Source organism: Mercenaria mercenaria, chromosome 5 (genome assembly GCF_021730395.1).
Source record: "Mercenaria mercenaria strain notata chromosome 5, MADL_Memer_1, whole genome shotgun sequence".
NCBI classification, from domain to species: Eukaryota; Metazoa; Mollusca; class Bivalvia; order Venerida; family Veneridae; genus Mercenaria; species Mercenaria mercenaria.
This window is the reverse complement of record NC_069365.1, coordinates 65,454,300-65,515,247: the sequence shown is the minus strand read 5'-3', so window position 1 is coordinate 65,515,247 and position 60,948 is coordinate 65,454,300. Positions and strand designations below refer to the sequence as shown.

Sequence of the window (60,948 nt, the reverse complement as noted above, 5' to 3'; positions counted from 1 at the left end):
TCGTAAAAAAGTTAAATAAATAAATAAGTACATAAATAAATGAAATATATTTTACTATAAGAATAACACTCCAGCTTTAGGAATACGGCGGAAACTGCCAATGATTACCGAATGTGTCGTCATTATCAACAATGACGTCATAATCACCATCTTTCCACAAGGAAGCCAATGCATAACATGCAAAATTCTGACAAAAACCTTTATCTTATTTTATCGCTGAAATGAGGGGTAAACTTGCTAAGAAAAGAACGGCAAATGATAATCAAGTGCCAAGTACTTCTCCGAGCAAATGATCGAAGACGGATGAGATCATACCGACGGAAAATTCTGAAGTTGAAGTTGAACATGTCAGATTGTTGGTTACACAAGGTTCGGTGCATCCAGGTAAAGTTAATTGCAACGTTATAGATTTTGATCCTTTGTTAAATAAACTCACAGATAGTTGTAGTAATAGAATGTCAGGGTGTGGTGGTGATAGTCTGTCTTCTGTGGCAACACATGCCTATTCTGCTTTATTGACCGGCCAAGCGGGTATCGAATCTTTGAAATCGATCAACAATGACGTCAAAATCACCCTTTTTCCACGAGCAAGCGAATGCCTGACAAGCAAAGTTCCCATCCACCACACCCTTATTATAACAGTTATATCTATAACACTATATTGTTGTTTGTGAATATCGAACATCTCATTTAGATATATAATTTAAAAAATGTTGGCTATTTTTGAGTATTTAGTACTGCGGGAGTTTTTATCTGCATTTCAGTGCCAAGATGAATTCAAGAGGTCTAAATACTTTACGGATCCTATGAAACAAGCTCCGGAGAATAAGCATTACACAAGTCAAGAGCTTAAAATTAATGGAGGACAAAAGTATCAAGAAATGTAGTAGAACGGTCTATCAGTACATCATATTACCGCAAACACATATCCGCGAGGAGTGGACAAATCTCTTTTCTGTTTACTCAGTCGCTAAGTGAAGCACAGCAGAAATTCTAGATTTAGAGTTGCATGTATTTTCCAGCTTTTCTTCTTTTTCTTTATTTTTTTTTGGTGTGTGTTGGGGCGGGGGTGGGGGTGGGGGGCGCGGTGCTGCAGCCGGTTGGTGCATACTAGTGTAGATCGTTAGTGCATGTGTAGCATGCTAGTGCGTGTTATAACACGTTAGTGTTTGGTATAGCACGTGAGGCGTGGTGTAGCACGTGAGTGCATGGTGTAGCACGTTTGTGCACAGTGTAGCACATCAGTGCAGGTATAGCACGTTAGTGCATGGTGTAGCACGTTAGTGCATGTGTAGCACGTTTGTACATGGTGTAGCACGTTAGTGCGTGGTGTTGCACGTCAGTGTATGTGTAGCACGTTAGCGCATGGTGTAGCACGTTAGTGCATGGTGTTGCACGTCAGTGTATGTGTAGCACGTCAGCGCAGGTATAGCACGTTAGTACATGGTGTAGCACGTTAGTGTTTGTGTAGCACGTTAGTGTATAGTGTAGCACGTTAGTGCATGTGTAGCACGTTAGTGTATAGTGTAGCACGTTAGTACATGTGTAGCACGTTTGTACATGGTATTAGTTATTAGGTATTAGCATGTTAGTGCGTGGTATTTGAAGCACGTCAGTGCAGGTATAGCACATTAGTGCATGGTGTAGCACCTTAGTGCATGTTGTAGCATGTTAGTGCATGTGTAGCACGTTAGTGCATGTGTAGCACGGTTGTACATGGTGTTTCACATTAGTGGGTGGTGTTGCACGTCAGTGTATGTGTAACACGTTAGTGCATGGTGTACCACGTTAGCGCATGGTGTAGCGCGTCCGTACATGGAGTAACATGTCCGTTTATGGTGTAGCACGTTAGTGCATGGTGTATCAAATCTTGTGTGTTGTGTAACAATTTAATAATTTACCATATAAGTCTACTGGGTGAAGCAAGTCAGGGGATGGCATAAAACTGTTTCTATTCTTCGTTTCTCACATAACACCTTAAGCTTGTGTCGCAGGGTCAAATACCCACTTCATTTTTGTATCTGTCTATTGTATAATATATGTATTGTTCTTCTGTGTTGTCTATGTTAAATGTCTTATCATCCCGTATTTCCAATATTCATAGTGCTAGTTGTAATAAATTTATCACTATGTGGGCATTTGCCCGATAATAATAATAATATAACGGATCTAATTGAAGTATGGTTGTTGTGTTTTTCATTATTGTTCGGAGACCTAGTCTTCAGTTTAAGTATGAGATTTCACCCCCCCCCCCCCTCAAAAAAAAAATAAAATGTACATGAATAGCTACCATAAACACCTGTTAAGCAAAGCAGACCAAGCTGTTCGGGAATCGAAACAGGTGTGTTGGATTATGGTAACCGGAGTCTTAAAATAATGTATCAATAGCTAGAGTCATCATTATACACGTGCGTCATATATACTATTTCCCTCCGGGAAACAGAAATGAATTCTTTATAACCGATGCCTCTTCTACAACAGTCCTTTTCTGCGGAGAAAAATGATGGTAGTATTGAAGGTGGATTCTGTTTATATAGTGAAGCTTTATTAATCAAACTTAAAAATCAAAGCGTTTATTGTATTTTAGCGAAGGAATTAGCAATATCTTTTATGGCATTCGTCGGTTCAATTTGTTCTATACAAAGAAAACCTATCCAGATACTGACTCCTGGTACAAACCAGGTATGATATTTACATTACATTTATACGTGTAGATGCGTATGTAATAAAAAGGTTATTATCTTTGCATCGGGAAATATGCACTCGTTCTTCAGCGGAAGAATATTGCGCTCCTAAAGTCGCACAAGTCGCGCAATATTTCCGCTGAAGAACTCGTGCATATTTCCCGATACAAAGCTAATAACCTATAAATATTGATCTCGGTTTGCGGTAGCTTCCCAGCTTTTCGTAACATACTAACACACACTTGGGTACCAAAAAAGAAACAAAAACAAGACATAGGCTTGGAGCCGCTGTAGCTCCAAGCCAAACAAATATCAAAAAATATTGGGTAGATCATAATGCAATTAAACCATGGTCACGTGACTGAGACTTGTGATGAAATGGGTAGGCATCAGGGAATACCTACTTTCGCTTTAATTCAGTTACCCAGAAGCTTCGATACAAACATGAAAGTATATGATGTAGCTTAAAATCATTCGCAGACATTTCTCTTGATAATCAAGCATCATATCTGGCATCAAATGGCCTTTACCAGGCAGGAAAATGACACTACATAATAATATGGGCTACATTCCAGTGGACCACGGAGATATATCCGGCGAATTACTTCCTTCGTAGCTGTAAACTGTTTTCTTTATGAACGATCTAACAGAGAAATTAACAACACTGCTCATTTTAAAGTTTAGTCATACAGTAAAACACTTATTGTATGATAATATCGTCCACTGTGAATATTACCTTAGTCACGTATTTACCACAACATCATACAATAACAGTTTTATAAACTTATGTTAAAGTTTGCAATTTGTACCAGTACATTGACAACTTCCTTCCATTACCTATTAATTCAAATTTTATGAAAAGATACTATGAAAACCTTCAGTAAGTTTATAAATAATATCGCAAAATGCGCAGAAAAAAATGTCACCAATGCCTTTGATAGCATATCACGTTATCAGGACGATAAATTAAACATGGGTAATTCGTATTTCGATGTTAAGGTGTCATATAGTCTGAGTAAAAGTAAATCTAACAACGCGGATACTATTGTTCAGTTTTAGATACACAGGTGTCAGTTAATAATGATTTTATACGTACGAAAATATTTGACAAGAGCTATGGCTAACTTTGGAGTTTGTAAGCTTTTCCTCCTCTTGATGAAGATGTATCTCGTGCTACATCTTATGAGGTTATGGGAAAAAAGGGACTCTTTAAATCCCCCTCAAGGGATGGACTTGTTTAATAACTGTCCTCTAAGGATCTATCCTGCTTCGTCTTCCTTTGGTGGTGTTTGTCTCAGTGCTCGTGGCTTTACCGGCTTCTGTTAATCCACTGAGTACGCAGGTTTGTTGTTCTTGTAGGTTTTTATTTATATTTCTTTATATGAGCATATCTGTGTTTTACAATGTGTTTCTGTGACAACTGTTACGTGCGTCACCTGACGGGGGAGTAGTTTCAATTACACTGTTTTGTAACGAAGGAGCAAGGTGTGGTTACTTAAAGAGTAAAATTTGGACACAATTTAAATTCCCAGCGGCCTTTTGCCACTGACATTTTCAACCTTCATATATGTTTGTGTCTATTTGTCACGTCTATGCTTTTATTACTGCATTCATTACATGTGCTCAGCAAATCTACACAAGTATACATTTACACACACACATTTCCTTGTGGAGTGTGGTATGGGCGGCTGCATTTTTTAATGTAGCTTTTACTGTTGTTTATTATACAAACCGATAGTTACTCAAACTCGTTCAATATATCATTTTTATTAAAACCTGTGTTACTATCGAAATTTTCATGGAAAATATCATGATTAAAAAAGTCTTATTAGAACACTCTATATGTCAAACATATGTAATATAAGTAACAAATTAAGAAATTTAGAAAAATAGTTCATTGAGTTATTCATAACTCCAACGTATCTTTCAAAAATATGTAGGCTGCATGTTAAACGTCTGTGGTAATTTCTTCTTTATCCAATACCGTTGTGTTTTCAGTATCCAACACAGTAGTGTTTTCAATGTCATTTCCTTTATCCGCTTCTGTAGTGTTTTCAATGTCAACTTTCTCAACATGCACCTTTCTACGGATGACTGGATTGCATGTTTGTTGACATTGTCGTGAGTAATCATGTGATCCGCAAAATTCAGCATCACAGAACACGTGTATTCCTTCATGGTTGCTCGTGTACTCGAAATCTTCGAAAACAAATTTGGTCTCATGGGCGGACTGTGTTATAATATGAGTGTTTGAATCAACTTCACAGCTGAAAATATAGTGGGGAAACTGTTATATATATTTTTGCTCACTTTCACGCAATATATAATTTGGTTGAGTTTAGAGTATGCAGTCAGTTCCATATTTTCAGATGAAGGTCTCTCTGACTGGCAGGCTGCATAGTTCAAATATATCAAGGAGTCCTGGCTAAAAGTAAATTCAAATTGTTAATGATATTGTCATACCCATTTAACATCTTAGTCAGCGTCGGCTTGTCTAAATGATTCATTAACCTAACCATTGTCACTGCTAATTTTTGTGAATAAACCACTGATTTCTTTTTAAACATCTGGCAATATGTATGTGAACGACTTCTAATTTTCAATGAAAGTTTGATAGAACAGAGAGAGGTCCAAGTAGAATGTGACTGTGCAATTGAAGTATGAAACATAACGTGAAATGCATAGTTTTACATTTTTATAACTGATTTTGTATGAAAATTTGTTACCTTCTTATAATATTCATGGATTCGCTACTAACTTGTCGCGACAAAATCTGCTTTGGAGGCAGAATGACTTTGGATACAGTGTCTTCGGACAGTAAACACGACTTCCGTTTAGAAGTCTTTTGTTAAAGTTGTGCGGAATATTCATTTTTAATAAGTCTCATTTTAATGCACCTGATTTAAAATCAGGGAAAGAAAGCAACGAAGTGATAACAATCAAGCTTACCCATTTCTGATTAGGAAGAACTTCATATGGTCCGGAGAGTACCGTGATGGTTTTGTGTAACATGTATGAACGCGCATTTTAACTGTCCAGTCCGGTGTAGTAGTAAATACCTTCACATACACTTTATCCCCGACGGATACTTGAAGAGGGTAACCATAGATTTGTCTAAGAAAGTTAGGATCCGAGTAAAAGGACATGTTGACCGAAAAATGACTGCTACCTGTAACCTGAGGCTCAGTAAGATGATTAGGGTCGTGGTGAATGTGAGCTAAATAAAATTAAAAAGAATCGGTTACACTTTGATGTTTTATAAAACAAAATATTGCACGTTGGAATTAGATTATACGAACAATGTGTCTTTAAACCAGTGATTGCAAAAACTCAAGAAGTGCTTTAACGCAAATATGCACCAAGATAATAAATTTCAACTTAATTACATTTCCTTATGTATTAATAAACAATACATTTGTATCACGGACATGTCTGTTCTACTTCTTTACATTAGTCCTAAACATACCATACATAACTATGACAAGAATATCCGACTGTTACATATAATGTTTTCATATTTTTGAATACCCTACTACCTGAAGATGTTTCGTTCCTCTGTACATCACATTCAATACCAACTGTCCAGTTATAATGGCGGATTATAAACTGATAGTTTGGATCACGCTCTGCATACACCAACTCGTTGCTATACACCAACACATTGTTCCGTACCTATTGAGAATAGATTTTTGCTTTCTACACAAATACACGTAAGATTATACTACAATTTTCTAGCTGAAGGACTGACTGCTACAGCTCAAAATGAGTATGAAAGCCAAGGCGTCTCAATACACAGAAGTAACATTTTTAACGTAGTCATTATTTTGATGACAACACATTGACATAGGTAGCTATAATTACGTGAAGAATATCAGATAAATCAATGTCTGATGTAATTTCATTTATTTATTTATTTATGTAATAATTACTCTATGAAATAAAAAACGCGGATTTTGACAGGTCGTTTTAACTTGTGACTAAATAAATAAACTGATCTTTTTTTAAAGATGGAATTTCAATCAAATTTTGTTAGAAACGTAGTTGTAGTGAAATAAAGGTGTTAAAATGAAAATATAGATTTGATGACTATTTTGCTTGACTGACGCAAGAATCTCTTTTGTTTTAAGTATTTGCCAATATTCAAGTTATTTTACTTTATCAGTCTGAGAGCTGAAAATGATTTATAATCCATTTTATATATCCAGCTAACATCAGTGAAATATCTAATTAGATTTTTATGTATAAACGAATAATGATTATCCGTCGTCAATGTAAACCCTAGGTGTCCGTCAGGGCATTACCCCAGACATGTGAAAAATGCCTGTAAACAACTGGTCACAGAGACCTCATGTGAACAGTAATGTTTTCATTCTCATATATACCCCTACTGACTGGTGCCAACAGCCATAGGCAGTGACCGCACAATAATTGATTAAGAAACCTATTGTAAAGTTCAATGGCCATATTGCATTTTAGTCACTGATAAAAACTTCAATAAAGGCATTAGCCCACTAAACAGCTGTTCTACTCTTTTATATAATACTGAATCAATTGCTGTATCTGCAGTGCACATCATAATCTATTTTCAAATTCTGTAACTTACAATTCTTGAACTGAATAAAAAAATCATGGATCACGTTTGAAACAAGATAATAAACACACTATACAATCAGCTAAATGTAGCGTATAACAACATGTCAAATTTTGGTCGTAGTACTATTTTCTAGCAGTTTTCCGTATTTTTCCCTGCTTTATCTTTTTTTCAACACTGATCTGAAAACTACATGCTTTAACTGTTAAGTATTTCCAATGTCGCCTCTCACTGCTATAAATTAGCAATATTTAGGCTGGGCGAATTATTCTTTAAAAAAAACCCCAAAACATGCCGTATAATTAGCTGATGTAACTTTTCGATACAATACACTCTTTGGCGATGCAAAAACTGTAGGTGCATGTGTATCTTGCTCTGTAGACTTTCAATTCCAATAAGTAATAACTTATTTCAGTAAGTAATAACTTTTTTTGGTTACAAAATATACCAAAATGATTTATTGTATCCTTAGAAAAATGCCAAATAATTTCAATTACTCACTGTTTCCGACGTTAAGCATTCTCTCAGTCCTTGATGGAACGTCACACTGTTCCAGCTTTGACTGCCAGTACATGTATTTTCCCCAAGGTATATATCAGACGCCTTTGCATCTGGATATAGCTCTCTAAGTAGGTACATATTAATTCTTATATCCCAGCCATTTTCATCACAGTTGACATGTATAATGTCGTCCATGCTCGGCACTAAATTGTTTTTGAATAATATTATTCACATTAATTTCAAAATTGATTAATCTTTACAACACAACACATATTGTTTACTATATAGTTCATTAAGGTCTTATTTTTTAAAATCTTATGCAAAAGGTATAAATATGTGTGGTATGACCAAAAATAGATTAAAATTCAAAAGTGACGTACTAAGTATAAGTGTGATTGTAGATCGCTCACCTGAGACTGATACAAAGCTAGATTAAACAATTTTGGTGGAGGATTATATTGAACACTGCTGTGAAATTACCTGATGCTTATCAAGCTTTTGCAAGGCTTCCTAATACAGAGAAAACTAATCCGGCCTCTGATGTCTATTTTTTTAATTAAGGAATTTAGTAGATGGTCATCTAAAGACCGAATGATAATATTTTGAATCTGAACCAGTAGTTTCCTAGAAGATGAATTATTTTTACAGCTTTCCATATAACCATATAGAGAAAAAAATATAATTGAAAAATTCGCTGCTTTGATATTGCTGGCCAGACTTCAACGTTCACAGAAATATTTCTAAGGTAGATCTTCTTTAACTCTTACCCTGCTGCGTGTCTAAAATTGACTGGTCCGTTATTCAATTCAATTTGGGTAATACCATTAATTATTCGAAGAGGGGTTCACTGAACATTCCTTAACTGAATAGCAAACAGACCTGGCCATGATCAGCCTGCATGGATATGCAGACTGATCTTGGTCTGCACTGGTCGCAAAGGCAGAAACACTTGCCGCTAGCAGGCTAAAGGTTTTTTAAAAAAACAAAGCCACCGTTTCTGGGACATTATTTTGAAATCAGACCAGCGATTTCGGAGGGGAAGATTTTTCTCTTGGTTGCCTGTTGCCATAGCAAAAAGAATTCTGCGTGGAAGATCTATAGTTGGAGGAATAAAAAATGGGACTTCCACTGGAGCACTTGTTTAAACTGACTTTGTTTAGGAGATGTTATGCTTTATGTCCAAAAAATCAAAGACATTAGTTTGGTATATTCAAAAACACAGTGGTACTTATACATGCTCTGGTGTGCTTTAATAGCAGACGGCCTCAAATTGTCAACGTCTTTAATCAAGGTTTATGTTTTTGTCATTTTATGACAGGTCAAAACGTTTTCGTGTTTAGACCTAGGCCAAGTAATTTTGTGTTTTTGCTTCTCTGCCTCGCACTCTCGATCCGACAATATATGTATTTAGATATAATTTAAACATTAACAAGACAAAATTCTATCAATAAATGAGCTATACCCACCTTTGATTTCCTGTATCGATTGTAAATGTGTTTATTCAGAACTTAAAAAGGAAGAAATATCTTACATATGAACCAAACAAGATTTTACGTGTAAAAATATGAACCAGCAATCCAGTGGAATACCACGCACAGGCATATCATTGTGATTTACTGGCTTTCCCGCGCGTTCTTTTCAATAGACGATAAGGCGAATTTTCATTGGTCCAGGGAGACATGCTTAATTTGCAGATTCAGTGAAAACAAACGGCGGCACTTTCAATGTTGCTCACGAACCTGCACTGTAGACCATACTTTATTAATTGATAGACGGACCTTTAACTAGTCATGAAGATATAATTATCGATATTGAAATAGGACTGAACATGAAAGTAGCATATTCTATGTTTATAACAAAAATAGGCAGTTACATAATAAACAAGAGGATCATTATGACCCTGGATCGCTCACCTGAGTAATATGAGCTACATGTTTCAAATGTCAAACTGATGATAAAATATTAAGAAAGTCAGTAGGTCACATTCATGGTCAATGAAATTCAAATTTACGATTTGTGTGCAAAACTGTGTATGTCATAAAAATTTCAAGGCTGTATCTTAAAAAAACAAGAAAGTAGGTCAGTAGGTCAAGGTCACAGTCAAGTGACATCATATTACTTGGGGTCATCAGGTAATTACAATTAAACAGTCTTGGAAATAGGATCAGATGATTTTTTAAGTATTTTTCCCATATAACTCACATAATAACTAAGTGACCCCAGGGCGGGGCCTCTTTTAACCCCAGGGTTATAATTTGAACAATTTGGTAGAGGACTACTAGAAAATGCATCATAACAAATATCAAAAGCCTAGATCGTATGGGTTCAGACAAGAAGATTTTTAAAGCTTTTTCCTATATAAGTCTATATAAAACTTGGGACCCCCAGGGCAGGGCCTCTTTTCACCCAAGGGGTAAAATTTGAACAATTTTGGTTGAGAACCATAAGACAATGCTACAAACCAAATATCAAAGGTCTAGGTATTGTGGTTTCAGACAAGAAGATTTTTAAACTTTTTTCCTATATAAGTCTATGTAAAACTTGGGACCCCCGGGGCGGGGCCACATTTGACCCTAGGGAGATAATTTGAACAATCTTGGTAGAGGACCACTCGATGATGCTACATACCAAATATCAAAGCCCTATGCAATGTGGTTTTGTACAAGAAGATTTTCAAAGTTTTTCCTATATAAGTCTATATAAACCGTGTGACCCCCGGGGCGGGGCCATATTTGACCCTAGGGGGATAATTTGAAAATTTTTACTAGAGGACCACTAGATGATGCTACATACCAAATATCAACGCCCTCGGCCATGTGGTTTTGTACAAGAAGATTTTCAAAGTTTTCCCTATATAAGTCTATATAAACCATGTGACCCCGGGGCGTGGCCATATTTGACCCTAGGGGGTAATTTAAACAATTGGTAGAGGACCACTAGATGATGCTACACACCAGATATCAAAGCCCTAGGCCCTGTGGTTTTAGACAAGAAGATTTTTTAAGTTTTTCCTTTCGGTTTCCATGGCAACCAGAGTTCTTCATGGAATTCAATTCTTTGAACAATTTTGAAAGGGGGGCACCCAAGGATCATTCCCGAGAAGATTGGTGTAATTCTGCTCAGTGGTGTTCAAGAAGAAGATTTTTTTTTAAAATTGTTGACGCACTACGCATGACGCACGACGGACGTCAAACGGTCACAATAGCTCACCTTGTCACTTCGTGACAGGTGAGCTAAAAAGGCATTATGACCCGTTGTGGACGACATACCACGGACGGGCGACAGACATTCAACAATCCAAAGGTGTTGTGGTTTCAGACAAGAAGATTTTTAAACGTTTTTCCTATATAAGTCTATGTAAAACGTGGGACCCCTGGGGCGGGGCCACATTTGACCCTAGGGAGATAATTTGAACAATCTTGGTAGAGGACCACTATATGATGCTACATACCAAATATCAAAGCCCTAGGCCATGTGGTTTTGTACAAGAAGATTTTCAAAGTTTTTCCTATATAAGTCTATATAAACCGTGTGACCCCCGGGCGGGGCCATATTTGCCCCTAGGGGGATAATTTGAACAATCTTACTAGAGAACCACTAGATGGTGCTACATAGCAAATATCAACGCCCTCGGCCATGTAGTTTTGTACAAGAAGATTTTCAAAGTTTTTCCTATATAAGTCTATATAAACCATGTGGCCCCGGGCCGGGGCCATATTTGACCCTAGGGGGTAATTTGAACAATTTTGGTAGATGACCACTAGATGATGCTACACACCAGATATCAAAGCCCTAGGCCCTGTGGTTTTGTGGATTTTTTAAGTTTTTCCTTTCGGTTTTCTTGGCAACCAGAGTTCTACATGGAATTCAATTCTTTGAACAATTTTGAAAGGGGGGCACCCAAGGATCATTCCTGTGAAGATTGGTGTAATTCTGCTCAGTGGTGTTCAAGAAGAAGATGTTTTTTAGAAATTGTTGACGCACTACGCATGACGGACATCAAGCGGTCACAATAAAAAGGCATTATGGCCCGTTGTGGACGACATACCACGGACGGGCGACAGATATTCAACAATCCAAAAAGCTCAACATGAGCACTTGTACGCATAGGAGGGAATTATACTTATATACTTGGTATAATGTCCAGACATTTTGAACCAGGCCAGTATGCACATTGGATTCGTCTTGTGTTCCCGAAGCAAATGAACCTTACTAAAGTCTTCTAATATTGATTCACAATTGATACGACGTTTTAACTTCGTTTTGTAGCTTAACTGTTTCTCACCTGGTGCTTGTGTTGTTCTGTAATAGTATCGTGTTGTATGCAGCCACCAAGGATAAATTGTTGTTGTGTCTACAATGATAAAGATTTGCAGACTTTATTAACAAGCCTTTAAAACTGGTTAAAGTTATTAATAGTGACAGTTAAATTTATCATATACAATAGCTGTTATTACATAAAATATTAATAGGTTTTCTTCTCTATCTACGGTAATATCTGGAAATTAAAATTTCCTCAAAGAACCCGAGTGAAATACACGCTACAACAGCTAACATATCTTTATAAGAGCTGATGGTTAACCTTAGTTTAAATGACTAGAATATATTTGAGTTACATGTACTTTTTTACTTTCAGTTTGAAAAAGATGTTTCTAGTTTGTTTTTGCACCATGTTGACTGATGGCAAAAAGCAATATATGGTATTACATAAATACAATGTATTAATAGGTATGTAAATGACAAAAAGCAATTAATTAACATACAGTAAGTGTTGCAGTCTACTCCAACATCTTCACCATGTCCACAGTTATGACTGTACCAAGGTCTTGAAGAGCACTGGGATAGACCCCATTCATATCCAGTACAGTCAAGATCATCTATGGTAATAGGTCCAGTTCCACCACCGAAATGAGCAGAGGAGTATACCCTTATATAGCTAAATCATACAATAAATCACCAATATTCAAATACTTTTGATTTTAAACTTAACAATGGTACCGTTCATAGTTACCTTACGGGTGCACATGAAAGGTCATTCTAAATCCTACTTCTTTTACAGAGTTTAGACAATGCAAAGTTATCACTGCATACCCAGCTAGTTTTATTGGAACAAGGTGCTATATATTTGAGATATCTACAGTCGTTGTGTTTGTCTAACCTCTTGGGAAATTTAGTAGAATTTGGAAATGTCAATAAAACAACTTCCGTTTTGTTTTGAATATGATTTCATACGTTTCGGTCGAATATTTTATTGTTAATTCGAAAAATGAACAGTTAGCTCGCGATTGTGCTTAAATGTAAAGGAATATATATAGGTAGAGGATATATGTTCCTCTTCGTGTAGATCAGAAAGAACCATGCAAAAGAATTCAATTTATCTAACAGAAACTATATCGCGTAAATACATGTAATGGCCAATAATGACTATAAGATTGTGTGGCTAAGATGTCGTTAACTCAGTTCAAATGTGGATAACTGCATTGGCTCTAACAGCTAGTTAATCCCTTCTTGTGTGTGCTGTGGTAACGCATTTTGTGAATATGGATGTTATGCTGATCAATATGATTTCACCAACACAAATGATGAACAGAGATGTTCTGGATTTTGCACACAGCTTATTTACAAACCTTTGTACTTTATTTGTTAAATTGTACCAAACATAACAGACACATGAGAGAGAGAGAGAGAGAGAGAGAGAGAGAGAGAGAGAGAGATTATATAACTTTTTTTTTGTGTTCTGATAAAAGATTTTCATATTTTGTTTTGCGAAAATGACATAACACCAGGTTAACAATTCGATTTCGAGCCTCATTTATCTAAGTATTTTATGAAATAAACATAATATAAAGTAAACATTTATTAATAGACTAAAATGAGAACTGCAAGAGTCTATACACTCATAAAAAAGCAAATATAACTATGAAACGTATTCAGTCTGTATAAGAGGATTAATGGATAATATAAATTTTTGATTTTCAAGATTTCCTCACCTTGTACCATAGTTTATGCCAAGAACTCTACATACAACTCTTGCATCGTTGCTATCGAAACTATCATCGCAAATGGTACCCCATTGCCCATTAAAGAACACTTCAACTCGCCCAGAATATCGATTATATCCATTTACTAGACGAATTGCTCCTTCTGGAAAAAGAGGTTAAATCTTGTTTGTTCATCTAGATCTGAATATACAGTCATGATCAGGCACTTCAGCTGGTTCCTGATTGAACTACTATTGACTTTTACCGCCTCAATAGCCTAGTGGTAGAGCGCCCGCTTCGAGTGGTGCGGGAGGTCGTGGGTTCGAATCTGGCCGCGTCATACCAAATACATAAAAAATGGTACTAGTAGCTTCCTCGCTCGGCGCTCAGTATTCAGAGGATAGTGCTAGGACTGGTCAGTGCAGTGTCAGTATAATGTGACTGGGTGGGATATCATGTCACGTGTCAACTGCGTGGTATTCCAGTGAGGTAGCACTATAAAGTTGGGCATTGTGCTCACTGATACAAGTAGACACCATCGTTTATATGACTGAAAAATTGTTGAAAAAAAAGTTAAACCCGAACACACACACGCGCGCGCACACACACACACAGACACTATTGACTTGTAATATAACAATGGTGAATAAAACATATTGATGCAAGTACCATTTATTAAATAGGCCTCAAGTTCATCAGGCAAAAAGGCTTCACGAACAAAATTCAAACGAAAATTGATAAAACAAACGTCATCATTAACTGTGAAAAATATTTAATATTTGCGTTTTAGTAGCAATTTAAAATTTCTCGTTCAATCTATAATGCTGTTGAAATATAAAATTCGTTCAAAACATAAAATGAATGCATTTGTGAAAAAGGTATTGTACCATACTTTCCACTGCTGATCACTCCATAAGCTTGTGTTGTGTACTGGCCATATCTGTATGCTAAAAAGTAAATATCTTATCTTTTTTTTTTACTCTAGAGTTAAAGGATATATACAAATAGGTAAAATTCTTAAACATTTGTCACAGAAAACTTTGAATGACTCAAAGAGTTTATTTCCGTCTAATGGACGGAATCGAAAAACTTAACTGAATCAATAACCGTCTCACAGCTGTTGTTCATGTATTGAAATCGTTACTAAACCGCAAGAGCATCAGCTGCGGGTGCCAACACTTGTCTATAAGTGCTCGACCTAAGATAATATGCAAGAAAAGAGTTATAGTTCTTGGCTCTACTTACTTACCCATTGATGAGGAAACTATGAATAAAGTTTCAACGTTATAGTGTTCAAGAAAAGTAAACCTAAACAAAAAGTAACAATTTTTCAAGTTAAAGAAGGCAATAATTCTGACAAAATGCTAGACAGAATTTTGGTTCTTGACCCACACTAATTAATAAGTGTACAAAGTTTCAAGGCTATATAGCTCTTGCAGTATTCAAGAAAAAGTGGACCTAAACTGAAATCTACACCCTGAACTTCCAGCTCTGACATGATTAAAGCGAAAGTTATGGTTCTCGGACAACTAATTCATCTAATGACAAAGAAGTCTTCAAATATTCAAACCTATTGTTCTTAAAGTAGAAAAGAAAGGTGAACCTTAACAAAACTTTAACCAAGAAATTCATTTTTGATAACTACAAATATGGATACATTTCTTACAAAATGCATAGGACAGTTATGTTCTTGGCCTACTTAGTTATCTAGTAATGCTTAGCAAGTGTGCAAAGTTTCAAAGTTATAGTTCATATAGTTTTTGAGAAAAAATGGATCCAAACAAAAATCTTAGCCGACGAAATCGCCGGCACCGACGCTCAAGTTTCAAAAACATTTTTCATTACCAGACAAGCTAATATTTCAATGAAAACAGGCCAATTATGTTCTTTTCAACTTTTAAGCAGCAAACAGTGAAGAAATACCAGGAGGCGAGCATTCAAAGATGATAATACTTTATATTAAACTTTGGCGTTGCTTGTGTTTTGCAGTTTTCTAGACAACATAATTATTCCAGTTATAAAGAATTCAATTTTCGCAGCTGACTATATCACTGGAGATAAAAGGTATGCTGTATTCGGCTCGAGTTGTCTTTGCTAGGCCTGGATCCAACGAGTGTGATCCTTTCAGGCAAAATTAACGAGAGTCGAATGCGTCATTGTATATCAAGGTACTGTTTCTATGACTCAATGGTTTGACGCATGGAAGATTGAAACGTAGTCATAACGCCATTGCTGATAATAATCTACCGTATCTGACGGGAGCTGAATACAGGTTTTGAATTTGTTAGTTTAATACATGCGGTATTTCAGGGTATATATTGACTTTTTTTTAATATTCATGGAAGTTTTGAATTAGCGATTCGATTTGACCGCAAACATTAGTCAAAATTAAACAATCTCAAATGTAACACAGTCTCCTGAATTATTTATTATACGTACCATAACAGTCTACACCTACATCTCTGCTATGGTCACATCCGTTTGATAGCCAGGTTTTAGATCTACAGTGAGACAGATGACGTTCATTCCCACTGCACTGAAGGTCTTCAATAACCACATTCCCTTCTCCTTCGCCAAAATGTGCTCCATAATAAGCAACTCCATAGCTACAAAAAGTTTTCTTCAAGTCAGTTAATATTATATTTTTAAGTTGTTATAGAAATTAAAAGAGATGCAATCAAAAAAGACTATTGAATTATAAAATGTCACAGAGTTTTATACCATATTATAAGTATACAGAGTTTGTTTGAATATTTATATTTTGACACATATATACTTCCAACGTCCCTGAATTGTTACGTAGATACCATCACACTCTTATTTAACGTTATTCTGTGATATCTACTGATTTCTCATGATCCTGTGATACACGTTTTTCAGGCCAATCGCTCATCCATCACGTCAATACAACATCGCATTGTATCGGAACTAACATTCGCATTTATCATCTTAGCTAGCATGTAGAAATTTCACGAAGTTTTCGTGAACTGCTCCTGAGGTTTTCTTACCTACTACCCCGATACAAGCCAAGGCTACGACAAATGACCTGCACATCGTTGTGGTCAAAATTTGAGTCACAGATTGTTCCCCACTGTCCATGATAATATACCTCTACACGTCCAGATCGACCGTTTCCGTTAACCAGTCTCAGACTCGATTCTTGAGTAAAATATGACAAAAGTGTTAATGACTGCAAGGGAATATATATGCCAAAACGTAACCCCATTTTTCTTTTCAAAATAAACCAAATTATTACACAAACGATCAAAGCCGTGTTGTTGGTAATTTATTAAATTTGGCAGAATTTTAGATTCTATTTAACTACTCTAGAGATATGTTTGTCTATAGTATCTAATAATTATGATTGAATCTGAAAAAAAACTCTTTCAAGGTGCTGCTCTTCTGATTATCCTAGTTTGATCCAACTTTACACGACAGGCAAATAAATGCATCCCTTACTAAACATATATGATATCATTTGAAGTAATACAATGAAATTTCACTGTGGTATCATTTGTCAAATGAATTTTAGATAAACCCCTACCTGTTTGGGTGGTCGGGGTTGCGTCATAAAACGAATGTGTAACGTAACCATCTGGAAATAAAGCAATCCCTCGTAGAATATTTATTACAGCGGCAATATCTCATGAATAAACGTTGAATTTATTATTTAACTTAGTCATAATATGGCATCAAACAAATTAACTGGAAAGGTATGCCAGCTGAAATCGGAATTTAAACAGAAAAAAAAAATATATTAAAGAGACAGGTGCACTTTAGACCGAAACACGCCAGCAAAAATGATGAAAATTGAAATTGTTTTAATATCATATTTATGGTTACATCTTTGAGTTTTATTTACCAGCCTCCAGTCAATGCCGTCATGATAATGCGCCGAGTCCTTTTTTATGAAATCTGACCAATTTTAAATGCTTTTCTTTAAACATTCATATTGAAATCAAACATCAAATCCACGATAAGGTGTACGTTGAACATTCGATCTGGTTTTCACACAAAGAAATATGAGGAATATAATGTATACTTCAGTATGATTTTTTTTACTATTTCCACTTTTGAAAGGAATCAATTGTATTTCATACTTCTGTCAATGAAAAGGTAGTGACTGCAGACGTTATTGTCATAAGTCGGCCATAAATCCTTTAGTGAAAAAAATCTTTATAAGAAATGTATACATGGTATCAATGTATGAATTGTAATTTTCTCCTGAATGGCACAAGGTTTATGCTTAACATTTTCAACTCACAATCAGAATGCGTTTTGTGTTTACCCTGTTTGATGCTTTATAACTGAAAGTATGAAAATAAATAATACATTTACCACGGTTAATTGTAATGAAAACTTGATGTGTGTCCACAGGATACTGGAGCTTCCACTTCCTGTCACAGTACTTGGTTTCATGTCTCATTGTGAAATGTCTTTTAAAATACATGCAACACAAACTTTTAAGCACTTTACATGTATTTTTCACTGAGTGAATGCCCATTACTCTGGTCTGGCTGAGTGAAATCCAAAACAGAACACCATAACAGGTGCACCACTTCACATGGCATGCTCTATAACACCCCTCTAATGTTTTATGACTCATGTCAAATACTTTAAATTTTTGAGATACATGCGATACTAACTTTTATGCCCAAATTCACATTTTTGACTAAATCAAGGGCCATAACTCTGGTCTGATTGACAGAAATCCTAAACAAAAACCCAAGATGCATAAATTCACATGTTGAATAATAAGCCTATATTGTTTCATAATCCTACGTCAAATACTTTTTGAGCTACATGCGACACAAATTTTTAAACTCTTTTCAAGCATATGTCAAGGGCCATAAGGGCTGTATTAAATCCAAATTAAAACATAAGCTGCACAACTTTACATGCTGAATCTAGTAAAAATTATTACTCTGAGTTAAATACTTTTTGAGGTATGTCCGACACGAACTTGAACGGGCGGACACAAAAAAAAATATTGCGGGGAGGGGATAAAATGGCTTTTTTTATTATTATATTTATTTATTTTCTCCCGGTTGGATGCACTATGGTAAAACTGTGGTGTTTTTCCTTTAGGTGTCAATGATGCGTTTATTCTGCATCATTTACCAATAAACGATATAAAGTTTGATAGAAATATTCAAAATAAAATAGGTGTGCGTAACACCGTCACCATCTCGCTTGATGAGAATATATACAGGTGGAATAACATTACAAATGAGGCAGTTACAGCGTAGCTTGAAAATCAGAAAATATAAAAACTAAACAAAAAGGTTTTACTGCCTTTTAATTCATAAGTGAAGCATAATTTTATGATAACTATAATTAAACCCAATGTGTAAGTAATCACGTGACATTGGGTTTTATTGATTATATTAATGCAATCATCTATTTCCATCCTTATTATACGTTATACAATTTCTGATGTATCAGTGTCTCATAATGAACAATAATGAACAATACAGATATGTTTTTGGGGTTTTTTTTGTTGTTGTCTTTTTTTAATCTCTGGTAAATTTCACGAGAATGAAGCCTATTCCCGATAAATAATGTATGCGTGACTTACGTTACTTTGTTACGTTTTTGTCAGAGATTCAATTCATAACTTTAACATGTCCAAAACATTGAAGAATGATATTTATTTCACTTGGGTATTGATTACATTTTACTCGGACTTTATCATAGACTCCCTGTGTAAAATCTCAAACTTTTAACTGAAATAAAGGTATTAAATCAATATAATATTTCAATGAAACTTCAATGTTTTGTTGTTTGTAGCATCATCTGGGGCATGTGCAGTGAAAGATCTTAATTTGATTTCTAAAATAGTGTGATATTTATTTCTAAAGTCACTATATGTTCATTGTAAATATACTTCGTTATACCCAAGTGGAAACTGGCAGGTACTCGAAAATGCAGCTCTCTGATTGGTCAGTTAGAACCCCTAATGTACTGTGATGTCATGATAAAGTTATGAATTCAAGAACTCTACAGGAATTAATGTGCCTATTAGTTTTAATATGTTGATAAAAGCTATATATAGCGTTTAAAGGTACTTAAAAAATAATGGTGACTTCTTGGTACACTTTCTAATATTGCATTCCTTGATACGGCAACATGATGTTTTACCAACTGACGGTAATTTATGTAGGGAATTATAAATAGTGTGATAGATAGAGATGTACATGTATTCTACGTACTTGCATGGGCATTATACCTTGGCACCTTGGCATGTGGAAATGCACATACTCAACACTTTATGGCGATTCGGCAAATCGATGATCTAAGTTCATTATGATCATAAGTATCAGGCGATGACTTGCATAATACGGGCCTCAGTGCACTTTTTCAAACTACTCAGGATAATGCAACACATATAATTCAAATATATTACTGTAATCGCTGTAACATTCTACGCCAACATCGTCCGAGTGACTGCAGTAGTGGTACCTTCTATAAGTCGGGCACTCAGATAAATCATATTCGTAACCTCGGCAACGTAGGTAGTCGACCATTATATCCCCATGTCCACCTGGATACTGCCCATTTACCACACGTGGATATCCGCTAATAATAATGGAAAGATTAAAATTCATAAACAAAAACAAGGTTGTCGGTTGCTGTCGGTGGAAATAATGGATGCTCTTCGAAGGGGCTTTGAAAAATTAAATACAAGAAGAGAGTATTCAGGAGGTACTTAAAGTAGATTTACAATTCTTGTGTTACGCTCTTCCTCTCATTGATACATATCATTGTGACAAATTGTTTAATGGTTGAAAAAATAAACAGTTAAGTACAAAGAAGAGATATGATATTCAAAATTGAGTTGTAGTTATTGTGCTTTGTACTTTCTCTCTGTCATAACTGTCATAACGTAAAACTTATTTTCCGGTATATACGGAAACGTAATGTAATAACAGAATATTATTTCTTACACACCGGATTGGCGTTTCCGGTGTTTTTACCCATGCCGGCAAACCCCATCTGGCACCCCCTGCCAGATGACTCTCGTGCTGTTAATGACAACTAGATCTAGCGATTCATGCATTGAATATGTAACATACGAAAAAAACTTAGGTACCTTGATGGTTTCTCTCCGTTCCTTATAGTATATTTCTCGATTCAAAATACGTTATTTTACGGTAAGAACATACCGTTTGGCTACAAACGATAAAACTAAAGGGGAACTTTGTCATTGTGCGTCAGTGAAACGTCATGACGTCACTTCTGCATAATTTCCCGTGCTTTGTGTACATATCCTACTACAATAGAGAGTGCATTTCTAATAGCTTTATTTCTTTTCTTTTATTTATTTTTTTCCCTAAAATACGGTAGATATGTTAAAAACAAAATCTGTCAGAATAAAATGCTTATATGTATACGATATGCAAGAAAAATACCAATCATGTGTTTACGAATAGGATAGAAATATCCGTCCCTCGGCCACCTGCGCGTTGGCGGTAACTCAGCTAGCGTCGTTACCGCCCAATGCGCAGATGCCCTCGGGACGGATATTCTATCCGATTCGTAAACACATGACAGATATTATTATCATCTGTTATAATTACCATCTTTGTATATTCCGGATTTCAGCGAAATCTTTTCATTCCTCATTGAGTTATACTTCAATATGTATGAAATAGATCTATACAGATGCTGAAAATATATTGTCTTCGTATCAAATTTCATGAAAGACTCTGCATGTGGTAATATATACCTTTTGTATCCTAACATTCTACAGATGACACGGGCGTCGGCAGATCCAAAGTTGTAGTCACAAACTGTTTCCCAAGTATCAGTCACGTTAGAATAAACTTCAAGTCGACCGGCTTGGTTTGTGTAAGAACTGCTCTGAGAGTCCATTAATCTTACAGGGTCTGAAGTAAGACAAAATGTAAGTCCAACACAAAACGGCTATACTCCAAGAACGCTGCCGACCATATAGTACTTCACAGATCGCCGAGACGTCACGCATTAAACATCTGTTTATCTGGTGGGTGGCAAAACATGTATGGGATCGGAATTTTTTAATTTGAATAACTTTTTCGCTCATTTATCGATTTTCAAAATTTGAAAGGTTTTTAAATATTTACAATTTTCATATTTTCGTATTCAAATATCTTTTTTAAATGAATACCCGTTCTAAGTGACATTTATTTTTAATAGCGGCGAAGTGATGTTCAAAACTTTTAGAAAAACGCTGTAAGTTAAGTGTTCTTAATTAATCCATTTTATTTCGAAAATAATAATTAAAATTAATTAATAAATTGCTTGTTTTATAAGCTTTCCATTGATCCAAAATTATTTATATAATTTGTGTTTTAAGAAAAATTAGGCCGTTAGAAAAACATCACTTTTTACAAACGACATGACTTTCGGCGTCTGCCCACATGACCAATGTCTTATCAGTTCTAAAAATAGAAAATGCTATGGATTTGTATACAAACACGATCTCTCCTAATCGGAACCATCTAAAAATTAAAGAGATCTCTATGGTGGCATATTTCTGCCACGAGAAAGCTAGGTAGCTATCACGATAATGTGTTAACTTTCCAGGAAATTTGTGCATTTTTGTCTGAAAACAATTTCAGCAATAAATAATATTTTCGATATATTTTTAGTCATTTCCTGAAAATATTGTGACGCAAAATTTCGCGTTAATGCTTGGAACTGCCATGAACTGCTCGGTAACTATCATGATAATATTTTAAACTTTCCAGCAAAGCTGTGCATTTTTCTGAAAACATTATCGCAATAAAGTATTTTTTCTCGATATACCTTTTATTTCCAGGAAAATAAGGCTTTTTCGATAAACTTTTCAAAAAAGTTCGAAATATTAAGATAACTTCTGAAAGTATCGGGAAAGGTTATCTAGCTAGCTAATAAATGGCAGTTGTGGGCACTTACACAAAAGATATCGAGAAAATAATGTAAATTATCGCAATAATATTTCCAGGAAACCTTCCACTTTGAGATAATCTTTTCAGAAAACATGGCTTTATCAAGATAATTTTTTTGAAGTATCGTGATTCTCGTGACTGAAATATGCCACCATAGATCTCCATGCCTGGATGCTTCTGGCTAACTTTAGAGAAATTGCATCAAGCGGTTTGCTTGAAGCAAATTGTGAACACGGACATACGGAACGGACGGCGATCCTTAAGGCTTACCATGAGCACTATACGGTAAGGAGAGCTAAATCATAAAAGAGAACTAGCTCCTAGACTATGCATGATATCCATTTTTCAATTCTAATTGTTGTAGCCAATCCGTAACCTAGGTCCGATATCATATAAGAATCAGTTCTTTGAGAAAATTTGTAAAATAGACTGGCATTTGTCACAATCACATAAAGTGAAAGTCTGAAATTTTGTTACAAATTCTTTATTATCAGTGTAGTGGCTAATATGTTTGACTGCTTACTCTCAGTGTTGCGACAGAGGAAAACCTTAGACTGACCAAGAAAGCAAAGGAAACGTAAACCTTACTTTTCGTCGTACATTTTCTTCAAAAAATGTTGTTTTTTTTTTTCAAATGGTTGTGAAAGCGTTTAGGATAACTTACTGCAATCTAAAGTCATCACATATATGTTAGAACATCTGGAATATCCCCAGGTATCTGACAAGCATTGTGACAAGTCGTCCTCGCTCCCTGTACACTTTAACTGATTTACGGTATAAAAGTAGTTGCCATGCGAGTGATAACTATGAGTAATGGTACCAGGGCTGAAATATATAATTAAATATTTCATATATTACTTTTACAGTTCTGTCATTCATCTCACAAGACATCACTGCAACGCCTGTGTAACGAAAATTAGACTAAAACCTGTACTATCAGCAAGACGATCCCTTACCTATCTTTCTAACAAATCACAGCAGAGACTAGATGTATATGTTACGCGCATATAGCAAATCTGCGCATTTGGTAAATCGTTGCGCATATAACCAACGTACAAAAATTTGTAGTATATGCGCTGCGCGTTTGGTAAATAGCGCAGACTTATTTGCGCTCAACATATACATGTATTCTGCATATCATATCTGCAGTAAAGATTTGTTTGCGTGAGTGTGGAGTTTTTAGAAATACATTAAAGCGTTGGCAGTTATTAATTGACAAACCGTTTATCCATTAGCTATTAACTATTTTTGCCGAAGGCATAATTTCTATGTGTGGAGGATAATAGATCAATCTTTAATGTAAAAGACTATCAGAGTTTCATAAACCATAAGAGTTTTGTTGGAAAATGGATGTTTAAACTCTTTTTCTATTGGACAACACTTTCCAAAAACTATCCGAAGTTGCATCTGGAGCATATATTTGCAATACTACATAATGGTTCATCTTCACAGCCACCATCTAATAATCAATCAAACACAACGTTTTTTTACATCAGTCACCGTGTACTTCAGCATAACGATCTACGATTTACTTACACAGCAGTACCATTGTTCATCATCTTGCAGGCAACACGTGCTTCGTTGGGACCAAATCCATCAGAGCAAACATCCATCCATCTTCCTTTATACTCGACCTGTAGTTGCCCGTGCAACTCATTTGGCCCGTTGGCAAGACGAACGTCTGTATCTGAATGAATTTGAAGAAAAAAATCAGGTTTTAATCATACTTCAATTTTCTCATTTTATAATAGATCATTCGATTAGTAGTGCTAATACACTGTAACCAGTTTCGTATTTTACACTAATTTCTTTATTGATAATCTGGTTTATTAAAGGTTAGGTACTCGTCGCGCAAACCTTCGAAGATCTGCATGGATTTCCTTTAGACTGATTTACAAATTGCTTGCTCTGTTACGATGTTTTTCAGTAATTTAGACAATCAAAACAGGCTATCTCATCGTACACTAGAGTTTACAAGGAATGCTTTTTTTCTTACACCCAACATACGAATGTCCAAGAAATGACCAGTTTTGCCACTTTTAAGTATTTATTTTCCTTCTGTTCAGCACGTATACATGTAGAGACAGTTCACACTCATGTGTTTAAATGTTTCAAAGCCATTTCTTAGATACAATAAATAAAAACTTTCAAATGATCGTCTTTACACAAAGTTCAGGTATGGTCACGTTTACATCCAGAATTTCAGTAAGAACATAACTCAATTGATATAGTTTATGTTTCAATATCACTTTATTATCAAATTTCTTTTCACAATAACAATACAACAGCTTTGAATCAAACGTATTTTTAAATGTTTATCTTTTTATTTGACTGACGAATTTTTTTTAAATGATTTAACGTCGCACCGACACATGATAGGTCATATGGCCACTTTCCAGCTTTAATGGTGGAGGAAGACCCCAGGTGCCCCTCCGTGCATTATTTCATCACGAGCGGGCACCCGGTATAACAACCGACCTTCCGTAAGCCAGCTGGATGGATTCCTCACATGAAGAATTCAATGCCCCGAGTGAGGCTCGAACCAACATCGATGAGGGGCAAGTGATTTGGATTCAGCGACCTTAACCACTCGGCCACGGAGGCCCCTAGACTGACGAAAAACTGTGCGAAAAGTCCCGAATAAATTAATTCCGTTCGAGACTTTCAAGCTTCTTTCTGTAGTAACACAAATGTGCATTGTGTGTCATTGACCTCGAGCCGATGAAATAAATGCAGAGACTAAAAAAAATCACATACTGATAAAAACGATATCTGAAATAATATAAGGATTGTAATATGTTCCTTGAAATTCTGCTGCAATGTTGTTTCTCTGTATTTAAACAACAATAAACATTTCCTTCATTGTCGTAAACATGTCATTGTTTTAACATTTTTAGTCTTGGCCCTTGGGAATGAATTTGCATTTCTAAGAGCTGACTGAGGATGATAATAGATTTTTAAAATCAAAAACTCTTAGAATATTGATACAAGAATAAGCCTTGAATATCTTTCGTGTGTTTACGAATCAGATAGAAATATCCGTCCCGAGGGCACATGCGCATTTGGCAGTAACGAGGCTTGCATTTTGACTGTATTTTGATTTGAGAAATATACTATTAAGGAACGGAGAAACACTGTCAAGGTACCAGATTTTTTCGTATTTTACATAAACTATATATAACCAATGCATGAATCGCTAGTTGTCATTAACAGCACGAGAGTCTTCTGTGCCAGATGGGTTTTGTCGGCATGGGTAAAATCAACGGAAACGCCAGTCCGGTGTGCAATAAATAATTTTGTCATAAAAATCTTGACTTTATAAGCAGTAAGGTTAGTGTACACACATGCTGCATTTTAGCATCAGAAGAAGTATATAAGCATATTTTTCATGACTACACACAATTGGATTTTATCATAGCGTCTGTTCTGACAGAGGCAATTAGTATTATACATATCGCCAAATGTGTGTAATTTACCGATATTACACTTTACTGAAATGTTCTCCAAATTTAGCAGTTACATCTGAGACAAATTGAGCAACGTAAGCTAGCGTGATCGCGAGCAGTGTTCGTCCGTCGTCGCCATCCGTCGTAATCAGTTTCGCTTTGAACACTTCTGAGATCACAAATCTGGCTCAATCGTATTGCAACTTGGTCAGAATATTTGTCGAAACAAAATGTCAGACGAGTTTGATACGTGGTAAAAAATAGCCCACTAGGTATCTAGATGGTTAACAAAGTTTTACTGACATAGAGCTAGTGACTTTCCCAGACAACGCAATATTTAAATTGATCTAGACTTCAGGAAGACAAATGTTTTAGCTGAATGCCATATAGATCAAAGAGAAAACATTGCCTACCTAGTGCTAAACTAGTGTTATTCTGTGATATGACCTAGTGTCCCAGTTATATTTTGTAGATAACCTGAGTTTAGATATTTTCTACAATTTGTAAAGAGAAATGTTCTGACTAAGTTTCATGTAGAAAATATGGCTTTCTATGGTTTAGGGGGTCCGGGTAAATTCGGACATCGTTATAATTCGTACAGTTTTAAAGTCAATTCTAACATGACTAGGTTTGATTTCCAGTTAAACAAAGAAGGAAATCAAGCTCTGTATATTCTGCGATAAACAACGGTTAACGCGCGAGAGCATTATGACGTCAGTTACGACGTCAAATTGCCGCATGACGTCTGATACATTACTCCTCGCGTAAATGAAGTCCAGCATAATATTTATAAAAATATATCAATGAGCATGTCAGAATGAAAACAATCTAGGCCTTCTTGTGATTTATCGTCTAATTTACCACGGTTCATCGTTCAGGTGCTTCAGTATTTAACCACTCGGGCTCACGCCCTCTTGGTTCAATTCCTACGCATCTGAACTCTGAACCGTGGTAAATCAGACGATAAACAACTAGAAGGCCTAGATTATTTGTTAAATATACGGGGCGTTCCATGAGAAAACCTGTATTAGTGACAACAAATCAAAATTGAGGTAATACAATTTTCATTAAGAACATTCTTTTACCTTTCAAATATGAAAATGTGAAGTAATTATCCTCACTATTTCAAGAATTACAATAATTTTAATTCTAATATGCTTTTCTCTGTAAAAACACTCTTGCGCTAGAAGGACGTCACGTTAACGTGCGGTGACGTCAATGTTTTTGTTGCGACCAAGAAAGTGCGCTTCTATATTTGAGCCGCGCCATGAGAAAACCAACATAGTGGGTTTGCGACCAGCAATGATCCAGACCAGCCTGCGCATCCGCACAGTCTGGTCAGGATCCATGCTGGTCGCTAACAGTAACTGTTTCTCTAATTGCAATAGGCTTTGAAAGCGAACAGCATGGATCCTGACCAGACTGCGTGGATGCGCAGGCTGGTCTGGATCTATACTGGTCGCAAACCCACTATGTTGGTTTTCTTATGGCGCGGCTCATTTAATTTTTATCTTCTGAGTTAGATTTAAGGCATATTAGAATCGAAATAATTTATAGCAAAGCCGCGTTTTAACATTATTTATACACTCGGGTGGTAATGCGTTGTGCGAATAATAATACTCGGGCTGAGCCCTCGTGAAATTATTACGCCCGACCTATAACCAACCGCCCATCGTGCGTAAATAGTGTTAAAACACTCTTTTGCTATAAATTATTTCTTAAGTAAGTCACCGAAGGCATTTTGAGACGTGACGTTAAAAACATCATGCCAGCTGTATAACGTCGCCGTGCATGGCCTTTATTTTTAAAGTCATTAATGAACCAAATGTTGCGTATCACTTGCTAAACATCATACGTTTGAATATTTAGGAACAGTTTAAAATGATCTTATTGAAAAATAACTTAACTGTATATTATTGCTTTCATATCGGGCCTTTTATCACCTCTGTATTATCATGGTGCACGGGTTCTTTGGAATGTCTGTTGCCATGACAACACAAGTAAGACTTGTTTTTGCCTGAAATAACTGTATTACAATATACTTGTTTCTGCATGAACACAAGAAAAAACATTGATTTTCCAGTATTTTAAACTAAATATTATGCAATAATAATATCATGTCACTAATACAGGTTTTCTCATGGAACGGCACAATTATTATATATGTTCTCCCAACCTAAAGCTAATTTATGTCTCTTTTGTGAAATTGATATATGTAGCCCTGGTCATATTATGATAGAACTTAGATCAAACATTATATTCTTTTAGATACATGCGATGCAGCGCACCATCCTATATCCGTCCCTGTAAATATTGTGTTGTCTTTGCTATTGATCTGTGGCGTCATGTATACGTGTCTGATTAATAATCAGGGGTGGAGCGCGTTAAGAAGGAAAGGAATTGTGAGTGAGAGTTCACTAAATTTCACGTGCCTGACCCAACATAACTTTGCTAACCCCGCGAAATATCTACTTCTCACCACACTCTCATCTATTGGGCATTCTTCTCCAGCTGTTCTAAGTGAATGGACTGATTTCAGAATCAGTCCGATTGAAATGAAAACTTTATTGTATAAGTTTTACAACTTATTATAAATTATAAAGTGTATACTTGGATACAGGATTCTGGTAATTATTGTTTTCTCGTATCAGTTGCAGTAATTTCGATTTCCTGTAATGATAATCGAGTGTATGCATTTAGAATTTTATGTGAGTATTGTGTCCATATTTTTAGAAGTTTTATTATTGTTACAGACTCTTACAGTAATCTTTTACTGTACGTACCATCATTATAATAAAGTACAATTGAACATCTGAGGCTGCAAACAACAACGATATCATTGCAAGGCAATTTTAAGAAAGATTGCAGACTCCCTGTACTAGAATTGCTATAAAGTTTGTACATGATCTATCTTTACCTTGAACCAATTATTGAATGAATTAAATTTTAATTCTTTTGAAGATGTTTGAATTTTACCTTTTTAAAAACAAGTCCGAATTATTCCTACAATGTGTCCGAATTTTCTTACCTCGTCCAAGGATTATAAACAAGACAATTTGACCGACGTCGCTTACACTATAAATGACGTCGACGTCAAAGCTTTATTACACTAGTGTATTATCATTTTTATTTAATGGCTTTAATACACTCCCGCGACGTCAAACATGTGATAAAATTATATATACATTGTAACTTTACCGAGCGACATTAATTTTTGACCCGTGATAATCCAGTTTGATGTATATAAAGACAAACATTTCTGGCCAGTTCTATCATAGACCAATTAGAAAATGTGGAATCTAGAATGTTTATCAGGTTTTTCTATGATTTGACCTAGTCACCTAGTGTTTGAGCCAAGATGACACAGTTTCATAATCTGCCAAGAGTTTATAGTCACATTCTGATTAGGTTAGGAAACTGTGAACGACGGACAGCAACGGACGAAAACATTTACATTTCAAATTGATGATAATTTACTTTTATAATTATGCCAGTACAAACTTATGCCTTTAAAGAAATATTTTCTTTAAATCGATACTTGTAAATCTTTCAAGCACACCATGCTTGGATGAAATTTCATGTCGTCCGACTAAAGCGTGTGCCTTTTGATACTTTAAAGTCACGATCATACATGCGTGAGGACGAAGCCACAGCCAGTGCTCGGCGGCCATATTTGATTTTACATTTTAAAACGACATTATAGTTCTATTTTGAGAATAACTTCATTATATTATTTATGTATTTTATTAGTATAAAATGTTTTATGGACGAGATGGTTCCATATTATCCCGTACGACCGTTGGCCGTATACTTAAGCAGCAGCAAACTGTTTCACACGTGATAATCTGAAAATCTATCTATCTTCCGTAACCGTCAAACCCCTTGCAGGGACGTAGACGTTTTTGAGTTTGCAGGATAACTAGGGCGAGATATGTTCAAGGCTGCAAACTGCGGCACTGAACTGCTCTAGGGTAGGGAGGTGGGCGACACTGGGGGGAAGTTGGTTCCAATGGTACACAGTTCTCGGAAAATAAGAAAACTTGTAATAGTCAGTGGTTGCAGTAATTAACCTATAACTTAGGGAATGGCCATAGCGGACACATCGGGTCATTGGGGTAAGGTAAGCTACGATTGGGATAGCAACCAGATCATGATGAGTCTTATAGAAGAGTGATGACCTAGAATCTATACGCCTTAAATCCAGTCGACGAAGGTTTAGGGAGTGTAGCATATCTGTTACACTAGAAGTACGGCCGTAGTCAGTCTTGATCCAACGGGCGGCTCTCCTTTGGACGCTTTCAGTTTGGTCTATCTGGGTTTGGGTGTGGGGCGACCATACCTCGGAGGCATATTCTAGGTGGGGTCGGACTAGAGTCTGGTAAGCAATGGTCTTAATGGGTTGGGATTTGACCTTAATGTTTTTTCGTAAGAACCCTAGGGTTTGGTTAGCTTTTTTGGTTAACCTATTTATGTGATTGTCCCATGACAGGTCATTTGAGATATCCAAGCCTAGGTATTTAGCTGAGCTGACCGATTCAAGTTGGACTCCATGTAGGTAATACTGGGTAGGGATAGGATGTTTCCTTCTAGAGGCGTGGATCACTTGACACTTGGAGGGGTTGAACTCCATATCCCACTCCAACTCCTACTTTTCTAGAAGTTTTAGGTCATTTTGGAGAGTGACAGATTGGTCTGCAGATGACAATGTTAGATATATTGCCGTATCATCTACAAACAGACGGACTTTGGAACTGATGTTTTGTGGGAGGTCATTTATGTAAGCTAGGAAGAGCAGGGGACCAAGTACAGACCCCTGCGGGACACCTGATGATACTGGGATGGCATCAGAGGTAGTACCATTTAGGACTACTGATTGGATCCTATTATCTAAGAAGCCTTTGACCCATCTTAGTGTGTTACCTCTGACTCCATATTCATGCATTTTAGTAGGATTTTCTCATGGCTAACCTTGTCGAAAGCCTTACTAAAATCTAGAAGTAAAAGATCTGCTTGTTTCTTATTGTAGACTGAAGTGACCAGATCATTTACTAACATAACTAACTGAGTAACGCATGACCATTTTCCCCTAAATCCATGCTGTAGGTCATACAGAATACCATGGTTGGTGAAGTGCTTAACAATTGATGAGGAAACAATGTGTTCAAGAACTTTGCATAGGACAGATGTTAATGAAATTGGCCTATAATTTACTGGATTTGACCTATCACCTTTTTTAAAAATGGGGGCAACATATGCGGATTTCCACTGGGATGGAAGTGATCCTTCCTCCAGGGATTTCTGGAATATGACCTCAAGGATGGGAGATAGTTCTACAGAGAGTGTTTTAAGTATTATAGGCTTGATTTTGTCAGGACCACTGGCCTTATGGGGGTTCAGGTTGCTGAGAAGTTTCTCAATACCATTTGTACCTATCCTAATATCTGGCATAGTAGGGACTGAATTACCATCTGGGGTTAGTTTCATTTTACTGAGCGAGGCGAGGTTTAGTGGTGATTTGGGGCTAAAAACAGACTGAAACTGTTTGTTCAGTGCTGTTGCCTTAGCTTGATCATCCAGGTGGAAGATTCCTGTCTCGAGTGTTTAATGAGCGAGTACAGTTTCTTAGTATTTGGTTTATTTGGGAGTGAGGCATCAGTGTTATTCAGGTTTAGGATGTGCTCTGAAAGATACTGGCTATAAGCCTCTTTGACCTTTTTCCGCACTAGATGCTTTAAGTCTAGAAATTTCTTTCGATCAGAAGATGGGCTAGTTTTCTTAACCTTTTTAAAAGCTCTGTTCCTCCTTCTGATTAGTTTCTTAATGTCCTGATTGACCGACCCATGGAAGGTGATCTCTGTAAGGTTGTTTAGGGTATTTGAGAAATTTTCCCATAACTCTTCTGTGTTTAGTGCGGAGTATTTACCTTCATTGGTCATAACCTGGTGGTAGTCACTTAATGACTGTTTTATTTCCTGCCAGTTTGCTTTTTTATACAAGGGAATTGTTCGAGGCTTCTGATAACATATCCTTGCGGATGTATTGACTTTTGTTTCTACTATATTATGATCACTGATGCCCGGTATGACGTTGACCTGATTTACTAGAGTTGTAGTAAGGAATAAGTCTAGAATATTATTTCCTCTAGTTGGTAAGTTGACCATTTGGGTTAGGTTTGAATCATTAAATGTTTCAATAACCTGATAGATGCGCATGCGCACAAACGACTTTCACGTTAAACAAAGAAGAAAGCTTTCTTATTTCTTTCGCAGAATATTTACATATTTTACTTGTTAGAATTCGTTTAACCTCTTCCTCCCATTCCTCCACCACGGTTTGCTGCTGTTTATGTGCCAAAGTGATCAATTGTAAAATTCCATATTCGCTATTTTACAATTTCTAATTTGTCTTACTGTCAGTATTATGTTATTTCTCACCAATACTTGATTGTCATCAATATTTCATTCATTGTTTAAGTTAGCTGAACAGAACTTTATTTCCAAGATGAATCAAAATTTATATGATCTCAGTTTTAACAATTCTAGTCATCGAATTGGATGTGTTTTATACTTGGTATTCGGCGGAATTTTATTTCCCAGATAAAACAAAATTGATATGATCTATGTTTTAACAATTCTAGTCAACAAACTAAATGTGTTTTGATATTTTGTATTTCATGTTTTTGATACCGGCTTAAATAAAAGCCCATTTACAACTTACATATCTTTTGTTTTTAAGTTTGTCTTACAAGCTACGCAAACTCTCGAACCTTCCCTAAGAACCACTTGATGACCATAAATAGAAATTATGGTTGTGTATCTATCTTAAGAATGACATACTGAACTTGAAAAAGAGCTTTAAAAAATCGAGCTGACTCGTATACTCGATTTGGGGTGTGGTCGCGTAGTTTGAGGGTCAGGTGCTCGGCCCTAGACTGATACTGTGACCGGATTTTTGGTCATCGATATTTTTTTTCATTTGACTAGCATATAAAAAGTATATTTGTGTGAAAAAGGGGATTTTTGATATTAAACAAAAATATACACTGGACTCGTGCCTGTGGTTAGAACCTGTTTCAAACAGTCGTTTATTGTAATTAAAGGATCAGAAACACCATTTATTTTGGAATGATTTTCACTGAACTCACCGTGTTTGCTGTGTTATAAATGGAGTATTTTGTTAAAACTCAGAAGTATTAAATATGGTGGCTGATTTCTGCCATTTCATAAATACCTAATTTGTCGAGTTTTCGAGTTTTTGTGTTGTCGTGTCGGCGGGACGAAAACACGAAAACACGACAAATTTTACGCGAAAACTCGACGTTTAAAAGGCGCCGACACGACATATTTATCTGTCGAGATTTTGTGTTGGCGGGTATAAGTCTGTCGTGTCGACGCCCTTTGTTTTTCGTGTTTTCGTGTTTTCGCCCTGCCGACACGACAACACGAAAACTCGACAAATTAGGTATTTGTCGTGTTTTCATGTTGTCCCGCTTCAGAATAACACTACATTTTATAAGAGATGTCTAAAAAGAATTTGACGTGTTTTCGTGTCGGCGGGGCGAAAACACGACAACACGAAACCTCAACAAATACCTAATTTGTCGAGATTTCGTGTTTTTGTGTTGGCGGGGCGAAAATACGACAACACGAAAACTCGACGAATAATGTATTTGTCGAGTTTTCGTGTTTTCGTGTAGGCGGGGCGAAAACATGACAACACGACAAATACCTAATTTGTCGAGTTTTCGTGTAATCGTGTTTCCGCCCCGCTGGCACGAAAACATGAAAATTCGACAAATAAAGGACGTCGACACGACATATTTATACACGACAACACGAAAACTCGACAGATAAATCTGTCGTGTCGGCGCCCTTTAAACGTCGAGTTTTCGCGTAAAATTTGTCGTGTGTTCGTGTTTTCGCCCCGCCGACACGAAAACTCGACAAATTAGGTATTTGTAGAAATTTCGTGTTGTCGTGTTTTTGCCCCGCTCACACGCCAACACGAAATGGCAGAAATCAGCCACCATAATTAAACGCGAGTTACGACGAACTGGAACAATTTGGAAGTCTAATGATCCTTACTTCCGCAATCGACCTGTACGTCCCGGTTGTGACCACAGTACCCGTCATAAATGTTGCACTGACCAATGTCTTCCTCCTGTCCATTACAGTTCAGGACATAGGTAGGATAATTACTATACCCATAACCATACCACTCATATGAAACATTTCTACAAAACATGTAAAAGTTAATTGCAAAGAAAACACAACTTTAAATACATTGTACTACCTAACCTAAGATTATAATAGTCTTTACTATTGACCTGTAAGCCATTCAATAAATGTATATCAAACTGATAGGTCGCCGTGGAAATGTTTGAGATACCAACATCAAAGGAGACAGTCCATTTGAAAAATAGAGAGAGAAAAAACCAGATTTTCATATTTTTAGCTTAATTATTACATAGACCGCGACATTTAAAAGGAAGAAACAAATAGCACCACAGGATGAGATCAATTCAAAAACTCGGATTTAAGTTTTTCTATAAAATGACACTTAAAACGACACTAGAATATTCTTTTACCTGGAACTCAGTCCCATTGTTCTGCAAATGACTTCTGCTTCGTCAGTACCGAAGTAACTATTGCAGACTGTTCCCCATACACCATTATACAATACTTCAACACGTCCCATTCCATAACCACCGTAACCACCGTTTAGAAGGCGAATTTGTGTGCCTTAAAATTAAAGAACAAGTAGACAATGAATAACAGTCTTAAGTTATTTTTTGGATTTAATTTTGGTTTGCTAATTAATTTCATATTTCATATTTCTATCCTGATATCGCTATGATCATGAAATACATTGGAATAGCACACGCTACTGGGTCAAACCCTTTTGTCAATGCAATCAACACTGGTTTATGGAGAGTAGCCTATTACGTATAAGTTAATAAATGGGAGAGCTGTGATTTTGAGTGCTATTATCTTCTTCCAGAGCCATTATGCATTATATGTTATAACTCAAAGGCGCAGATGTTCTATGTATTTGCCTGTTTAATTAATGTCTACCTATAATATGATAAGAAACATTTAACGTACCATTTTTATGGGTACTAGTAACTACTGACATAATAATTTTCGCTTTTAATACGCTACTTGATTCGAATATTCAAGTTTCTTTATTTTTATTTTATCACATGCAACTGCATGAAAACGTAAGAATACTATAATAAATGTATAATATGGTAAGAAACATTTAGTGTACCATTTTTATGACTGAAACTAAAAAAATATTCCATGATATAAAACACATGGCGATAACATAACCAGAACTAAAATATTAGTTGTTGTTTTTTTGCCTCTTTAAAATATCATGACGTCATTTCTGTTTTCGGATGTAAAAATCACGCGCCAACATCGGGGCCATTATCAATAATGGCACTGGAGCTTATTATGATTAAGAGGCAAACATACGGCTTGGTCGTGCCATAATGGCACATCTAGTGTCATAATTTATTAAACGGAGTGTGCCATTATGGCACACAGAATCAGTTTATTGACAATTCTAACCAGGTTTTCAAAACAGTGGTTATTAGGTGGCCGAATGTCGTTGTCCGGGCAGGCGGGTGGAGTCAACTTTTGGTTTCCGCTCAATAACTTGAGTAAGGAGTGACCGATTAAAAAAAACTTGATATATAGATACCTTGCATAGGTAGCTTGCATAGAGACAGAGTCTTTGATTGCGTATGATGTTACTAGGTTCAAGGTCAAGGTCACTGGTGCTAGAAATAGAAGAAACGGTTTCCGCTCAATAACTTTAGTTTGCCTATAGGTGCATGTAGCTTTAGAAAAGCCAAGGTTGAAATTTTATATGGGCCCATTGGGGTCAAGTTCAAGTTCAGCACAACTTAATTAATCTTAATACAAAGAAAATTTCACGGTGGCGCAGTAGTCTGGAGCGTAGGGCCTACAGCTATGTTTTGGTCCGTGGAACGGAAGGGTGTCGGTTCAAATCCCACAGAGATTTCTTTCCTTTTTGTGATCAAAAGGTCATTTTAATGCCATTGGGTCAAGGTCAAGGTGACATTTACTTAAAATATATTAGATTTTTTTCTCAATGTGATCATCAAACAAGGGTGCCATAGTCACAAAATACGTCTGTCGAGAGGTCGTTAGAAGAAAGGTTTTTGTTACAGAACTGCACAATCGATTCAAATATCATGACAGCAGCCTTAAAAATACGAAAACAAGGGCTATCGTTAAAAACGATGGATGCTGCCCGAATTGCAAATTTTTTCAGTGGATGTGGATGTATAGCTAATAATTTTAGTCTTAGTAGGTCTCTAGTCCAGTTACCCATACAACAAGTCTTGAGATCGTAGGTCAAAGCATAGGCGAGTTTTGAGGAAAAGTTGAAAAAAATTTTTTTAGAAATAATTATGACCTAACCTTCACCCAAGTAACTCAGAACCCAAGCAACTGGTAGGTCTCTATGCGTTCCCGTAATACCTTGACCTTAGACCTAGGGACTGGTTCTTGCGCATGACACTCCGTCTCATGGTGATGAACATTTATGCCAAGTTACGTCAAAATCCCTCTATGCATGAATACGAAATGCTCCAGAGAAAGTCATTCTTGAATTTGACCTTTGACCTCTAAGTGTTACCTTGATCTTAGACATAGGGACCTGGTTCTTGCGCATGACACTCCATCTCATGGTGGTGAACATCTGTGCCAAGTTACGTCAAAATCCCTCAATGCTTGAAGATGAAATGCCCCGGACAAAGTCATTCTTGTATCTGACCTTTGGCCTCTAAGTGTGATCTTGACCTTATACCTAGGGACCTGGTTCTCGCGCATGACACTGTCTCATTGTGGTGAACATTTGTGCCAAGTTACGTCAAAATCCTCCATGCATGAAGAAGATTTGCACCGGACAAAGTTGTCATTCTTGTATCTGACCTTTGACCTCTAAGTGTGACCTTGACCTCAGACCTGGGGACCTGATTTATGTGTATGACATTCCGTGTTATGATGGTGAACATTTGTGCCAAATTACATCAAAATCCCTCCATGCATGAAGAAGAAATGCTCCGGACAAATTGTGTGGACGCCGCTCGCCCGCCAAGGGCGTTCCGGGCGTATAAATAATGGTTTCCAGTTTATAATTATAGTTGGGACTTACTTACTGTCACCAAATGTTATGTACAGCAAGTTAATCTGAAGAATTATCTTTTGATGCAAATTGGGGTGACTGTTACGAAAAATAGAAAAATGCCTTCCACTCAATATCTTTGGTTTGGGTACACTTATTGTCAGAATACTGGTGTGTAGATAGCTTTTATCAAACAAAAAGGTTGGGGATGTATTTAGGGTCACTTGGGTCAGTGTCAAGGTCAGTGAGGCTAAAACTAGAACAAGAGTGCCAGAATGTCACAATATACGCATGTCACAGCAAATTTCTCTACACTAGCACCTGTATTTGCAAACGGAATTTTAATTTTGTGGTTGTTAACAATGCTTTTTTTAAGTAATTATTGTAATTCTTTTGTTTTTCTAAGTCCACAAAAAAACCTCCTTACCAGGTAGAGATACCTTAGAATACACCTAAAATTTGAAAGTAACATCTATGTTGTACCACAGAAAAGTGGTCTTGGTTTTTCCCTACGGTCAGTTATAAAAAAGTTACAATGTAAGTTATTTATAGTAACAACTAAGGGAAGTTAATCAAAAAAAATCCAAAAAAAAAAATGTAAGTTCACATGAAAGTCCTTAGAGGTAGAGATAGGTCAAAATAAACCTCAAAATTGGATGTAACATGCATAGTGTACTACAGAAAAACGGTCTCGATTTTTCCCTACGACTAGTAATGAAAATGTTACAATATAAGCTAATTATAGTAACAACAAAGGGAAGTAATTCTAAAGAAGGGACCTGCGCATGACACTCCGTCTCATGTTGGTGTACAATTGTGCTAAGTTATATCAAAATTTCTCCATGCATGAAGAAGAAATGCTCCGGACAAAGTCATTCTTGTATCTGACATTTGGCCTCTAAGTGTGATCTTGACCTTATACCTAGGGACCTAGTTCTTGCGCATGACACTCCGTCTCGTGGTGGTGAACATTTGTGCCAAATAATAATAAAATCCCTCCATGCATAAAGAAGAAATGCTCCGGACAAAGTTTTCATTCTTGTATCCTTTGACCTCTGAATGTGACCTTGACCTTAGACCTAGGGACCTGGTTCTTGCGCATGGCACTCTGACTCATAATGATGAACAATTGTGCCAAGTTACATCAAAATCCCTCCATGCATGAAGAAGACATACTCCGGACAAAGTCATTCTTGAATTTGACCTTTGACCTCTAAGTGTGACCTTGACTTTAGACCTAGGGACCTGGTTCTTGCACGTGACACTCCGTCTCACGATGTTGAATAATTGTGCCAAGTTTCATCAAAATCCCTCTATGCATGAAGAAGATATGCTCCGGACAATGTCTGTGGACGCCGCCCGCCCGCCCGCCAGGGGCGTTCCCATAATACGTCCCGTTTTTCAAACGGGCGTTTAAAAATGGGGTCATAGTTAAAATAAAAGATAGATTGTTGTGCTGTGGAACGGAAGGGTGTCGGTTCTAATCTCAGTGTGATCCAAAATACTCTTTTTCCCTTTTTTTTCTTTTTTTTTGATAAAAATGTCATTTAAATGCCATTGGGTCAAGGTCACAGTTAATAAAAATAGCTTTTTTCTCAATGTGATCATCAAAAAGATGGTTTCCGGTTATTAACTTTAGATTGGACTTACTTACTGTCACCAAACTTTGCGTACAGCAAGCCTATCTGAAAAATTAGCTTTGGGTGATATTTTGGGTCACCGTTACTAAAAATACAAAAATGGTTCATGTGCTCAATATCTTTAGTTTGGGTGCATCTATTGTCAGCAAACTTTGTGTTTAGGTAGCTTTTATCAAAGAATCATAAATTACATAGGGCAATGACACGTACTTTTCATATACCAGAGTACTTCTGAATGACATGATTGGATGCTGTCAAGATATGTATTATAGAAGATGACCCTTTTTTAAACAGAACCTGTTAGCGTAATGCAGTTTTAAAACCTGGTTTTCGTGGAATTTCCACGTTTCGTGTTATTTTGTAAATTCTCTTCATATTTATATTCAATTTGATATTTTCATTGTTCATGCTTTTCACAAAACTATCAATATCACTTGTATCGCTATTCTTTCAACAATGCCATCGTTAATTTAGAATCGATCTGAAAACTCTGCTACTCGTACATGACATCAACGTCAGAACGCGTTGGGCGTTCTCAATAACCGATGATATTATAATTATGGTGCGTGAGGCACACTGCGTCATTATGGATCCGCCAGCTACGAACGTAATGAACATTTTCACAACCTTTTTGTACGTGTGTGAAGTTGGTGAGAAGTTCAACATTGGATATTGGAACAGAGAACGACATTGGACATTCAAAGTTTAAAGTTGGCGAGAAGTTCGACATTGGACATTGGAATAGAGAACGATTGGACATTCAAAGTGTTAAGTTGGCGAGATGTTAACATCCGACATTGAACATTCGAAACAAGAACGACACTGGACATTCAAACACAGAACGACATTGGACATTCAAACACAGTACGACATTGGACATTCGAAACAAGAACGGCACTGGACATTTAAAGTCAGGACAACATTGGACATTCGAAACCAGAACGACATTTAACATGCAAACCCAGAACGACATTGGACATTCAAATCCAGAAAGAAATTGGATACTTGAATCCAGAACGACATTGGATATTCAAACTAAGAACGACATTTGACATTCGAATCCAGAACGGCATTGGACATTCGAAACAAGAACGACATTTGACATTCGAAATAAGAACGACATTGGACATTCAAACCAAGCACGACATTGGACATTCAAACAAAGAACGACAATGGACATCCAAACACAGAACGAAGTTGGACATTCAAACCCTGAACGACATTCCAATGTCCAATGTCGTTTTCATTTCGAATGTCAAATGTCGTTCTGAGTTCAAATGTTCAATGTCGTTCTTGATTAGAATGTCCTATGTCGTTCTTGTTTCGAATGTCCAATTTCCTTCTGGATTCGAATGTCTACTGTCGTTCGGGGTTTGAATGTCCAATGTCCTTCTGGATTCGAATGTCCAATGACGTTATTGTTTCGAAAGTCCAATGTCGAATGTTTTAACTTCACGCTTTGAATGCCCAATGTCGTTCTCTGTTCCAGCTTCACACACTTCTTTTTTGTAGCAATTTATAAAAATGTATATAATAAAATGTGGATATGCACCAAGCAGTACAATGACTGGAGAACGTCTAGCATAAATGTGTTCGTAATAAAACATCTTATAGATCAGTCGTTGATTACACACACGGGTATTTCATGTATTTTATAATCTGTAGGTATTTAGGTCATTCACTAATATTAAAAGTGACCTCTCTAATCCTAAACTGTACTTACTGCAGTCAATACCGACATCGTGTTCATACGAATAGCAATACTGGTTGTTTTTCCATTTGTCAGACTTGCAGAAGAATATGTCATCCTCTGTACCATTGCATTCGAGGTTTGTTATCATCACAGGTCCATGGCTTCGTCCATAATGATAACCATGATGTATTGTTGCATTGCTGAATAAGTAATAAAAGGAAATATAATTAGTGCTTCGCTACACGGACATGGTAACCGCAGCTGTGACTGTGAAAAATTATTCCTTCATTATCTTTATTTCAAGTAGCTAAATTAGCAAAATAAACGAAATAGAATTTATTAAATACTTTGATGTATAAAGAGAAAAAGGTTTTACTTTGGCAATAATATTAGAAATATTACGCACATAAGTTGCAACCTTGTACATGCAAAAGAAATAAGTACTTACATAAGTCCAATGGTTGTGTTCCGTATCATTCCACAGACAACATCTGCATCGTCTTGGTCAAAATTTGTACCACACACACTTCCCCATTCACCTTTATAGTACACCTCTAGCCTGCCCGCATACCGATGTGGACCGTCTACTAGCCTCACTGGGGTAACTTTATATATAGAAAAAGACATAGAAAAGATTTATATGCAAGAGACGACAATTGCTGCATCTGTGCGGGTGCCAGTCAACTGGGTTTAAACATCTTTAGATTACATCATAGCATTTAGTTTCTACTTTATCTTACAATTAAATCATGACACCTGATTTTCAGTACTTCATACCATTTCGATGATATTAAATAAAATCTAGAAAGTAGATCCCTCGGAAGCTGAAAATGATGAAATAAAACCGTTACTAAATATTGTTATTTGTTATTTTTTCCTGTTTACGGACGCTGATTTCCTGCGCTTTGTTAGGTATGCTACTGTATGAAAAAGTGCTCTAAGAAGTCATTCTTTTGATTGTCTATTGAATATGGCATGTAATACTGACTGTATGTACAGACGGGAATATCCAGCTCTCGGATATCTGTTACACTCGAATTTGATATTCCCATCTGCACCCACAACCATTGAAAGATTCTTATATCCTATGCCATATTCGCAAGTATCAATATATAGTTTCTTAAAACTTTAAATGTAAAGAAAAAGCTCGAAGTTTAAAAAAGAATGATATTACTAAAGAAATTCATTCTCAGTAATACATAAAAAATACACTCTGCAACAACCGTCCAAAGTGGCATTATATATATTCAACTGAAAATTGTCCGTCACATATGTACGGAATACAGTTTCCCCACGCTTTGGTTATCAAAGCACGATGGTAGGATGACAGGATGGTAGAATGGAAGAATGGGCGATGGTAGTATATTAGGATAGCGATATAGATGTTTTTACGGAAGATTATTTCCTTAGCAACGGAAGAAAATTTTGGTGCATGCGAACTATACGTAGGGCAAAAAGACATGACCGCACAATATAAATTACGTTAGAGTTAAGCTACAGTCACACATACGGATATGTCCGTGCGTTGAGGTACGGTGCAGATAGGATAAGTCTGTGGGGGTATAACTACGGAGCAGTACGTCTTAGTACGGGAAAAATGGTGAGAAACAGGAAACAAACAAAACAATACAGGACGCGAATATTTACGGATAGGTACGAGGTACTACGTTGAATTACGTTTTACTGCGCCTTGCAACTTGCCAAGCGCACGGACGGGTCTGCGGTAAACTACGTTGAACTATGCTTAAGTACGAGCAACTTCGGATAACTACGTTCAGCTACGGCGAGGTACGTAATAGCACGGATAACTACATTTAAATACGTTTAACTACGGATGAATAAGTTTCAGCCAAGTTGGACTAAAGTCACGCTCAAATGGCTACGGTTCGCTCAAACTTTTGTGCATGTTCAAAAGCAAGTTTGGAATAAGTTTTGAATACGTTTTGACACGTTTTGGTACGGATTAATACGAATGACTACTCTGAGGTACGGCTCAGGTACGGATCGATACGGATTACTACGTTTCTGTCCGTAGCTAGACGTAGCTATCCGCGCCGTATGTGTAACTGGGGTATAATATTGCATTTCAATCTATTCGATCAATAATGAGTCTGTTTTATAGTAATTATCCACCGCAAGACAAAGGAAAATATATGTAGATCTTTGCAAACACACAGCTGAGATACCTTAATGTTGAATGCGCTTAATTTGAAGTTACTGGCTTTCGTTTTGAAATTTTGATTGATATAAATTCAGCATATTCCTCATAGACTGCGTAGTTTACTTTTTTTATATTTCTGTAACTGTTTTCTCTGCAAACCTTCAAAAACGACCATTGACGTCCATCTTTGACGAACGGCGATTTCACGTCCATCTGACGATTTTTGTAAATCGTTCTGTTCATTCTACAAAATTCGATTTGCTTGCTACTCATCATATTTTTATTTAAAAATGTCTTTAAAATGGTGTATAATTTATGGAGATCATTTTAACGTAAAAGTCGATATTTACGTTAAAGTGACGTCAGAGCGACTTGAGTTTCGAATAAAAATTTTGCTTCAATCTTGTCTCGTGTAAAACCCAAACGATAGAATTTGAGAAAAAAAAACTAACAATGATGATGAAAACTTTATTTTCTGTCGATTTATGGAATAAAATTATGGGGTGGGTAGCGGGGAGGGGTGTTCTACACGTACATTTTTATCTGTTGCAAGACGATGTTCTATTTTCTTTGCGGAATTCAAATTTATCATAATTATTCTATTAATTAACGGTTAATGACTTCTGTGATACATTTTCGATATAAAAATGGTCCAGCATGTAAACATAAGAGATAAAACAAGAGGGCCAAGATGGCCCTAGGTCGCTTACCTGAGAAACACATCATAACAGTGTAAACAGTCAATCATTCTGACTTTTTATGAATATCCAGTGTAAAATGCAGCCCCTGTTGTCTACACAAGGTTTTTCTTTAATTTACCGGGTGACCTAGTTTTTGACCCTAGATGACCCATATTCAAACTCAATCTTGATTTCATCCAAAGAATACTCTGATCAAATTTTATGAAGATCCGGTGTAAAATGCAGCCCCTACTGCATACACAAGGTTTTTATTTGATTTGACCTAGTGACCTAGTTTTTGATCCAAGATGACTTATATTCAAACCTGATCTAAATTTCATCAAGGCAATCATTCTGACCAAAATTCATGAAGATCAATTGAAAAATACAGCTTCTATCGCATACACACGATTTTTCCTTGATTTGATCTAGTGACCTTGTTTTTGACCCCAGATGACCCATTATCCAACCTGGCTTTGATTTCATCAAGGTAATCATTCTGACAAAATTTCATGAAGATCAGTTGAAATATACAGCCTCTATCGCATACACAATGTTTTGTTTGATTTGACCTAGTGACCTAGTTTTTGACCCAATATGACTTATTTTCGAACTTGGCCTAGATTTTATCAAGGTAATCATTCTGACCAAAATTCTTGAAGATCAATTGAAAAATACAGCCTCTATCGCCTACACAATGTTTTTCTTTGATTTGAGTTAGTGACCTAATATTTGACCCCAGATAACCCATTTTCAAACTTGGCCTAGATTTTATCAAGGTCATCATACTGACCATAAATCATGAAGTTCACTTGAAAAATACAGCCTCTTACGCATACACAATGTTTTTTTATTTGACCTAGTGACCTAGTTTTTGAACCTAGATGACCCATTTTCAAACTCGGCCTAGGTTTAATCAAGGTAATCATTCTGACCAAAATTCATGAAGATCAATTGAAAAATACAGCCTATATTGCATACACAAGGCTTTTCTTTGATTTGACCTAGTGACCTAGTTTTTGATCCCAGATAACTCATTTTCAAACTTGGCCTAGATTTCATCAAGGTAATCATTCTGACCAAAATTCATGAAGTTCAATTGAAAAATACAGCCTATATTGCATACACAATGTTTTTTTTATTTGAACTAGTGACCTAGTTTTAGACCCCAGATGACCCATTTTCGAACTTGGCCTATATTTCATCAAGGTGATCATTCTGACAAAATTTCCTGAAGATCAAAAAATACAATCTCTATCGCATGCACAAGCTAAATGTTGACAGACGACAGACAGACGCCGGACATCGAGTGATCACAAAATCTCACCTGAACATTGCTCAGATGAGCTAAAATAGAGATTTTATATTAAATATAATCCTTCAGTATGTGGTTATAGTGCTTGATTTGATCTAAATCTTACGAATTTAGATTTTTATAACTAAATTTTCATCGTGTTAAAAGGAAATGTCCATTAAAGGTCCAAAGTGTATTTTAAATTACTAGATATCACGTGAAAGGTTTATTTTTGATTCACAAAACAGCTCCTTCACGTGATATATTAATCCGAACTCGGGCGTTCTTATTATGGCATTCATGACCGAAGTCACATCAAAGCCATTTTGTATGCATCAGTAACTTTTATGATCCGCTCTACTTAGGCGACATCCCAGGGTATTGATAACCCAGTTGACTTCACGTCAGTTGAATAATAGGTACGTAACAATTTCCGGTATATTACTTAAAACAGCAACTTCAGTGACAAGTTTAAGGAGCCGCATCGAAAAGTATATATACAACAACTATAAAAAAAACTAGATAAAATGTAAGGAACAAGTTTTATATTTGTATTATGTGTGGAAATAGACTGGGAATGCTTATTCTTGATGACGAAAATAAGAATAAAGACGGCTTTTCAGGTAAGATATGATTAATAAAATACATGTCTTTAATCAAAGCATACTGTATAATAATTTGCTTGATTGAAATCATCTTTATAGTGGCAAAAATAATCGTATTAAAATGGTAATTTTATGTAGGTTTACATATTGTTGAGCGTTCTTTTGCCACACGTAAAGAGCGCGTGCGCGTTAAAATCAAAACATCCGGGATATAGCATAGCAACCGATAGCTTTTGTAAAAAAGGTCTGTTGGAACGGTCGGATAGCGATGGTAAGATATAAGAACCTTTCACTGGTTGTCTGGAAATATCTTGCTAGCGGGTAACTGTTCAGGCGGTAACGAGAGGCTCTGTCAAGTTACCACACACAGTTACCAAACAGCCAGATATTTGTATCCGCACCTTCGACTGTAATAGATTCTTTATCTTCCATGCCGTGTCCTTTAATCAATCGCTTTTAAGCACTATTTTATCTTAGTAGCGTATAAATTTACGCATTCATTCATTCATAAACAGCAGTACATGAGTCATCTGACACCCAGGAGAGTAAGATAAGTGTTTTCGGTACCTACAAAAAACATGGGAAAAATCCTGCCCGGTATGCAAAAATTATATATTGTCATACTACTATCCTACTATCGCTATCCTACCGTTCTAATATCCTATAATTCTGCTGTCCTACAATCCTACTATTCTACTGCCCTACTATTATGTCCTTCTACTATCTTACCATCATTCTTTCCTACAATCCTACTTTCCTACTACTGTGAAATCATTTAATTTCATGGGCATGAAATTTCGTGGTTTTGGTCAAAACGGCAATTTCGTGCGGATATGAATTCGTGGATTTCAACTTTTGAACACAAAACGAATGGGAATTAAATTGTTCGTTGGGATTAAATTTCGTGGTTTGACTCAACCACGAAATCCACGAAATTTAGTCCCCCATGAATATTTATGATTTAACAGTATCCTACCATCGTCTTTCGTCTTTTTATGTCTTTCAAATGCTTTAAAACCATGTTCCTAGCTTGAGGGTGGATTGCGAATAAATTGCAGCTTCGTACCAATGAACTGTGAAAGAAACGACGTTAGGAGCATGTTGAACAACATATGGCACTGTGTACAACTTATTATACATTGATTAAAAGGTAATATAAATGTCTTTCGAATGTCACTTAATGTTTTAACGCTGGAAGAAAAGGACGAAAGGCGACGGAAGGGTGTTAGGATGGTAGAATAGAAGGGTTGTAGAATAGTAGGATGTTAGGATATTTGGAAGGTAGAATAGTTTGATGGCTGAATGGTATGATAGCAATGATAGAATAGTATAATAGCAATGGTAGGATACTAAGATGGTAGGACACTAAGAAAGTAGGATAGTATGATGGTAGGATTCATGGGGGAGGATGGTAGAATATCTTTCCATCATCCTACCATCGCTATCCTTTTATCCTACCATCACAATCCTACTATTCTACTAACGCTATTTTAACATCCTACCATCGCCGTCCTACTGACTATCCTATCATCCTACTATCGTGCTGTGATTAGGCTATGGGCAATGGTAGGATATAGACAAAACGAAACGGTATCCCGTATAAATGTGATAATAAAATGGAAAAAATAAATCATTTACCTGCGGCGCTATGAGATATGTAAAACAAAATAATAAGACACACAAAGTTGAGTGAAAATTTCATCTCTTTACAAATCAGTACTATGCACTAAATGAATTGCACACTCCCACTGGTTACATAGCTTATCATAGTTTGATAGACAGAGGTTACAATCTTGATACGAGGATAGCAGCTTGATAAATACCATCATCATATTATTAAGTCTAATTATCTAATGCTCATCATACATGTATATTAAATATTCATATAGTTTATAAACGGGTTATAACAATTTAAACAGCAATGGCGCTTTTTGTGCAATGATTTTCGATTCCAGACTTGTACTTAGCTTTTCTCCACATGAATTTTTTCACATCTCATAGTGACCGTCTGATTTGTAGTATTTTATCATTATCGTATAACATAACATTTAAATATCACTATTTTCATATAATTACAGCTGATCCAGGTTTACAGACCTACCACATTATGCTCAAGTACTATTAATCATTAACTATGCAAATATCAATGCGCTATAAACGGCTAAGACAGGTTTACCAGGAATCATTCTCCAAAACACTTGAACAAAACTGAAAATCTAAGGAACGGAGTGAATCACATTAAGCACACCTTAATAATAATAAACACTCAAATTATGCAAAACATCATGACGAACGATTTTACTAAAAGATGAGACGAAGAGTACAAACACTGTGAACTTGACCCGACCGATATTTACATGACATTTAAAGAAATGTTTGATTTTCACCAATATTTTAGATAATAAAACCTGTAAGAAGATGCTATGGAATCAGCAAAATAATTCCTGACAACCGAGTCTTTTCATGAGAAGTAGTGAATTGTGCAATACCTCTCAAGCACAAAGTACTGGCTTAAGTGGAACAGTACTCTATGATACATAAAGACTGAATTAATGCACTCCTTGATCCTAATGAACTAGTTGATGTAACAACAACTGAGTCAAAGCACGAAAACACAGTTTTCCGGCCGCCACAGGACACGTAAACATTGCTGTTGTGATGGCATATGATTTTGAAACTTAAAATGCAACCAAGCGAAATAATAGCAGATTCGGTTTGACTGATTCTGTTTCTTAGAAGTAATAAAACGTGTAACAGTCATACGACCCTATTAACATCATTGGAAGTATTGGACGTATCAAAGGAAATGTGGATAAGACCTCTTCTAATGACACCTGACCAGGAACCAAATACTTTAAAAATTTGCCAGTTTGCATTTAGAATTATCACTCAAATGAGTTGGTTTGAAGAATGGTCCAGAATGCGTCATTCAGTTTCTTTTATCCAGCTGTAGTCCTTGTGCTTATTTATATATCCAAAGCTTTCAGTACCATTTATCACTCCAGTCAGAAGACTACTTTGGCTGAGTGGTGCAATTCATTTGCTTATTGAATGTCGTTGGTTCTAACCAGGTGCCCGTCCACGCCTGAACGAGTTTTTTTTTTTTTTTTTTTTTTTTTTTGGGTGGGGGGGGGGTGAAAGAAGGGGTGGGGGGGGCACAGAGTACATATGCGCAATACGTTCCGAAAATAGTGCATATACACAATTCACTCTGAATAGGGTACATATGCACAATTTTTTCTGAATAGAGTATATATGCACAATTTGAGTTAAGCATAGTGCATATACACAATTCTCTTAAAATACAGTACTACGCACAATTCACTTTAAACAGAATACATATGAACACTACACTGTGAACAGAGTAAATATGCACAATTCTACCCGAACAGAGTACATAATGCACAATTCACTCTGAACAGAGTTTATGCACTCCGAATAGAGTACTCTCAATAGCGTACATTTTGCACAATTTCTTTTAAATACTGTACATATGCACAGTTCTGTCTGAATAGTGTACATATGCACAATTCACTCTGAACAGAGTATCTATGCACAATCACTCTGAACTGAGTGCATATGCACTCTGAATAGAGTACATATGCACAATTCTCTCTAAGTAGTGTACATATGCACACTTCACTTTGAACAGAGTACATATGCACCATTCTTCCCCAACACAGTGCATATGCACAATTCACTGTGAAAACAGTACATTTGCACTCTGTATATAGAGTACATATGCACAACTCTCTCTGAATGGTGTACATATGCACAATTCACTTTGAACAGAGAGTACATATGCACAATTCACTCTGAACAGAGTACAAATGCACAACTCACTCTGAATAGAGTACATTATGCAGATTTCACTCTAAACAGAGTGCATATGCACTCTGAAAGTGTACATATGCACTATTCACTGTGAACAGAGTACGTGTGTATAATTCGCTCTAAACAGAGAGGGTCTAGATATGCACAATTCCCTCAAAACAAAGTACATGCACAAAACACTCTGAACAGAGTACTTATGCATAACTATGTAGAATATGTTACACAAGATGGCAAATACCACGGGATGCCACGGAATGTTTTGCAAATTGCCTGATTACCTCTCAGCAAGTTGTAACGCGTTGTTAAGTCGTGAACTAAACACCGAACTGGACAAACTGCAACATGTTTAGAACACAGCAGCTTCTATAATTACGTTATTACGACGTCCCACAACAATCATCTTACCTTGTTACAATCATCCTACCTTGTTACAGTGAGAAAAAATCTACTGCCAGTGAGATCTGATCCTTGAAAGGAGGTGCATAAAGTTTTCTCTTTGTTGATTATTCAATCCGTCCATCCATTCGTAACATTTTTGGCCAGAGCTCAACAGGTACTTCCACGATACGTATTAAAAAATAAATTACATTTTCAGACTAAAGGGCGAAATCACAAAGGAATTACAAACATAGATCACAACGAAGCCATTCGACTTTTTTTCTTCAGAAGTTCTTAGACTCCATCGTTTTTATACAACGTATGCGATTAAAGTATATTTAAACGAATAATTAATATTTATAAATGTAAACGTAAATAAAACTTAAAAAATCAACCACTTCGTAAAAATTCACGTTCTTTAAAAGTTTGCTAAAAGTTTAGGTCTGTAAAAATTTTACAAATCATCCACAAACCACTCAATGAAATAATTGCATTAAAATCAAAATAGTTTTCATGATCAATGATTTTAATATCAATAAGAAAATCTTGGATATTATTGTGAAATATACCTTGAAACATTTTAATCGTGTGAAATATTGAAAAGTAACAATGACTCTCTCTCTCTCTCTCTCTCTCTATCTGTCTGTCTCTCTCTCTCTCTCTCTCTCTCTCTCTCTCTCTCTCTCTCTTATTTCTCGAGATCGAGACAGATGGAGATAGCGATTGCAAGTATAATTACATCTGCAAAAATTAAGGACAAGATAAAAATATTTACAACTGTCTACATTATCCTTTTATCCATTTGTTGCAGTAGTAAACCTGCTAATGTTATTTATTGTCTTGCAACGTACAGAAGCAAAACTATGGAAGGTAGGCTACGAGAAGCATAGATTAAGATAAGCATGAGGTTGGTAAATTTCAAATTTTTGTAAGAATCTGTAGTATCCAAAAGCGTTTAATGCCATTTTCTTTCTAGAAGACAAATAGCTAGTTTCAAAACGGCCTCAATTCGTGTGTATGGCATGATGGTGTTATTAGATTATAAAAACAGTCAATTTGTTTCCTTCAATCAATATATCCACTCATCTTAAATAAAGATGGCTTAGTTAAGAAAGTTAAAGTTAAGTATGTACATGGTTGGAACATGTGTGGATAATGAAATTTTTTTTTACTCAACTAACACAGTTGCACGAGCGTCTTCAATTTTAGCAATCAAAACTTTCATAACGCAGAAATTGCATTTTTGGCTCTGGGGTAATGTACAATGTATTTGGTCTGGTAAGACAAATATTGAATTAATTTAAACAAAACAGTAAATTATGAATCAACGGAAACGCAAAAACTAATAATTATAACCTATGACGTTTAGTCACCTTTGATTGTGATAATAATGACCTTAATCTACATTTTGAACACTTTGCATATTATCATCTTTGTAAACAAGGGGCCCTCAAAAACATTTTCATATATAACACGCCTTATGCTGTCTAACTGTCGAAGACCTAATCCATTTTGAAATCAGCTCTATGTACACTACCATCCGCTTTTACTGATTCTACAACAATGTCAGAGCCTCCAAAAATGAGACGAACTTCAATTGAATCAAGTCTTGTTCCAGGTGTTCTTTCAAGAAGATAGTAACCCACGCACTCGCAACCTCGATCGTCAACAAACTTTGGATCGGGATTTGTTGATCTGAACAAAACCACTGGGAAAACGGTGTCTGTAGCAGACATCGGGTAATATGTACTTGTAGATTGTGCTTCGCCAGTAACAACTGTTTGACCAACTTCTACGTGTTTATCGAAAATATCATTACACAATTCTTCTCCGTCTATTTCTATTTTCTTCGCTTCTGGATGCTGTTCTTTATCAAATGAAACAACGGTTGCCACTCCGTATGTAAAGCGGCATCTTCTTTCAGTGATTTTCGATGGCTGATGTCCAAACAAGACGGCACCTTTCATAATACAAAGACTAGCATCCAAAGGTATGATAACCTCTACTTCTTTCTGAAAGCCATCTTTAACAGCCTTTTGAAGAACTGGTGATTCAGAGAACCCGCCAACCATCAAAATAGCTTTCACGGGTCTTGGGAACGAGTCCATCAAATCACGAACATGCGCAATTATATCTCGGACAGAATCATCAAAGAAGGATTTAAATAGATCAGCATCTATTCTAAGCTTATCGCCAACAATATGTACCTTGTCTTTGTACTTGCTTTTGACCACTTGATCATTCAATGGTATGTTCGAAGCGCCGCGAAACATATCTTGTAACATGATTGGAATCCGGATTGTAACTATTTCCATGGAATCGGGTCTTGCCATTCTTTTCTTGTTCTCAAATTCGTCAAGCATTTCAAGATAATCAGACTTGTGTTTAGTGGAGAAGTCTTGAAACACTTCAGTCCCGACAAGTTTAGAAATGAAGTTCAAGAAAGCTTTGTTGACAACAGTACCGCCCCATCTTCCTCCTGTCGCTTTGTGCAGCTCTTTTAAATTGTTGTCTTCAAGTACTTCGTGAACTGTTACATCGACTGTTCCGCCTAAAATGTGGCATTTATATCACACTGGACATTCAAAATAAGGTTAATATCATCTTTCGTCTTTTAAGATTTCTTTCTATAGGAAAAACGTTAACGTCCTGAATAAGATAAAATTAATCTTGATCGTTTAAAATTATAATTTGAAAATTTATGAATAAATTTAATTAGAATAAATTACCTCAGGTTTAACATATATTTTATAAAACTACCTCCACAATCTAAAATGAGATATCGTGTTCCTGATGGAAACTTTGTCATGCCGGTCTCTGTTTGAGGGTCTCGCGTGATAGGCAGCTGTCGACAGTAGATGGATGCGGCTTCCGGTTCTAGAGCTATTTCGATACAACTCTTAGTTATACCAGCCTGTTGAAAATTGTAGAAATTGAAATCAAGTCTTGAGCAACATACATTTGTAAAAACTTGCCATCGGAAGTGTCTTATCTTGAGAAGGTTTGGTTTTTCAGGAGCAATGACTTGATATAATCTGAAATAATCCTACAATATTGAATACATTGTACCCAATTCATCGATACAGTTGACTTTGTTTCACTTATATTCGACACTGTTTCTTACATTTTGCAAACGAAATTCGCCATGCATATTATTTATTTAATTGATTCATTTTGCGTAAATTACGACCATGTGTAACTACTTTATATATAGATTTATTTTTTAGATATTAGTACAACAAACTAGATATCTTAAACAAAGATAAATTACAAATTTCTTTTATTTTCGTTCATATATTTACCATCTCTGCAGCTTTTCGCATAAACTTCTTTGCGGAGTCATTCCATATAGCGGGAACAGTAATCACCCAAGTGATGTCCCTGTCTTTCACACCTGAGAAACTACGGTGCAGTACTTCCAATAGATGTTCCTTCAAATAGCGTATGGACAGCCCGAAAACCGTCAGAGCATCTAACTTTTTCCCATTTTCTGCAGTTAGCTGATAGTTGCCTTGTATTTCCTGGAAGTCAATGTTTCATCTTTTATTTTTTGTTCACATGCTCTTTTATATTATTCCTTTATTTTCTGCTTTCAAAATTATATAAAACAGTTTCAATTTTGAACATGTATTTGTGCATAAATTATGTACAATACTGATAAAAGCAAATCATACACAATAAGCATTTAAAGAAATAAATAGAAACTAGTAATTTGTTTTTGTTTTTTGTTTCATATCACCTAAATGAGGAATATTTATGTACATCATATTCACAGCAATGGCCATGTAGTCTGCCTTACTTGCCATGCTAAAAAGGGAAAAGTTTTATTTATCACGTACCTTTACTTGGTGAAGACTCATTTTAAACTCCCAGAAGAAATACCAATCTTCATGTTTATTCTCCACAGACAGAGATAAGTATTTAGCCTTAGCCTCGTTTCCAAACGAGTGCAGCTTCCTCTCTGATGTAAGCAACAAACATGTCTGTTGCTTCGCGTTCATCTGACCTTGAGTGACATTTCGCCATTCATTTCCATGAATTTTGAGAGGATTTATATTGAACTCATGTTTAAAGGAGAAAGCATAGCCGGAGTATGTCGTTCCGAAATCAATAGCCGCAACTATGATGTTCCCATTTGGTGTTGGTGAGACAACTTCTTCACTTCCCAGTGACTGTCTCGTTTTGATACTGAAATAAAAACAACATAGCACAACTGATAGCGGTGGAAACATCCACAAAAGAAATCGATCGAGCAATGTAAAAAATTGTTTCTATACGATCTATTATATTTTGATGCGAACTACTTCACCATATACATCTTACGTAACATTTTTTGACGGTTAAATTATATTTTCATTAAAAACACAATACTAGATCGAAATGATAATTTCATTAAAAAAAGGTGAATAAAAAAATTTAAAAAATATAAGACTACTTGAACACTTTAGAATGATTATTGTTAAATCATAAGTTATACCATTTTACATGTTAAATCTGTTGATTTTTATGTTCGTATCTCCCCTCCCCTTCGAGCACCCCACCCCCCCCCCCCCCCCCCCGCCCCCTCCCCTCCGCTCAAGCTCAACCATCAACATCACTATACAAACACCTAAAAGCAGTCACATGCTTTTAAATTTTAAGTTCAACACGCTTTTATTTCTTGTTCAGCTTCTTTCCGTATAATCACATATTCACCCAGAAAATCAGACAACCTGTCCAATGTTGATATATACCTGGTTTTACTTGGTACATTTTGCATGGTAGGCAATGCTTTTCTCAGACTTGCTGTAAATCTATCAGGCTGGCGTCTTACTGGCTGGTGTGGATCTTCCGACGATCTTTTCTTTCTCGCCCCTTTCTCTAACCGTTTACTCATTCTGATTTGTTGTCAGGTGACCTTCTGTCCGCTTTTCTGCAAGTTCATACACGATTAATTTTACTGTTTGTTTACCGCCGTTCTATTAGTTTTTGTTTGAACGTGTTTGTCAAACCTTTAAAGCAACATTAATTTCATTATTGTGTTTTTTTATAATGAATATAATTTATGTCATTTTTATTCTTACCATAAACATATAAATATAACTATATGTACAGTATAGGTAAACAAAATTTTATGTTAAAAGTTTAAGAAGAATCATGTCCTTTTTCAGCCTGATTTATGTTTCTAATAGAGATTACATACTTCACATAACACTTACATAAATTCCTAAGCCATCCTCTCAAAAATGAAATGATGAATAATTCACGGTAAATGCTTTACCAATATTAATATTAACATTTTGTCCGATTATATTGTTTTAAAAGAGAAAGAGGAAGTAGTTTATCGATATTATAAATCAAATTTTTGGAATAAGTACTGATTAAAGTTACGGGTATTTATAGGTAAACACTGACGTTAGTCTTACAAAAATCGAAAGTGTATTAAATACTTAAAGCTATATTAAATAAAGATTCTTTGGAAGCAAACAAGCAACGTAATAGCATACTTGATTTTAATGAGTTTTTCAGGAGAGGTAATGAAATATGAAAACCTCTCGCGGCCACACAGGTTCTAAAGTGTGCCTGCGGTACCGTCTGTGTCGATGAGGAATGAAGGTACGTCGCTTCCGGTACCACAGGTACATCGCACGTGATGACAAAATGAGCGAGATCTGTGAGTGAGCTTTGCTTTGTCAGTTTTCTGCATGTACTACTTTTGAATATCGAGAATGTAGGGGAGTTGTATCTTACCTATATCCAGCTAAATTAGTGCAAAATGATCGCAAGAAAATATAAGTTGGCAAGGAAACGTGAAATTTTCCACATCAGCGACTGTTTAGATTAATTTCATCCCGATGATCAAAAATGTATCGTCACCGCTGTCGTACATTAATCGATGCTATACACCGAGACGTTAAAGAACCAGAATGTCTATTCGCAAAGAGCTTAGCTAAGTTAGCCGGACATGCCTGTATCTAAAAGGTTTTTTTTCTCTCTCTCTATTCTGGGGGACTTATCTCACGCTGTCCGTCTGGTCAGATCGCTCTGCGTCTATACTGGTAGAGGTTGAATTTGGCGCTCAGAGTGGCTGCCTTTGCGCTATGTAAAGCAGTTTTGAAAGTGTTATATCATGAAAAGGGTGCTATATAAAATTGGTATAATAATATCTGATAGTGAAACTGCCTTTCAAAGTAGGTCAATTTGTAAAGGTGGCAATGTAGTTAATTCCATAGAGTTGATACCGTGACGACTCGACTATAAGAATGGACCTGAAGAATGTTACAAAGTCCACCAGCATTGTCTTATATATAAGCCTGCGCCTAAACCTGTCGTAAATAAAAGTGACTATAAAAATAAGAAGTATGAAATCATTTAGGCGTTACAACCCTACGGAATAAATGCGAGTGATAACTTTCATCAGAAGGTCAATTTGTTAGGGTGAAAATGTAATTTATTCCGTAGAGATGATTCCCAGGGTTTAATTCTAAAGCGGGAGATTGCCAAATTCTCCAATAACTTGTCCCCATACGATCATAGGGCCACACCAAAATTATGTTATATTTGTCAGATGTAGTGCGCCTACACTGTTAACAAATTATATGCTAAATCCGTACCGAAGGATATAGTTACCTGCCCTATCGCTGTGAATTACATGATGTATAGGGGAGGTTATGTACAACCGTATTATTGTTTTATTAATTTTTACATAATGATTATTAACAAGGATAAATTTTACTAATCGCAGAAATTCATTCTCCTTGAATGTGCAAAATTCTGTTTTAATTACAGCAGAAATAAAATCTGTAGACAGTTTTTATCGATTTTCTCGAAAGTGCCATTTTGCACTTATTTCCTTATAGCACTATGTCATCGATATAGGTAGAAATAGTATCAATATGTACATCAAATAAAGATTAGTATATTCATACCACATGCAATAGTTCTAATGCAAATGATACAGTTCTACAATGGTATAGGAGAAACATAAAGGCAGAACACTATGACCGTACATAACGAGTGGGTAAACCTTACCTAAAGATCCCGAAGAACGTCTACAATAATACGGTTGCGGTTTATGCTTCCACAGAGTCTTCTCATATCTTTGACAAATTATCACAAGGTCTTTAATTGTCGTTAGGTGGACTTAAAATATATCCCCGTATTTGTACTAAATGCTGTTATATTTTCTGCTCATTGGGAGCATGGACAGAAGTCTGAATGAATCTGTACATAATACTCTTGCACAGTTCATCACCCCTCATTCTATACTTCCAGATGATCTTGTTAACTATTTCATTAATTATAACAATAGCAGTCTTTAAGAACCCGTGGCGGTACCATACATAGACTCGATGTTGCTTTATATTTTCTGGTTATTTGGAAGCACAGAGTACTAAAATGTACCTTTGGTACCACATGTGCAGATGAGGAATAAAGGTACTTCGCTTCCGGTACCATAGGTACTTCGCCAATGTTGACAAAATGAGTGAGATCGGTGAGTGATTTTTTCGCATTTTTGTCATTTTGTTACTGCAATGATCATAATTATATATTTTAAATAATCGGGAAACGTATATCTTACCTGTATATCCATGCTAGATTTAGTGGCAATTGATCAATTTCCTAGAAATGCAAGAAAAAGTAAGTTGGGAACGACACGTGAAATTATAGCTTTAAGTGGCATTCGATCTGTCAAAACATAAAATGTGTCTAGGAAATTCTGAGTTTGAAAGTTATGCCAATTTTTGAAAAGTATCGCAGGCACTTCGAAGACGCCACAGCCCAGGTACTTCTAAAAGTATCGAGACATAAATTTGGCACAAAAGTAACCAAATCACCAAAACCTCGCCCTCGCATGAAAATTGGAGCACAACAAAATGATGACATATGCACCTATTTTAAAAAAAAATCCACCGCCGAAGTATTCCGACCCCCATAGAATAATGACCCCCCCGGTTATTATTCTATAGAAAAAGTGACCCCCGCCGGTCATAGTATTATGACCTCCAGATCATAGTACTATGACTCCCCCACGTGAAGTAAACTGAACCTCACGAAGAATATTGACTCCCATAAAAAACGACCCCCGGTCATTTGGTCAAATTTAGTGATAACTCATGTATCTAAGGCCTAATTGCTGCATTTTATGCCCCCACTCGAGGGAGGTGGTGGGGGGGGGGGGCATATAGATTTGCCCTTGTCCGTCCGTCCGTCCGTCCTTCTGTTTGACCATTAGCCCCAGATACCATCACTTGACACAGAAATCAGAGCATTCCGCAACGGGAAAAGGGATTCTGTTTCTAGACGCTATATCTTGGTGTATACATTTTTTTTCAGGAAAATAACAATTCATAATACGTTCACAAAACACACCAGTGTCAATAATACCTGCAAACTTCGGTATGAAGTAATTCTTCAGAAGAAAACTGCACAAGAAACTGCTAGCATAGAATTTAGTATTAATAGAAGTTGCAATACTTAGCAGTGGCAGTAAAGTACGGTAGCGGCAACAATAGAAAGTAGTAGTAGTAGTAGTAGTAGTAGTAGTAGTAGTAGTAGAAGAAGAAGAAGAAAAAGTACATGTAGTAATAGCAATAGAAGTAGCGGTGCCAGTAGTAGCAGTACAATCAAAATGTTAACTATTGGCAATGGAGGATATTAGAGTTGTAGATCTAGTAAAATTGTCCGTTAGGTTTGGTGGGGATCACTTTTTAATAGATATTATCGTCGAAAGTCTTTTTAGGAGCCGGTGTTTTACACGGAAAGAGTAACTTTTTTAAGTAGAATAATGTCCGGGAATCGATATTGTATGAGAGTTCGAATGTAGTAATTTTGGCAGTGAGTATTTTACATGGAAGGAGTCACTTTTTGTATAGAATAATAACCGGGGTCGTTATTCTATGAGATTCGAAGGGAGTCATCTTTAGGGAGTCAGTATTTTACTTGGAGGGGTCAGTTTTTCTATAGAATAATGACCGGGGGTCGTTATTCTATAGAGTTTTCAAAGGGAGTCAGTTTTTTATAAGCGGAGTCAATATTTTACAGGAAAGGAGTCACATTTTCTATAGAATAATGACCGGGGGTCGTTATTCTATGGGGGTCGAAATACTTCATTACACCGGCTCCTTTTTGAGATTTTGCACTAGCAAAAAAATCAAATTGGAGTGTTAAGTGCATCAGTACTATCGTTTGATAACTTTAAGAATCAAAGCTAACGCTGGCAAAATCAAACTTATCAGACACAACATTTTCTACTTTCATTTTCTTAAAGTGAAAGCAATTTCAACAAGGCTGCCTGTTCGACTGTCTGAACTTTGAATTCAGCGTTAGCTTTGATTCTAAAATTAATAAAACAATAATACTGCTTTACATAACCTCCCGTATACATTAAATCTTCTTAAAATCAACAAATAAGCACTTACTCCCTTTAAAAATTTAGCAAGATGATCTACCTTAGTTTAATTAAAAGGCTCTATCTACCACTTAACCCCTTTTAGCACGAATGTTAAAGCCATTTTGTTTCTTTAACTTATGGTTATATCTACCAGTTACAACCTGTTTCACTTTATTTTAAATCCATGTCAAACACTTGCATCTCCAACTTACGACTAAGAAACTAAAAGTAATTAGACGTGGGAATGTCAATTCTCAAATTTCATTATACTTTGGTTTAACAGGTAGCAGCCCTGTACCAGTAACTGTGTATGTTCGTTTGGAACTGGACCTGATTGATATAATAGGTGTCTTTTATCAACACCCTGCTATGTAAGACCGCTAGCTATTTTTTAGGGTTTCATTACTTTAATAACTAGACCACGGAGGGCTATTATCCGTTTAGATTGACAAATTTATGCATACAATTCTAATATCATGTTTACTGGTTAATAGTTTTTAACAGTTAAACATGTCGAAACTGTAAGAAAACATAACTGTTACAGCATACAACTAGAAGGTATTTTTGTCACAAAAACATATGTTTCCCCCTATGTATATCTTTAGCTCTGGCGGCCACTTTGTGCATCGAAGCGAAAAGTGTTGCCGATATGCACAACTAGGCTTGGTACTGATCACTCCTGTGAAGTTTCGTAGAAATCTGTCTAGCACATTGATCTGTGAAAGCCGGACAAGATTGTTCTATTTTTAGCTCTGTTGGCCATTTTGTGCAGCTAAGCAAAACGTGCCAGCAATATGCACAACTAGGTTTGGTACTGATCACTCCTGTTGTCGAAATCCAGCCAGCAGTTTGCCCTGTGAAAGCCGGACAAGATTTTTCTATCTTTAGCTCTGTCGGCCATTTTGTGCACAAAACGGAACGTGCCAGCGATATGTACAACTAAGCTAAGTACTGATCACTCCTGTGAAATTTCGTCGAAATCCGGCTAGCAGTTTGACCTGTGAAAGGGGAAAAGCTAAATGCGGAAGGATGAACAGACGGGCGGACGGACAGACGGCGAAGGCACAAACAATATGCCTCCCCCACCTATGTAATTCATTTGATTGCAACATAAGGGTCAGCAGCAGCGAATGCAAGACTAGATTCAAATTCAGTTCAACAAGGTCCTCTCAAAAGTTCCTCAAATCAAATGATTCAAACGTTTGAATTATTATTTTGCGTGTAATTTTTATCAAGCCATTACATTCGGTGTATACGGTAACTACACTCGAGCTAAATAATTTTATAAAAACTCAGAAACCATCCTTAAAGTTATTTTCATCTCACTATATAACTTGTTCCTGGGTAAATATAATCATTTTAGTTATATTTTGCTAGTATAAGGTAACTATCCTCAAGTTTGTTATATAACTTATATCAGGTAACTTAACTCACATTATAAAGTTATTATCCTATTATATTTATACATCTTGTATCACTGAAGTGTCTTAAATTTAGTTATATAATTTGTATCAGGTAATTATCTTCAATTTAGATATACATATTGTGTTACGTAACTATCTTGAAATTAGTTTCATATTGGTATATTGTATCAGTAAAGAAAAAATATATATCAAAATAACCTATTACCAAGATATACCTATTGTCGTGGTAGTTTTTAATAAAAACATCCAACAACTGCAATTTCGCACCTTTTTGATACATTAACATATATTTATATTGTGAATGGCATTGTTTCATAATAGTAAATTTTCAATTCCTTGAGGTTATACATTTTTAAAGAAATGTCTTCTGTTTTTCAGAATTACCATAGTTTTACACCAATAGGTTTTAAAAGCGTCTTATAACTTTATTAATTCCATTTGGAATGTTTTCTTATATAGATTACAAGAAAAGAATGCATGAAGTTTCCAAGAAAATTGTCCAAAAAATACATCTGAAAGCTGGTAATACGTGAAACATAATCCTCAATCAGCCATATATGTATTATTTTGAAGCTTAACAAAAATAATTTA

At 36.1% G+C, this 60,948-nt stretch overlaps 2 protein-coding genes across 3 annotated transcripts; both read right to left on the bottom strand.

The window, feature by feature from the left end:
- Positions 1–4,435: 4,435 nt before the first annotated feature.
- On the bottom strand, positions 4,436–48,329 carry LOC123558472 (deleted in malignant brain tumors 1 protein-like). Its single transcript, XM_053543776.1, has 20 exons — positions 46,987–48,329; positions 41,057–41,213; positions 40,639–40,808; positions 34,703–34,856; positions 34,200–34,348; positions 24,206–24,356; positions 23,334–23,494; positions 21,487–21,646; positions 20,164–20,336; positions 17,302–17,352; positions 16,766–16,916; positions 16,197–16,363; positions 14,645–14,704; positions 13,767–13,920; positions 12,540–12,712; positions 12,062–12,130; positions 7,777–7,979; positions 6,221–6,356; positions 5,634–5,901; positions 4,436–4,951 (listed from the first exon to the last, which is right to left on the bottom strand). Exons 1-20 carry the CDS (start codon positions 47,048–47,050, stop codon positions 4,633–4,635), a joined length of 3,090 nt encoding a protein of 1,029 aa, XP_053399751.1. The 5' UTR covers positions 47,051–48,329; the 3' UTR covers positions 4,436–4,632.
- A 1,736-nt stretch (positions 48,330–50,065) lies between these two features.
- LOC123557450 (heat shock 70 kDa protein 12A-like) lies at positions 50,066–54,900 on the bottom strand. Of its 2 annotated transcripts, none has more exons than XM_045348909.2 (6): positions 54,759–54,900; positions 54,294–54,472; positions 53,400–53,748; positions 52,863–53,081; positions 52,321–52,474; positions 50,066–52,111 (listed from the first exon to the last, which is right to left on the bottom strand). In XM_045348909.2, exons 2-6 carry the CDS (start codon positions 54,434–54,436, stop codon positions 51,063–51,065), a joined length of 1,914 nt encoding a protein of 637 aa, XP_045204844.2. In that variant the 5' UTR covers positions 54,437–54,472; positions 54,759–54,900; the 3' UTR covers positions 50,066–51,062. The 2 variants fall into 2 exon arrangements, with proteins under 2 accessions (XP_045204844.2, XP_045204845.2); XM_045348910.2 differs by having other exon boundaries at positions 54,743–54,870.
- Between the last annotated feature and the right edge of the window lie 6,048 nt (positions 54,901–60,948).

Coding starts and splice junctions, on each gene's coding strand:
- LOC123558472 (XM_053543776.1), bottom strand. CDS start 47,050: ATGAAATTTTCACTCAACTTTGTGTGTCTTATTATTTTGTTTTACATA. Junction 24,357..34,199: donor CGTACAGGTCGATTGCGGAA/GTAAGGATCATT, acceptor AAATTCATTCAG/ATACAGACGTTCGTCTTGCC. Junction 20,337..21,486: donor AGAATGTTAGGATACAAAAG/GTATATATTACC, acceptor CATTATTATTAG/CGGATATCCACGTGTGGTAA.
- LOC123557450 (XM_045348909.2), bottom strand. CDS start 54,436: ATGAGTAAACGGTTAGAGAAAGGGGCGAGAAAGAAAAGATCGTCGGAA. Junction 53,749..54,293: donor AATGTACCAAGTAAAACCAG/GTATATATCAAC, acceptor TTTTTATTTCAG/TATCAAAACGAGACAGTCAC. Junction 53,082..53,399: donor TGAGTCTTCACCAAGTAAAG/GTACGTGATAAA, acceptor ATTGACTTCCAG/GAAATACAAGGCAACTATCA.